Source organism: Thunnus albacares, chromosome 8 (genome assembly GCF_914725855.1).
Source record: "Thunnus albacares chromosome 8, fThuAlb1.1, whole genome shotgun sequence".
Taxonomy (NCBI): domain Eukaryota; kingdom Metazoa; phylum Chordata; class Actinopteri; order Scombriformes; family Scombridae; genus Thunnus; species Thunnus albacares.
In genome coordinates, this window is record NC_058113.1 from 735,165 (window position 1) to 807,253 (window position 72,089).

The 72,089-nt window shown below is 40.2% G+C and overlaps 5 protein-coding genes across 7 annotated transcripts in view; 3 read left to right on the top strand and 2 right to left on the bottom strand.

The window, feature by feature from the left end:
- Window positions 1–12,960: 12,960 nt before the first annotated feature.
- Window positions 12,961–41,140, bottom strand: cnot10 (CCR4-NOT transcription complex, subunit 10). 3 transcript variants are annotated; one of them, XM_044358423.1, is made up of 19 exons: window positions 40,964–41,140; window positions 40,054–40,145; window positions 33,261–33,422; window positions 32,972–33,122; window positions 27,853–27,992; window positions 25,618–25,701; window positions 25,454–25,537; window positions 22,898–23,015; window positions 22,574–22,723; window positions 21,592–21,794; window positions 20,507–20,628; window positions 18,068–18,247; window positions 16,407–16,487; window positions 16,169–16,282; window positions 15,866–15,996; window positions 15,710–15,742; window positions 15,384–15,508; window positions 13,748–13,823; window positions 12,961–13,397 (listed from the first exon to the last, which is right to left on the bottom strand). In XM_044358423.1, exons 1-19 carry the CDS (start codon window positions 40,977–40,979, stop codon window positions 13,237–13,239), a joined length of 2,223 nt encoding a protein of 740 aa, XP_044214358.1. In that variant the 5' UTR covers window positions 40,980–41,140; the 3' UTR covers window positions 12,961–13,236. The 3 variants fall into 3 exon arrangements, with proteins under 3 accessions (XP_044214358.1, XP_044214357.1, XP_044214356.1); XM_044358422.1 differs by having other exon boundaries at window positions 15,384–15,511; window positions 27,853–27,989; window positions 40,964–41,138; XM_044358421.1 differs by having other exon boundaries at window positions 15,384–15,511; window positions 40,964–41,138.
- Window positions 41,141–41,274: 134 nt separating this feature from the next.
- On the top strand, window positions 41,275–45,482 carry calhm6 (calcium homeostasis modulator family member 6). Its single transcript, XM_044358424.1, has 2 exons — window positions 41,275–42,227; window positions 43,035–45,482. The coding sequence occupies exons 1-2, from the start codon at window positions 41,682–41,684 to the stop codon at window positions 43,467–43,469; spliced, it is 981 nt and encodes a 326-aa protein (XP_044214359.1). The 5' UTR covers window positions 41,275–41,681; the 3' UTR covers window positions 43,470–45,482.
- LOC122986917 (calcium homeostasis modulator protein 5) lies at window positions 45,454–49,165 on the top strand. Its single transcript, XM_044358427.1, has 2 exons — window positions 45,454–45,996; window positions 47,744–49,165. The coding sequence occupies exons 1-2, from the start codon at window positions 45,454–45,456 to the stop codon at window positions 48,131–48,133; spliced, it is 933 nt and encodes a 310-aa protein (XP_044214362.1). The 3' UTR covers window positions 48,134–49,165.
- A 5,657-nt stretch (window positions 49,166–54,822) lies between these two features.
- rwdd1 (RWD domain containing 1) lies at window positions 54,823–58,876 on the top strand. The gene is made up of 7 exons (XM_044360299.1): window positions 54,823–55,025; window positions 55,716–55,781; window positions 56,026–56,156; window positions 57,011–57,154; window positions 58,015–58,147; window positions 58,249–58,311; window positions 58,605–58,876. The coding sequence occupies exons 1-7, from the start codon at window positions 54,953–54,955 to the stop codon at window positions 58,715–58,717; spliced, it is 723 nt and encodes a 240-aa protein (XP_044216234.1). The 5' UTR covers window positions 54,823–54,952; the 3' UTR covers window positions 58,718–58,876.
- Window positions 58,877–60,684: 1,808 nt separating this feature from the next.
- Window positions 60,685–72,089, bottom strand: part of LOC122987665 (amine sulfotransferase-like) — a 20,291-nt gene continuing 8,886 nt past the window's right edge. Inside the window, exon 7 of the mRNA XM_044359656.1 lies at window positions 60,685–62,158. Coding sequence (XP_044215591.1) covers window positions 62,043–62,158 — 116 coding nt within the window. The 3' untranslated portion in view covers window positions 60,685–62,042. The remainder of the gene's footprint in view (window positions 62,159–72,089) is intronic.

A 72,089-nucleotide genomic window follows, 5' to 3' on the forward strand; every position in this document is an offset into this window, starting at 1 on the left:
GTGCAGTCTCAGTAAAAATGTGCTGCTTGTAGCAGGCCAGTCATTAGTACAATCATATGAGAAGTGATGATTCTCTGCTCATGTTGCTGTTATTCCTAAATACCAGAGGCCTTTTACTACTATAAAGATAATTAATCCAAGGATAATGTAAGGATTAGTTATGCTGCACTTGAAGATCTGAGCCCTGATCACTGAACTTGAACACTCTTCCTGGATATTCACATTCCCATTCACACACCAAACCCCAGAAAAATAAGATTTATTGTTGGCTGGACCACAACAGCAGGGCCAGCCCTGCACAAATGTCTGTCTGTCACTGACTCACTGACTGACTGGGTGATGAAGTTACGCCATTGGTTGGCCGAAGGCAGCTGAAGCCCACTTTGGCCGAAGGCTGCCAAAGGTAAGTATCCCTTGCATTTTGCACCAACCGACAGCAAGCAGTAATGGCAGAGATTAAGCTGTTGTTATTTTTGCTGAAAGACTGTTAATATTTCACTTTATTAAGTTTTAATATTTTTCAGGCAAGAATAGGCTGTGGCTCAGGAGGTAGAGCGGGTCGTCCACAAATCAGAAGATCGGCAGTTTGATTCCCAGCTCCACAGTAGTGTGACATTTACGTGAGAAGAGAGGATCTGTGTGTCATTTTACTGTAGATTGCTGCACGTTACATGTGTCTAGTATCTTTTAAAAATAAAGCACTTCCATGTTTATGGTAAATAAAATAAAAGCGATATAACAACATGAAACACACTGTATTGGGGTCATTTACACTTAGCATTAATGATTAAAATTAGTTACTGCATTAAAACTATTTTTGGGTTGTGGTAAGTGAAATAATATATAAAACATTTTTTAAAAAAGCCCAAATCTCAACTCAATCCTTCTTACAACAGCACCACATAGTCTACATCCAAACTGTGGTGCAATGTATTTTAAATATTTTTTTTGTTTTTATGTGTACAGCACCTTGTGTTACAACTACTGTATGAGAAGTGCTATACAAATAACGAGACTTGAACTTACATAAAACCAAACATTTTAAAAAATGCTGCGATGTTCATGTCTGATGGTAACCAGGAGATGTACAAATTAAAAGCCCTCTAGCATTTCAGACACAGTCCAGCCATATACTAGGTTTTTTTGATAAATGGTAGTCCTGAAGATTTTTTTTAGCCCCGAATAATTCCCCAACAAAGCAGTTTGTCACTAAAGAAGACGGCAGTGTTTTAATTCTGTATCTTCAGTGAAGGGAATGGAGGCAAGACCAGTTGGAGAGGGTTTACAGGAAAATATGTGGCAATACTCGAGTTTTATTGGCCGGCAGGTTTCTGTCAATTCTGCAGTTGATGAGGTTACTATGCCAAACACTAGCTCACACGGTCAGTGTGATGAAAAAATTGATATGCAAAGATTTTTTACCAGTAAAGGGGTTGATGCTGAAGCAGTGGCACAAACATCCTCTAATGCTGAGCCAGGAAAACAAGATGTGTAAATTTCTGTATGAGTTCCATGTTATATGAACATGATATGAGCAGAGCAAAAGTTACATACAACTAACATACTTTGCATTGCACTGTAGCCTGCTAAAATGGTAGCAATGATAGCTTATTTGTGCCTCCCCTTGGCTGGTGACACCAAACTAGCCATGTCTCGTGACTGCGGTTACTTGAGCTGCCGAGTGCAAAACTATGGTAAAGTGAGCTGCCATCTGAATTTCATTGAAAGTAATGTTACACTCTGAGCGAGGCAAAGGTCCTGAGGGGTGCATATAAGTGTTTTCTTTCATGTTCTTTCTGTGTTCTTTTATGAACATAATGCTGACACTGGTTTGCATTGTACTTTTTCCTCATGTTTGATCTGTTGTAAGTTTTATTTTTCCAATAGATATCAGATATATCCTAAAGATTGCTGTTCCTGATGCCCTCATTCAGGGCACCCGGCTTTTGTAGGTGTTTTTAATTCTATGTGTAAAGAAAGTGTCAAACGTATATTCCATGGCAGATAGTCCCGGTGTTATGGGTGGACCCTGGGGGGCCAGGCCTTTTAGTGTGGCACAATGACAATTATAAAATAAGAAGATAGACTACAGCTGTACTGCCAACTTTTGGGCTACGTTTTGTTTCCCACATTAAAAGAAAACGTAAATGGTTGGCATAGATAATAAATACACTGATTGACTGATTAAAGTACAATTGACCACAACGCCTTCTGCTGAAAGTTGCTGGTTAACAGTTAATCGTGTTGCTACTAATTTAGCTGAGCTGATAACATTAGTCAGTTTAAAAAGGGAGAGAGGTGTCAGATTAAACTCGGAAATAAACACTGAATCTAAAGCCCCTTCACGCATGCAATCGATCCCTGAAATGTTAAGGAACATTTCCTGCATAGGGTCATGTGGAAAAAATGCTGGCACAGCTGTGTTGTGAATGAAATCAGTAACATTGCAGGGACAAGCACGTAAATGGTAACGTCCATCTGACGAAAGACACTTTCACTTGGAGTGAGCGAACCAATCATAAGACATGACGTGTGGGTGACGTACAGCGAGTTGGGCAGTGCTTGGTTTTTATGTCTTATTTATTTTATTGGGACCATGTATAGTTTTAAACATAAATGTTACCATTTGATGTACTGTACACGAGTTAGCTTATAGCTAATTTTCATCTGCAGTCCCTTCAGCAGGTCACAATTAAAACTTATAACAGCACAATAACAAACAGTACAAAGCAAAAAACACAGGACACATAATACAAAATACAAAACTACACACAATAACACATCACATACACCCACAATGTCAACTAGAAATTAATAATGTAAGCTTGTCAAAAGATTATTTGCGTTCATGAGAAGACCATGAGTCTGTCTAAAACTTGCTAAGTTGTACTTTATGTTTTTAACTGTTTTTTAAACATGTTTCTTAAAGTTCAAATTTGGATTCAGTGTCACACCAAGATATTTAAAATCAGTGACTATGTCAATCCTTTCACCTTTGATGAGAATATCAGCGTTAGGTTATACCATGGTTTTAGAGAAAAGTACCTTTTGTCTTGTTTACATTTACATTCAGACAGCCAATGTGTGAGCCAATGTGTGATCTTTTCCAATACAATTTTTAGCTTAGAAGCTGCTAACTCAGCTGTTTTTGCATTTGTGTACACAACAGTGTCATCTGCATACATTTGCCTTTTTACATCATGACACTGTTGAGGAAGATCATTAATATATAGGCTAAATAATAGAGGACCTAACACTGACCCTAGTGGAACACACATTGTGCACTTCATGTTACTGGACAGTGTGTCCCAAACTTTAACACATTGTATCCTATTAGATAAAAGCAGAGTTTTGATATTAAAACATTATGATTGACTGTGCCGAATGATTTACACAGATCTAAAAATAAAGCACCAACTACTCCTCCTTTATCAAGTCTTGATTTAATTTGCTCTATTAAGTGCGAGGTAGCAGTTCCAGTGGAATGATTTGCTTTAAGGCCAAATTGCATACAATGTAGACCAAAATTGCTTGTATTAAGAAATGTTGTCAGTTGTTTAATGAGAACTTTCTCAGCAACCTTTGAGAGTACTGGCAGTATACTTATTGGTCTGTAGCTACTGGCTTCAAGGCGGTCTCCAGATTTAAAAATAGGTGTGACAATGGCACATTTACAGTCATCAGGAAAGGAGCTGTGTTTAAAAGAGAAGTTAAATACATGAGGAATGGGAGGAGTTAAAATATTTTTGTGTGATTTAACAAACATGGTGTCAAATTGGAAAGCATCTTGACTTTTAGAGCTTTTCAAGGAGCTGATGATTTTATTTACTTGTACCTCATTAGTTTCTACCAGCTTGAAAACCTGGTGTGTAGCATCTATAGGAACAATATCCTGTTTCCTTTTCGTAAATTTATTTCTTATCTCATATGCAGACTCAAGAAAAAAAATATTAAAGACAGAAGAAACAGCAGGATGATCTTCAATTAACTTTCCCTGTACTTTGACTTTAAAATCTCCTAAAAATGTTGGCTCCCTCCTTGTGAGATTATCAATGTTTTTCTAGATCAATTTACTGTTGCCTTTTGCCTCATTCAAAATATTGAGATAAAATGAGATTTATCTTCTCTTAGCTCTTGGATAACTTTGTTCCTTAAACCTTTATAAATCAGCATGTCAGTGTCCCTTTTAGTTTTAATTGCCTTCCTTAGTGCAGCATCTCTAGATTTTTGTTTTTATTTTTAGATTTTATCTGTATCCTCACATTAAATCCTTCCCTCACAGGGTTGATTCTGTGAGTAAAGATCACAGCCATAGTCCACATTATCAGAGAACAGTACATCATCCCAGTTCAAGCTGTTAATTTCACTGACAGATTCTTCTTGCTTAGCTCTGGGTATGCATTGACGGACCATTGTCTTGGTTGCCGTGGTCTTAAATCTATTTTTAGTCAGTTTTCTTGCACATAGGGTTAGGTCATGATCTGATAAGCCAGTGATTAAATTATAACTTTTAGTTATTCTTTCTGGTTTGTTAGTAAATATCAGATCAATTTGTGTACAGGAGCACTTTAGACTTTTGGAATTTCTCTATGATCATTTTTAGTTTTTTGGCCTGTCTGTTTTTAACACAGCAGCCACGTCACAAACCTTCTCATATTACGGCTAAACAGTGCACAAAAATATATTTCTGAAAACATTTGAGGTAAGAAATAGGCAGTGCAGTAACATAATCTTGATTCATATTTGATAAGGACTATTCTGCCCTTTGTTTGAGTGCAAGTAGTTTTTTGTGTTCTGCAGTGCCCCCTCCTGATCATTCAACAGAAGTAGATACAAAACAGGAAGTTTCCTCCAGAGCTAACCAGACAGAGTAGAGAGCTCATGTGTCGGCATCTGCTGCAGCTATTTATTTTCAACATTGTTGCCTTGGACACTATTTGTCCGTGAGTATTATGTGTTAGCAATTCTTTACACTATATGCATCATATATTTGCTGTGTATTTGTTTTGAGGTGACTAAATTGATGACTAGCATAGCTGCAACCTGTTAGCTGACCTGTTTTGCTTAGTGACACAGCATTTTTATTTCTTACATAGTTATGTCAGTGTAAGGAATATTGTTCAGATTCTGATTTCTGTTTGCATTTGTGCTTTGTTGCAGTTTTACAGTAAATGTGGATCTTCATTAAACGTGCAAGAAAAGTTACGCCTTGTGTTTATTGGAGGACTGCAGACTGTTGGCTAACTGTCTAGCTTTGGATAAAGACTACTCATTGCGAGGACAGTATAGTAAAAGGACAAGAGCACAGCGGGCACAATTAAACAAGATAACACAGTATGCAGCAACAATGAGTCTACGGTCAGGCAAACAGTATCAGCCAGCCCCTCAGCAACAGGAAGAGGGAGGGGAAAAGCAGCAAGAATCTTATCAAAGTGCTGATGCCCACTCAAAGTCAGCACATTCACAGTCGTCAAGGCGGTCAAGTCGAGCCTCCTCAGCCAGTTCTTCAGCATTAAAAGCTCGTGCCAAAGCGGAGGCTGCCCGTGCTCAGCTTACTTATGCACAAAAGGAGGCTAGCATCATGAAACAGAAAGCCGACCTTGAAGCAAGTCTTCATATTTTACAAAGCCAAAGAGCTGTCGCTGCTGCTACAGCAGAAGCTGCTGCCTATGAAGAAGCTGGTAAATCTGTAATGAGTGAACTCAGTCAAGATTTACTAGAATTACCTATCAGTTCAGCCCAGCGCACCTCTGACTATGTCCAGCAGCATTCAAACGCATACTCTGGGGAAATCCCATTCAAGGTTGATCCTCTAGGCTGCCACAAGATGGCGCTTGAGCAATGTAAAATGGGCTTAAATGAAACAGCCACCCAACATGATGAGAAAAACAGAGAAGCTGATAAAGGACAAACTAATGTCAAACAAGAACAACAAAGGGAGGAATTAGGAGTTAAAATGTACTCCCCACGACCAACAGGACAGTCTTTTTACCCTCAAAGGGAGGCCACATCCGAGCCTCAGGGTGTGCAAGAAATAACAAAGTATCTAATCCGTCGCGAAATGATGAGTGCAGGTTTTCTCAAATTCGATGACCGTCCTGAGAATTATTGGTCATGGAAGGCATCATTTCAAAGTGCTACCAATGACCTACACCTTTCAGCCAGAGAAGAAATAGATTTATTAGTAAAGTGGCTTGGTTTAGAGTCTTCAGAGCAGGCTAAGAGAATTCGCTCTGTGCATGTGTTCAACCCTGCAGCAGCCCTCCACTTAGTCTGGCAACGACTAGAAGAAAGTTATGGGTCACCAGAAGTAGTTGAACATGCACTGCTAAAAAAGATTGAAGATTTTCCTAAACTTACCAACAAAGATAATGTCAAGCTAAGAGAGTTGGGTGACATTCTTCAGGAGATAGAGTGTGCAAAAGAAGGTGGATATCTGCCAGGCTTGTCTTATATGGACACGGCTCGTGGAGTAAATCCCATTGTGGACAAGCTACCTCACAGCTTACAAGCTTCTAGATATAAGGAGGAACACAGAGTCGCATTTCCCCCTTTCAGTTTTTTCTCCAGCTTTATAAGACAGCAGGCAAAAATAAGAAACGACCCTAGTTTTGCCTTTACACCACCCAGCAACCAGAGTTCAAAAACTGAGAAATACATGAAAAGTGGCAGCAGAGCTAGTGTAAATGTACACAAAACTGACATTCCACAAGAGTCCTCAACTATCCAGAGTAGCTCTGTTGAGAAGAAAATGGAAAGTCCTGATAAGCAATGCCCCATACATAAAAAACCCCACCCTCTCAGAAAATGTAGGAGTTTCAGAGCTAAGTCTTTGGAAGAGCGGAAATCATTCCTGAAGGAAAAGCACATTTGTTTCAAGTGTTGTGGGTCAACACAGCATCTGGCAAAAAACTGCAGAGAGACAATTAAATGTATGGAGTGTGGTAGTGAAAGACACATTTCAGCGCTACATCCTGGCCCTCCTCCCACTGCAAAGGAAACCATCGAAGCCGAAACATGTGATGGCGGGGAGGTGAATGAAAATGTAGTCACTCCAGTCACATCCAAATGCACAGAGATTTGTGGTAATGTAGATATTCAATGCTCATGCTCCAAAATCAGACCTGTGATAGTGTATCCTGCTGGAAAAAGAGAAGATGCAAGGAAAATGTACGCAGTGCTTGATGAGCAGAGTAATAAGTCACTTGCCAAATCTGAGTTTTTCCATCTTTTTAACATCACAACCTCATCAGACCCATACACACTGAAAACCTGCTCTGGCGTAATCACAGCTATGGGCAGAAGAGCTAAAAACTTCATGATTGAATCACAGGATGGAAAAATACGACTCCCCCTCCCAAAATTAATTGAATGTGATATGATTCCTGATGACCGCAGAGAGATTCCATCCCCTGAGGTAGCACGTCATCACTCACACCTACAGCGAGTTGCAGACAAGATTCCGCCTGTGGATTCAGATGCTCCCATCCTTCTGCTCCTGGGTCGAGATATACTGCAGTTGCACAAGGTGAGGGAGCAGATCAATGGACCTAACAGTACACCTTATGCGCAGCGGCTAGACCTTGGGTGGGTCATAGTGGGTGAACTCTGTCTGGGGGCAACTCATAAGCCAGCAACTGTTAATGTGCTAAAAACGCATGTTCTCAGTAATAGTCGTTCATCCTTCCTCAGTCCATGTCCAAACAAAATCCTGGTGAAGGAGAATTTCAACCACGTGCCATCTCATCACAGCTGTTCTCCATCTTTTTGTTCTGAGGAAGAATACCACAGGGGGAACATAGACAAGCTGGGATCTGCAGTTTTTGAGAAAACTAGAGATGATGACAAGCCAGCACTTTCAATGGACGATCAAGCTTTCCTTGACATAATGGAGAGAGAAGTTTATCAGGATGAAGGGAACAGCTGGGTGGCGCCGTTACCATTCCGCTCCCCCAGACAGCGACTTCCAAGTAACAGAGATCAAGCGATGAAGCGACTTTCTTCTCTCAGGAAAATATTAGACAGAAAACCTGTAATGAAGAAGCAGTACATTGACTTTATGAAGAAAATGCTTGAAAATGACCATGCAGAGCCTGCTTCTTCACTGGAGAAATATAAAGAGCATTGGTACTCACCATCATTCGGGGTATACCACCCCCAAAAACCTGATCAGTTGAGAGTGGTGTTTGACTCAAGTGCTGAACATGATGGAGTGTCTTTAAACAAAGTGCTTCTTAGCGGACCTGATTTGAACAACACCCTCTTGGGCGTTCTCCTCCGCTTCAGAAAAGAGTCTGTAGCATTCATAGCTGATGTGCAACAAATGTTCTATTGTTTCGTGGTACGTGAAGACCACAGAGACTACCTCAGATTTCTATGGTACGAAGATAACGACCTCAGCAAAAATGTGAGAGACTATAGAATGAAAGTTCACGTGTTTGGAAACAGCCCCTCACCAGCTGTGGCCATCTATTGCATGAGGAGGGCTGCATTTGAGGGTGAGAGAGAACACGGCCTTGATGCCAAGCAGTTTGTAGTGAGACATTTTTATGTCAATGATGGTCTTGCATCTGCACCTACCCACGAAGAAGCTATCGACATCTTGACAAATACTCAAAAGATGTTAGCAGAGTCCAATCTGACATTACATAAGATAGCATCCAACAGCCACAAGGTCATGGAAGCTTTCCCAGCACATGAGCGAGCCACAGATTTGAAGGATTTGGACCTCAGATTGGATGATCTCCCTCTACAGCGTAGTTCGGGAGTCCTGTGGAGCCTGAAAACAGACAGTTTCACATTCCAAGTTTCCAAAGAGGAAAGACTATACACTCGAAGAGGTGTTCTAGCCACGGTCAACAGTTTGTATGACCCTTTAGGGTTTGTGGCTCCTGTGACAATGCAAGGAAAAGCCCTACTCCGTGAACTCTCAGCTGAGCAAAATGGCTGGGATGAACCACTGCCTTCGGAAAAGGAGGGAGAATGGAACAGACGGAAAGAATCTCTAAAAGATCTCCAATGTCTTCAGATAGCAAGGTGCTATGTTCCTTTTTCACAGTCCTCCGCCCAAAGAAGAGAACTGTGCATCTTTTCAGATGCATCTACAATAGCTATCGGAGCTGTAGCTTACTTAAGAGCCATTAACAATGAAGGTCAGTGCCATGTAGGGTTTATCATGGGCAAATCCAAACTAGCCCCACGGCCTGCTCACACTGTACCACGGCTGGAGTTATGTGCAGGTGTTCTGGCTGTGGAACTGTATGACCTACTAAGAGATGAGATTGACGCTGACATGGATGCTGTCAAATTCTTCACTGACAGTAAGATAGTCCTCGGCTACATATATAACAACACCAAGAGGTTTTACACATATGTTGCCAATAGAGTGACTCGCATCCGAAAATCTACACATCCTGAGCAATGGCACTATGTCTCTTCAGAGAACAATCCAGCAGATCACGCAACAAGGCCTGTTCATGCTTCCCAACTTCAACACAAACTGGTTTTCTGGACCATCATTCCTAGCACAATCCAAGCCAGAACCATCACAGTCAGACATCTTCTCTCTGATAGATCCTGAAGCAGATGTAGAGGTACGGCCTGACGTCACATCTCTAATCACTAAAACTTCAGAAGTCCAGATAAAGTCACATCGCTTTGAAAGGTTTTCTCATTGGATGACCTTGTGTCGCACCATGGCATCACTAATTCGTGTTGCAGCATCATTCAAGAAGACATCTGATCAAAGCAAATGCCGTGGATGGAAGTGTTACAGTGAGCCGAGCACCGTGAGTGAGCTCCACAGAGCAAAGTCTGTGATTATTCTCACTGTGCAGCATGATATCTTCAAGGAAGAATTCAGATGTGTTAATATGAAGCAAGTACTGCCAAAACAAAGCCCACTCACAAAGTTAAACCCCATTCTTGACGAAGATGGATTACTCAGGATTGGAGGTCGCCTGGGATCGGCAACTCTTACAAAGGAAGAAAAACATCCACTTATCATCCCCCATACTCACCACATCGCCTCTCTCTTGGTGAGATACTACCATGAGAAGGTAGCTCACCAGGGCCGTCATATCACAGAAGGAGCGATTAGAGCAGCAGGATTGTGGATTATCGGGAGCAAACGCCTGGTCTCATCAGTTATCTACAAATGTGTCATCTGTCGTAGGCTCAGAGGAACACTTCAGATCCAAAAGATGGCAGATTTGCCAGCTGACAGGCTCTCACCAATGCCACCCTTCACCAATGTCGGTCTTGATGTTTTCGGTCCATGGACTGTGTTGACACGTCGCACAAGGGGAGGCAGTGCAGACAGCAAACGGTGGGCAGTTCTTTTCACATGCATGTCAACAAGAGCTGTGCACATCGATCTTGTTGAATCAATGTCCACATCCAGCTTCATTAATGCATTGAGAAGATTTTTCTCTATTCGTGGACCTGCAAAACTTCTCCGCTCAGACAGAGGTACTAATTTTATTGGTGCCTGTAAAGAATTGAGTATTGATCACAGGGATGCTACGCTGAACAGTTACCTTCAGGAAAAAGGCTGTACATGGCAATTTAATCCCCCATATTCCTCACATATGGGTGGTTCATGGGAGAGACTTATTGGTGTTGCAAGACGAATCTTGGATGCAATGCTTATTCAGTCTGCACATACTCGAGTCACACATGAAGTACTGAGTACCTTAATGGCTGAGGTGATGGCAATAATGAATGCAAGACCGTTGGTGTCATTGTCTACAGACCCCGACATGCCAACTGTCCTTACACCAGCAATGATCTTGACTCAGAAGACGAGTGCTCTATCAGCACCCTCCGGCTCCTTTAACCCAACAGAGCTCCACACAAAACAATGGAAACAGGTTCAGTGTCTTGCTGACGCCTTTTGGAAGAGATGGAGGGGGGAATACCTTGCCACTCTTCAGAATCGAAGGAAATGGACAGAGGACAAGCCCAACATCAAAGTTGGAGACGTTGTTTTGCTCAAGGATCACCAAGCTCACAGGAACAACTGGCCTGTAGGACTTGTTATTAAGACATTCCCCAGCAAAGACAACAAGGTTCGCAAGGCAGAAGTAAGGACAGCAAAAGAAGGGAGTGTGAAAGTGTTTCTGAGACCAATATCAGAGATGGTTGTCCTTTTGTCTGAGGGACAATAGAAAATGGACAATTTATATGTTAATGTTTGTATCTCATTCATTGTCTGTTAGTGGTACAATAGTATTGTGCCAGGCGGGGAGTATTCTGCCCTTTGTTTGAGTGCAAGTAGTTTTTTGTGTTCTGCAGTGCCCCCTCCTGATCATTCAACAGAAGTAGATACAAAACAGGAAGTTTCCTCCAGAGCTAACCAGACAGAGTAGAGAGCTCATGTGTCGGCATCTGCTGCAGCTATTTATTTTCAACATTGTTGCCTTGGACACTATTTGTCCGTGAGTATTATGTGTTAGCAATTCTTTACACTATATGCATCATATATTTGCTGTGTATTTGTTTTGAGGTGACTAAATTGATGACTAGCATAGCTGCAACCTGTTAGCTGACCTGTTTTGCTTAGTGACACAGCATTTTTATTTCTTACATAGTTATGTCAGTGTAAGGAATATTGTTCAGATTCTGATTTCTGTTTGCATTTGTGCTTTGTTGCAGTTTTACAGTAAATGTGGATCTTCATTAAACGTGCAAGAAAAGTTACGCCTTGTGTTTATTGGAGGACTGCAGACTGTTGGCTAACTGTCTAGCTTTGGATAAAGACTACTCATTGCGAGGACAGTATAAGGACTGCCAAGTTTGACAGTTTGGTCTGAATTTTTTGAGGTTCGCCTTCTTCTTCTGTTGACTTTTATGGCAGTTGGTGTCCATAAGTGTTGCATTACTGCCATCTGCTGGACTGTTCCTTGCCAATCTATTCCAGCATTGCCATGTTATGTGTGAAAAGGCGCAAGACAGAAATGTTCCTGAATATAGCTGCATGTGTGAATAGTGAAAGTCACCTGGGTGCCTGAAAAGTTATCCTAGCAATTCCTGGGAACTTTGTGAGAGAGGCTTAAATGATTTAGATGTGTCACACACACACCAGTCAGTGTCAAGTGTCAGTGATTGTGGTCATGTGGTTAAGTTTAATCAGTCACTGAGTAGTTTTCTAGCCGTTTTCAACGCTCATCAGTGAAATTGCCATTGTATTATGGCTTTTGAGGATTTTCCTACATTTGAGTGGCTGGAATAGTCATGTGCAGATTATATGGTAACTCAAATCCAAACCCTTCCTTCCTTCTCCAATTTTCACATTTTTACGCAAAGTGTAGCCCTCAAACGCAAGGGAAAAAAAAGAATCTAGGCTTGGCATCTGGGCATTAGATGCCTTCATAATGCACTTACAATGTAAGATGACTGGCCTCATCACTTACATTTTTATTTTGAACAGGAGGAATGATTACAGTGAGGAAAACCTGTTTCAGTGTTCATATGGACATCTTTTGTTTGAAGATACACTTGAAAAATTGTGAACCTGTCCTTTAAAGCAAAATAGAAACAGGAAAAAACTGAAAGCTTTAAGCATCACAAATCTTTCCGGACTCTTACATTAACTTTTTTTGTCTTCATGATGTGTTTTTGGTCATGAAAGGGATTAACCAACTGTTTAACCTTGATTATACCCACAGTCTGCATTCAACTCACTGTCTTCTAAAAACAGCACCACAATTGAGGTTCATTATATTAAAGATGGTCAGTATTTACCCCCTGTACTTCACTTAGATATTAAGATTTTTACAACTGAGCAAAATCAAAATGTCCTCATTACATCCACTGTGAATTCCATTCACTATAAACAGTACACTGTAGCCAAACACTATAGCTAACTGGTACAGTAGTTAATATAAGTGATGAATGCAGCTTCCAAAGCCTCCCTTGCAAAAAATAAAATGCAGGTATTCAAAAGAGTCACACATGTCATACAGTAAATAAAATTTATTTTCATAGTTCAGACAACACACAGACTCCTTAGTCAAATGAAAATAAAAAGGTCAGAGTGATCCCAGCTGGTCTCAGTCCATGGACACTTCTCTCCTCAGTCAGCTGCCAGACCTGCATTTCATATGGCTCCTGATGCTGAGGGGAAGCAGCTTTATAAATATCAAGACTCCTCAGAGCTGTGTGTGTGTGTGTGTGTGTGTGTGTGCGTGTGTGGTTTGTGTGGCGTGGAGTTTGGGGGAGGGGTGTTGCGGAGGCTCATTTGCGCTGAACTTGTGTGAACGATGAAGGTAGCAGGATGGGCTGGACAGAGGGGAATGGCTGGACGGGTTTCTTGCGGGAGTCTGGGGAGACCCTCTGGACCGCCGTGGGCAGCAGCTGGTTCCGTTTGATGATCTGCAGGGCCAGCTGGGTGTTTCCTGAGGACACACAACACATACTCACATACTAAACAATCCAACTGCTATGGGCTAATACCCAGCGCTTTTTGAAATCTGATGATAACTGTGTCATTATGAGTTGCAGTATGGATTTATCAAAGTGATACTTGCTGATCAAACATTTTTAAAATAAGCCAAACTACTCAGATATATCAGTGTTTAGTCAGTGCTGTTTAATAGCTGTGCAAGAATTTACCATTCCCTCTGTCTCTGCTCCTTAATTTCTTAACAACTCTCTACTGTATGTTGTGTAATAAAAAGGCAAAATCTCTCTTTCTACCTAGCAGTTGCGTCAAATAGAAAAACAGAGAGTGTGTGGGAGGGCTGACCATTCTGCAGCTCCAAGTAGACTCCCAACAGGATGGCTTCAGGGGGAATCTCCTTGGTGTTTACCATAGACGCAGCCTGATGAAAACAACACAAATTACAGCTGGTTCAGCCAAGAATTATTACTTCCCTGTGAAATTATTTGAACAAGAAAAGCTTTTTTCTGATTTCCTGATTTCTTTTAACCATTCGAAAGGCTGAAAGCACAGGACCTTAGCATGGGAGCACAGTAAGTTGACCTTCAGTTAGAATTGTTTTGTCAAACTCATTCCATGGTCAAGAACTTTGTTTTCCATGGAATCTGAATGCAACATGGTGTCTGCACACATGAAAGAGTTCAATACTTTAATATTGCAAAACCAACTATAAAACAGCTGTATTATACTACGTTTCTTATTGTCAACAAATCATATGAGAAGACCCAAACCAACAATGTGTCTGTCTGTCTGACAGCTCACAAATACATAGCTTCATTTTTAGAAAAGTCTCAGTAATTTCCTAAAACAGCTGGTCACTGTAGTTTTTAAAAGTTACTCAAACAGGAGGAAATAGTGCATTTGTTGGGGACTATTTTCAGTGGTGGATTAATCCACATTTGGTGCTCTATCTAATGAGTAGCTATTTCTAGCAGCAGGAAGGTGTATGTTGGACTGAGTCAAAATAAACTACAGCGTGTGTGTGTGTTCATGATTCATAATGAAGGAACATGTTACCCAGTGCAACATTGTGGCTCATTGATGTGTTTTTATAGCCTGGCACTGCCAGACTAATTCGCAAATGCACGTTAGTCTCGAACTTCTCAGTTAATTTTTAGATTCCAAGGGGTGTTATCAACGGGCACAGGCCAAAATGCTTTTGGACGCAATTGGATAGACCTACAACCCATCAGAGCAACGAAACGCGTGATGTAGCGCTGGGTGACACCAATGCAAGTTGGGTGGTGCTTCATCCATTTTCAAGAAGGAAAAAATGGCATCATAAACTTTCTCATATTACAGCTAAATAGTACACTAAAATGTGTTTCTGAAAACATCTGAGTTGGGAAATAGGCCATAACAGAATCTTGATTCATATTTGATCAGCACTACCTACTTTGACAGTTTATTCTAAGTTTCGTGAGCCTGGTGCATTGCGCTGGACGGACCTCTGCAGACTGTCAATCACCTGCACCAACCAATCGCGTGCTCTGATGGAGTTTAGCGACGTTGACCAATCACACTATGATATCCCCACGTGGGCAACCCCCATATGTCCCCACGCATGTAGATAAATGGTTGTGATTGGCCAGTCATGGGCCAGGACGGGTGGGAATCTGTTTGAATGGGTGGGGGGCCAGACGTATCTGCCAGAGCAAATAAAACATGAACTCTGCAGATTCATCTGATACCCAGGCTAGTGTTTTTAATAGTTTAGACAACAATGGAGCTCTATGGCACAGAGGAATAAGATATTCAGGCTGTACTTCACTCACACACACACACACACACACACACACAAAATACTTTTTGATGCTAGGAAAAGTATAGAATATCATCAGACTTATTCATTTAAAATGCTGTATCTAAAGAAAATACAACTTGAGACATTTAATTTGCACTCCCAGGTCCTGCTGATGTCATGGGAAGTTGCCGTGGTTACCTGATGCAGGCATTTGCGGGCCTTGTCATACTCGCTCCTCAAACAGTAGGCACTGCCCAGGTTGAAGAGCATCATGGCCCGAGCTGATGTTACACTGCTGGGGTAACACAGGGGGGTCTGCTTCCCTGCTACAAACACACATGCACAATGGGAAGTATTATAGAAACATCATATGCTGATGTGTAATTTATCTAATTGTACTGTACATCAGATTTTCATTCTTACTATTGGACATCTAGATCTGTTTTAACTGAATAATGCATAATTGCCTGTTGGACTGTTCTGGGTAAAAAATATGCATTTGGGTTTAAACAAAGTCAACTTACAGGACTCAACAGGCTCATCTCCTTTGTCAGACCCTGTTGACAAAAACAAACCAAGCATTACTATTAAACTGAGACAGAGGAAAGAGGACTAGGAGGACTCAGTGTATTGACATGTTTTTTCCTTGTTTTGTTCAATAATGTGTGAAATCAGCAGACCTTGGTCTTGTTCGCTGGTCAGCACCCCCATTGACACGTCACTGACATTCTCCGGGTTGAGGTGAGCAATAGCGTCAGAGATCCTGTCCAATGAGATGAGGGCTTCAGCAGCATAGAGGTGACCCAGGAACCTGAACATGCAGCAGAGAGAGGAGGATGGTTCAGTGATTCAAAGTAGACAGAAACACTGGTGAATCAATTCTTTGAAAGAGTTTGAACATGACTTGAAATGGTCATGTGTGGTTGCAGAAAAAAAAAAGCATGTAGACCTTCTATGATCTGAGGAAAATACCCAGCACTTACTTCAGGGATCCTGAAACCTTGGTTTGATGGAGCAGTTTCTCAGCATGGTTTAGAGCCATCAGGTTGTCTCCCAGTGCTAACGCCACATAGGCGCTACAGGCCAGGATGGAGCACCTACATATCCATAAATGGCATTACTGATCAACTGTACAGCTCTCTTACTTCTGCGGGATATTTGAAGTTTCTGAGTAATGACTGGTAGAAAATGAGAAGAGAAGGACATGTAACGTCTTATTACCTGAGGTTTTCTACCTCCTGTTTTCTGAGAGGAGACGATGGAGCTGCAGACAAGAACTTATCTGCCTCCTGACCTTTCCCACTGCAAAACACAGACAACATTCATCAGAACACATGTGTGAACCAGTCCACATTCTGAGCTGGATCATAAGTCGACCAAAAAGTCAACATAGTGACAATACACACAATAACACAGTGATCTCTGCCCTTAGCGGCTGATCAGATGGCTTCATCTCAAATGAAGAGTGGTGGTGTGAAATACAGACATCACGATATGTCACCAAGTTAAAACACTGACTCAAATAATTTAGTGTTTCACTAGAAATCTTTTATCATCATTTATCATCTAGTCATTTATTCATGGACCCTTGGACCCTTGGCTGGCAGTTACATGCATGAAGTATGTAACTCACTTGCAGTTGTTCACGTTGTATAATGAAAAATTCTGTTTTTGGGGTATTTCCTAAGTTCATAGTCCTAAGACGTGCAATGCAATTTAGCGCACCAGAGTGTCCACTCTTTCCATTACCCAACTTGTACAATGAGAACTGAAACAGGAAGTTTCGAGAGCCGGAAAGAGAGACAGCTTGCCTTCACAGTAAAAGTTGCAGGTTTGGCTGTTATGACATCAGCATTAAACTGTGTGGTGTCTCTCTGGATCACTGCATTCTTTTTCTTTTTTTTTTTTACAGAAGAATTAGGCCAGGCTGTGTATTCAATCACTAAGTAATAACAAAAAATAATTTATTATAAATTTTTCAATAACTGTAATGACCCAGCACCATGTGTGTTTTAGTCCTTTCACAGTGAAACACAGTTTGCTTTTCAGTGCAAAGCCAATCTTGGTAGATGCAGTTAGGGACTCAGAAAGCAGACATGAGAAGCCACAGCAAAAGCAACACTCCATCCACAGCTGCCTTCCCTGCTGTCTCACAAGCTCTCTACTCTGGTCCTCTAGAAATTCTGTAACAAAAGCAAATGTTTTGTTAAGTTTAAAACAGATGTCTTAGTCAGATGGTAAATTCAGTGTGAATCTGTTCACTTAACTTTTACTTCACATACCTCCATGTTCCTTACGGCCTGAGTGCTAGTACATCTTGCCAGCATGCAACAAGTCCCCAGGGCCAGTTTCACCGCCTCTGCTTCATTTTATCTCCAAAGTGTGTAAAAGAAGTTATGAATTATTTTCATTATTTATACTATTTGTTTATTTAGTTTAGCTCTCTTTAAATTGACTGCTGCAGCCAACACGCTTCAAAACTCGCAACTTTTACTTTGAAGGCAAGCTGTTTTCGGCTCTCGACTTTCAATTTTCATTGTACAGTTGGATAATGGAACAAGCGGTGGCTCTGGCGCACTAAATGGCATTGCACGTCTTAGGACAATGAACTTAGGGAATACCCCCAAAAATGGAATTTTCATTATACAATGTGAACAACTGCAAATGAATTATACTTCATGCACGGACCACCATGACATGCTTGGTTTTGCAGTAGTTCCGATCCAAGATGTATGTAAGTGACATAAGGGTAAAAGTTGACATCACACCTCCAAACATCGCTTACTGAAGTCTAGATGTCATCTGACAGTGAAGAGATTTAGAGTTCAGAGGTGTTCTGATAGCTAACAGGTGTGTGTGAGGGGTGTGTGTGTGCGTCTGACCTGCAGGCGTCACTGTTCTCACTGCCGCTCTCAGTGCTTCCTGACTGACTGGAGCACTTGGAGCCGTTTTCTGTCTTCATGTCCTGCTGCTGGTGTTCAGGCAGCAGCAGCAGAGCGTTCCTCAGGCAGATGGCTGCAAACTCCATACTGGCTACTGGGATGGCTGCTGACTGGCCCTCACTGTACAAACACATACGCACACATTCAGTGCAGTCACTGGGCCCAATTCTAATTATATCAGGCAATTATAAGCATGATTATTACATCCGATGTAATACTTAGGCTAATTACACAGTAATGTCTAAAATACCTGCCAATGTCTCCATCTTTACAAACTCATGTTCAAACCAACAGAGCTTTATTTGAAATTCTAGTGGAGATTACATTACAAAAGATACTCAATATGTCAGAATGAAGGCTGGGGAAATGTAGACATTTATCAAGCATTGATGGAATGGTGCAGACATAGAGTCAGCTTAGCTCTGAATATTTAACAGCAGAAACAAGGCATGAGTCTGCCAATAAGATTTTTGTATCATATAGAAAATAATAGAAACCAATGGAAAGGTAGGGAAATACATTTTGAAAATCTGTATGGTTTGCAAAATAGGTAGCTGTGATGTAAAGTACATGACATTTGTAGTAAATAAGATAAAATATTCAAAAGCACTAGCATGGCCCTTTAATGGAAAATTCAAGAAGAAAACCAAGACATCAATTTAACAGTATGAACAAATGTCTACATCATGGATGGCCTAGCATGGGTGCAGGTGAGAAAAATCTTTTTGACTGAACGTTCTGTTTTTGATGGTGTCCAGTACTTAAAGTTACCTAAAAATGATTTTTTTAATCTTTTTTTTTTTTATTCTTGATTTTTTTTTTTTTTTTTTTTTTTTTTTTTTAAATAAATGGTGCAATTTGCTGAATTCTGGCCATGATTTTATCCCTGGCACAGGCACCAATTTAGTCCTATTTCTCTCCTTACTGGACTAAAAACTTGTAGGCCTACTTATTTCAACTATCTAACTATATTTTAGAATAAAAATGACACAAATATCTGTACCTATTATTTTTATAACCTTTAAAGGCAACCGAAATCTACATCAGTAAAAGAAAAAAGTTCAAATTCTTGTCACTTTCATATTTACATATATGACTGCACACTGACAATCACTACTCTTATCAATACTCTTTATTGGCTCGGTTCTTGATTTATACTCTTATCGGTTGTTTTTCATTACTAAATAATTGCTTTTTAAAAAATATGTTATTTTAAAAAAGAACAAATTCAGAACAGGATTAGAATTTATTTATATTTTAAATATAACTAAACGTTGTTTCTAGAGTGGCAACAGTAACCTATACTATAAACAGCAAGGTAACTATAGAAACTCAATAATATCTTACTGGAAACAAACCTAAAATGTCAATAACATAAATAATATTCATGATCAAAATACTGAGTGAAGTTTATAAAGAATGAAGAACACAGACATCAGTCACTATCAGTCATTGATCCTGTCCTTTGTCCTCGTCTCTCTGCTGCTGATGTGATTCACTGCCTGCTTGTAGCACTGGTAGACAGAGGAGGGGGCTGCTTTGCGTCAGCCAGCAGCTAAGCTAAGACAGCTTTTGTTTCAGCTTGTTCCTAACAATTTGCTATTAGCTGAGCTAGCACGCTGTGTTTGTGTAAAACGTAGTGAGATGAGATGACTGCGGACAGAGCAGACTGAAATATCACTTTTCTACATGTTTCTGCTTGCTGAACAGGTGTATTGATAAAGTGCTGGCCCTTTTACTCCTTAAGGTTTTATTGCAGTGATAGTAACAAGCGTAGGTGTCGTCAACTCAAGTCATCTTTGAGTTATGTTCACTTTACCTGTGCTCTGTTGTTTGCTGACTTTGCTGTGTGTGTGTGTGTGTGTGTGAGTGTGTGTGTGTATGGAGGAGCTCAGCCCCGACACAGAGAGCAGAGGAGAGGTTGCAGCGTGATAATAAATTACACCAAAATGTTTAAAAGAATAAAAGATAAAAGAATTTGTGACGTCTGAGCTTATAAATACCACAGTCTTTAATTATTTAGCCCTGGGGCCCATTTAATAACATTTTTGGTACCTATCCCTACAGAGATCTAAGTGCACATTCAATAAAATTGCCGTACCTTTGATTATTCTGGAGAAAATAGACATATAAATTGATGCATATACAACCTTGGGAAGCTGGAACAAGTGTTAATGTGTGGAACAACAAACGTCTCTTTCTTTAGCCATTTAATCATATACAAAGCAAAAGGTGGAAATGCAGTGGCAGAGTAAAATCTTTTTTTGCGTTAGCAGTAGAAATAAACAGACTCTGTCAGGACAAATAATTCACTTTTGACGGAGATCCGTCTGTTGACGGAGCTCTTGCACCCATGGACTAGTGTGAGTGGACACTGACCTGTAGATAGTGTTCTGGGTAGACTGTGATGCCAGGACGATCTTGCGGTGGTAGCCCTGCCCGACAATAGACTGAACTATACCTTTTTTACAAGGTAAACCTTTGCTCTCCTGCTCCGAACCCTGGAAACAAACACAATGACAGCACCTCATGTGGATTTCTGTTCACCTGTATGCCATTCAAAACTGGACCACTCATATCATGAGGAAGAACCACTCTGCTTTCTAGATTATTTAATGTCTGAATAATAACTGAAGTAGGAACATAATTAGATATTACCCTGCTTGAGGTGACATAACCTTGATTCTGAACCCCCTGTTTTTAGATTTTCATAATAACCTACAGAACCCAGGAAGGACCAATGAGAAAAAAAGGCTAATTTTTACTCTCGATTTAATCATTTGTGCTCTTGATTGAATTATTTTGCCTGTTCCCTTCTTGTATAGGGCAACAAATGCATTCAGTCAGCTGGAAGTTTGAAGAAAGCGACAAAGAACACATTTCCCTTGATCCAAGCTGGATCCAAAGCAGCCACAGGATTAGTTGTACGTCCTCCTTTCTCACAAGAAGGCCATGTTCTTTGCACTTATTGTGCATCCACCTATACCCATGAGGCACCCAAGAATACTGAAGCTGAGTTTTTATGAACTGGATGACATCTGCAGAAGATAGTGTTTATGGCGAAGATGTCTGTTATCCCATATTCCATAGAATTTTATAAGGGATCTCAGAGATAACACAGTGTTATGCTTGAAGTATATCCACATATCTTAGTCCAAAATCAAAATAAACCTTATTAAATCCAAGTGATCCACAGCGAGGGTGTACGCCGGACGAGAAAATGGCATGAGGGTGATTTCTGTTAAATCACAAGCACAAATAAGTTTTTTTCCCCCTCCATGGTCCTTCCCAGGCTCCAAAATAACCAGTACAAACAAAGCATAACAGGTCAAATCAAATATGCCTACAAATAATCTTTAAAATAACCATAAAAAATCCAGTAGATTCCAATCGGAAAGCTAAAAATGCTCAACAAACAATGAATTACAGTTAAACTGTAAATGTTGATGTGATTTAAGTCATACCCCCTTGTTAGCGGAGATGCAGCACTCTGCCAGTCGCAGCCACAGTCGAGGGTTGGAGTGGTAGACCTGCACCGCCTCCATCAGACACTCGAATGCTGCCAGAGGCCTGCCGATGTGCAGCAGCTGAATGCCACAGTTATAAAGCAGCTCATAGCGCTTGTTGGCTAGTAGAGCACACATGGGGATACCTGTGAACTTCTTAGCTGGAGAATAAAAGCAACGGAAGGAGAAAGGGACTTGTTACTATTTGGGGACAGACAGACAGACAATCTTTCCTCGATTTCTAAGCCGAAACTGAAGTGAACACTTAACACAGTAATATAGAATTAGCTTGCACTTGTTTGAATGATTGGAACTTTGAAAAAAGTTAAATGAAGAAATGAAAACAATATGTGGATTAAAACGACACCAAAAAGGAATAAGTGCATTTATATTCTTGTGCCACGGTAAAAGCTAATTCTCTCCACGTGAATACAATGTCACTAACTTAATTCCATTCTCCTCCATCAGACACATATCTCAACCTGAACAAATACAAGCAAAACTATCAGCATGGAGCAATACCACTGGAGAGAAGTGTGAAAATTAATGTTTGTTGTTTTTTTGGGGGGTGAACTGACCATTTAAAAATTGCTGTACAAAATACTTTGTTTTCAGTGGTGACCATGAAAAATATACCATATCATTTCATTGAGCCATATTTTGATGAAAATTCTGGAAATAGAAAAACTGTTTTGAAGATTTTGAGCAGGGAATCATGATGATTACGCTGCAGTGGTGTGTTGAAAGGTTTTGTAAAGCTTGTTAAAGCTGCAATCCACTGTAACCACTGTTCATCCAAGATGAATAGAGCGGCTGTTCTCTATGAAGGAGCTAGCTACAGACTTTTTACATCCAACTCTCAAGCCAACAGGAGGCCAACTGGATGGAGTGTCACTTGAAAGCTTAACAGATTCAGCCAGGAGAAAGCGCTGTGACTCACATTGCCCGTTGCTGCCATCTCCCAGCTGTGCACAGGTGTGGTCGTTCTCTTGCAGTGCCTTCTTGAAGTAGAAAATGCCTAGGTTATGTTTCCCCATTGCAAAGTGAATGCAGCCCAGATTGTTCCAGAACATACATCGAACACATTCACCTGAATGAGACAGGACAATCCATCAGCTAGGAACCTCATGAAGCAGCATTGATCCAATAATGACACAAAAACAGCCTGAACCAGGACAGGTCAAACCAGAACTAGCTGTATGGCCTTTTAACACCAGGCTTATCAAAGGAAGCAGTCAATCATGAGAGGTATAGAAGTTGTCACCTGTCTTGATGGGTCCAGGATGCTCTGCGATGTTGGAGCTGTTCAGCAGCTTCACTGCTTTCCGGTAGTTTCCTCTCAGGTACTCAAAGTTACTCTTAAGGAAGAGTGAGGATGCAGACTGATGGAGGGGACAGAAAACAGGTCAGGGAGATGAGCAGGAGAGGGTATGCACTTTCACATGTTGTAACAGTAATACAAAAAATATCAGCTTTTTTTTTTTTTTTGGAGTAAATTTCTTCATTGCATCTCTCTCTTGGATTATGACTGAATGTGCAGCACAAGAGATGAAAGCCTAGTTACAAAAACTGTGAGGTGCACAACAGCTTGCACACCACACATACTTGGCTTATGGCAGTTTCTGACCAAACGCGCAGGAGCCAATAGTTTGCCTGAGGTAGAGCATAAAATGAAGAGCAGCACTTAATCCTACAAAGCTGCCAACTAGGATCTGAACATAAATATTAAATAATATAATTATAATTTAATAATATAATATCAAAGCTGCAAGCAGCGATGATCGTACACCTTCATGCACGTTAGGGTGCACCGCAGTCTAAGTTCTGTTATTGGGGGTCAACACAATAAAGCAATACATTAACCAGAGGACAACTTACATGGATAATTATTGTCATGAATATTGAACATTGCATGTAGGAGATATCTATCACTTCCTGTGTCCACTATGCAGTGCTAGATCACACCCACTAATTATACGTCATGTTGCTGTATATCATGTGTAGACCACACCATGTAAATCAGATGATGTTTGTCACATAAGGCTGACTTCCTGTTGCAAGTAGGCTGTGCAACCAAGTGGGTCATGGAGGTTGCCTGACATGCATATGCATTTTCATGAAGATTGGACATTGCACATAGGAGTTAAATATCACTTCCTGTGTCCACTATTTGGCGCTAGAGAACACATATTGCTGTATATCATGTATAGATCACACGGAAGACGTTTGTCATATAGCTGACTTCCTGTTGTCAGTAGGTGGTGCAACTTCATGTTAGATGGCGAAACATGAAATTTACTAGCACACCACGCCAAGGGTGTTCCGTGAAAGGTCGAGATTTTGATGACTTTTCTCTGTGAAAAGTGTCCTGAGATGACTTTTGTTGTGATTTGGCGCTATAAAAATAAAAATTGATTGACTTTTCATTGCAAAGATGAAACCAACCAAATTTGAAGTAGGTCAGGTCAAATCTCTAGGAGGAGTTCGTTAAAATAGAATGCCTGCAAATTGCAAAAACTGAGAAAAATTGCAAAGTACATTCAAAATGGCTGACTTCCTGTCGGATTTAGAGTATGCCTCAAAAAGGCTTTTTTGTGCTTGTGGACATGATATATGTGCGTACCAAATTTCGGTCATCTTTGCCAAATTTTGTAGGGGGCATTATGGAGCCATTTGGCCACATTTATGCCCAAGACCCATAAAATATTAAATTTTTCACGACTTCTGATGCGTCTACAAAGTTGCGTAACTTTTTGAGCACGTTTGGCCCCTCAAAAATGCGATTCTTTTGGGAAAATAACAGGGAGGAATAATAATTAAAGTTACAAGCAGTGATGATCGGGCCCTCGCACCTTCGTGCACATCTGGGCGTGCCACATTTAAAGTGCTGTTATTGAGGAGCGACATGATGCAGCAATACATTTACCATACATTTTCAAACATCGCTCCCATAGACTTTCCATTATAAATTTTAATCTTTTTAAAAAGTTACATAAAATCACTGGAATATGCTAGAAATAAGAAAAGTAATAGCATACATCTCCTTATGGAGAGGTATATTTTGACATCGAAACCATGTTGATGCGACAAATCATATAGGAGTAGTTAAGATGCCAAAAAATGGTGAAATAATAAATATAATAATAATAATAATAATAATAATAATGATAATAATAATAATAATAATAATAATAATAATAATACTAAAGAGCGATATTATTACAATAATATTCCTTCAGATACAATAGGGCACTTGACATTTGGGTTTTTTTATTCAAGTCCTGTTGGTATTGGAGAGCAGAATTACAGAACTCTGGGAATTCAGAGATGCATAAAATGCAATTCATTCTCCACCACAGTGAAATTACCATTGCCTCTTGTCAATACCAGAAACTCATTGGACACACATTGTAGAGGTCTGCACCACACAACCTGGCAGAAAATCAGCATAGTTGCAATGGGTGAGGCAGCTACATTGGTGTCCAGAAATAATGGCCTTGTTGTGTGCCACTGCGCTTGCCTTGTTACAAGGAGCACGTTTGGCATCCACACCCTCACACCTGAAAGGCTGCGTCAAGCATAACAAAGCTTTTGAAAGTTCACCCTGCTACTCTTCTGTTTATTCTTTGGCAGTCTTGTAAAAGTTGTTCCTGAATTTTTTTTTAATCTGTGTTCTCAATAACCCAGGACTTCCTCATCATGACAGCACTCTTTTAAATGTTTGTTCCATATGTCATATATGCTGACTGTGTGCCAGTCCTCACATGCATATCCTATATATTCTGTTCCCTGCCTTTCAGCACCAAATAATGAGACTCACATTTCCTGCTGTGTTCATCACCGACTTGATCTCCCTTTTACAGGCTTTGGAGGACTTCATCTGGATGTAGGCTCTCACTTTGTACTGTACAGGAAACAACAGTCATGGTTAGAGCCTGAAACAGCCAGGCAGTGGATGTTCATATCCATGAACAGAGCTCTTACCTGGTGCATCTTTGATTTAGCTGCCTCAATCATCGCTGTGAACTCTGCCCGCTGGTTTGCTCCATCTTTGTTTGAGCTGTTGCTCTGGAATCAAACACAGCACTCAATAAACAGTAAACTGTATGCTTTTAAATCTGCATGATATGATTCATTTGTTGATAGAAAACATCTTCAGTGATCTCAGACACAACTGCATGATGACTAAATCAAATTCTTCCCAGCCGTAGCTATTCAGGTGTCAGAGCTCAGATATATAATAACTTTGGTTAGATAATGGAATAAAACTATTACCTCATGGAGAAGAATTTAAAAAAGCAGTCCCTGTTGACAGGAAGGTCTATGGATTATCCAGTAGGCTTGGGCGGTATCTATTTTTTCATACCTTCTGACATTTCACCGGAGTATGAAGTATATGATAGTATTTGCAGGGTTTTCCCTGGATTTTTTTTTGAGACAAAGGTGGCAAAGTTCGGAGAACATGCATGGTATGGTGTACACAGTTTGTGTGTGCACCTTTAGAGGGTTGTGCGTTTAAGTGAAAAAAATCATGATTTGACAGACAAAAGTGTCCAGAGATTTAAATTTTATACCAAGATGGAACAAAAAGATGAAAAATAAAGGTTGTGACGAATGACAGTGTTGACTTTGTAGGCCTGGGACAATATGCAATATTTAAGTTGTTTAATGCTGCAGTGTATATTGGCTAGCTGGTCTCATTTGTTACTGCTGGAATTCACTGCTCTGCTCTGCTCTGCACAAGTCTCTGAGTGACTGCATAGAAAGTTCATAATATGCTTTGTATTCGTCTCGCAAAGGTAATTATTTAGTCATTAAATCAGAACATGCTTGCAACTGCTTCATTTTTTGAAGATGAACTACAAGATAACACTGGCGTGTGTGCTGTGGACTGTCCAGGTGTTGCACTGCCTTGGAAGTTTAGTACCATCAACATCACATGCCGGAATTTTCAACAAAGGCAGCCCTCCTTTGAGCTATATAGGCAGGGAAAACCTCCCTTTGCATTTGTGAAAAAAAGGTAAAAGCTGAACTGCTGGTAATGGAGGTCACTGTAGCGTGTATGACATAGTATAGCCTACAATGCTGTGTGTCTAATATGCAATTAGCCTACTTAGACAAGTCTTGCTGGGTTTAAATACTTGTGCCCCATAGAATAACGAGTAGATAGGAAATAAGTGCCCTTGTTCCATAGATTCTTGCTGGAGGACTTGATGACGCTTTTTGCCGCAGCAGATAACGACACATTAGTGGGCTGAATGGAGATGATGTGCGGGTGGTGGCAGACATGCAGTTAAATAAAATCATGTGGCCAATGAACTGCTTTTGAAGTTGGAAGAAGGCATCTACAGATAAAAGCAACTATTTATTCATTGAATTGGAATGTGCTATATCGGTATAGGTATCGTTATCAGGGTATGAAATTAACTATATCAGGATATGATATACTGGTCATATCACCCAGCCCATCTGCATGGCTAAAACATGACGGTTTGGGGTGAGCCAAACCTTTGATCAACCTCCAGTCTAAATGTCATAGTTTTGGCCGTTATTCCTGTCCAATCATATCATAAATCTTTTTTGGAAGTGAAAGTATCATCCCATCACTCTAAACTAACCAATATTTTGCACAACTCATGTATGTTAATAGGGTGGACAAAATATTAGGAATACTTTTCAATATAATGCGCTCCAGTTCACCACCAGCACCCACTACAACCTCAATATTAAAATAAAGTAGAATCACCTTTCTGACGATGTCAACAAAAACAGAAAATCTATAAGCGCTGTATTTAAATTTATGGCAGAGCTGTTGTATTGGATTGCACAGATGTTCCTCATAAAGAGCTTGCTGAGTATATATACCCTGGTCTATTCCACACAGGATCTGACTGTCTTTGGATCCGTTAAGGTCAGGTCTTTTTTTTAAATGTATTCTCTCCTCATTCTTTTTTTTTAAATTCATTTATGTATTATGGGTTCAGGTAGGTTTTGTCTGATATCTGGGATAAACTAGGAAGTCTTAACATCCTAAGTGATCCTATGACTGCTAAAATGGAGTCCAGTAGGACTTGCTGCATCCACAGATCTCAGCAATAACTGTTTTGGGTAAAATGTGAAAAACAGACAGGAATAACATACAGAACTATGAAAATGAGAGCAGGTTGTGTAAAACCTTTTTTTTTTTTTTTAATGACTACTGTGTTTGAAGTGGGGTACCTCTCCTTTGCCGTTCTTGTTGCTTCCTTGCACAGAGAGTTTGTCCAGCACAGCCAGCAGATGGAGAGCCTTCTCTGGCTGGAAGGTGAGCAGGTAGAGATCCACCAGCAGGAAACACACAGCTTGAGCAAACTTCTCTTCTAGGACAAATAACAAAATGACTCCACGCCAAACTGTGGCTGCAAATCAAATCAACTTTTGAAATATCCATGACTGTTAGATTAACTGGAATATTGTGGAACTGTCTTGTCCTGTGGAGAGACAGAATAACACAACTGACAGCCTGGATCTCTCGTCTGTGCTATGACCACATCTCCCATAAGTCCTTTTACATTACACATTAAGTCAAGTCAAGTCAATTTTTTTATAGAACACATTTAAAAACAACAGACGTTGACCAAAGTGCTTTACAGAGAGATTCAAATTATGGGGTAATTTGATTGATGGTTACAATCAAACAAAAACACAGTCACACATAAGACAGAAAATTAGTTCAAATTACAACACAAACAGCATTGCACAAACAACAAATAAAAGCCAGAGTGTGGTCAGGCATGACTTCATGAAGATAATTAAGAGGCTCAAGAGAAGAAATCGGTCCTCAGACAGGTTTTAAAGATATCAACTGAGGGGGAAGATCTAATTGTCAGTGGCAAACTATACCACAATTTAGGGCCAACAACTGAGAATGCTCGATCACCTTTAGTTTTTAACTGGGTGCGTGCAAATCTGAGGGGTCTGGAGATGGAATAGGGGATGAGCAGTTCAGAGATGTAGCCTGGCGCCAGTCCATACAGTGCATTAAAAACAAATAAAAGAATTATAAAATCAATTCTGCACTTTACTGGTAATGAGTGAAGAGAGGCCATTACAGGGGCGCTATAGTCTCTCTTCTTGGTACCAGTGAGGAGTCTTGCTGCTGCACTTTAAACCACCTGCAGGCGAGATAGGGCTGACTGACTGATTCCTACATAGAGAGAACTGCAGTAGTTGAGGCGAGAGGAAATAAAAGTGTGAACTATAGTCTCTGAATCTTTAATGGACAGGAATGATTTTAACTTTGCAAGTGATCTAAGATGGAAGAAGCCAGTACAATTTGTTAAAATGAGTTGATTTGTTTGTCAAATTTTCAATCAGAATCAAAAATAATACCAAGATTTCTTGCGTGGGACCTCAGATTCAATGGCAGAGGCCCAAGGGCACTGAATGTGGTTGCAGAGTTGTCCACAGGGCTGAAGATTAGGACCTCAGTTTTATTCTGGTTTAGCTAAAGGAAGCTTTTTGCCATGCAGGATTTTACATCCTTAATGCAATTTAGGAGGGAGTGAACACTGCATGGATCACATGGTTTCAGTGGGAGGTATAACTGGGTGTCGTCAGCGTAACAACAGTAAGAATAGGGCTGTCGCGGTAAAGGAATTTCCCCTGCAATGATTCAGAGTGACTAAACACTGTGCATTGCTAATATTGCATAGACCACCCTGTGGTCCAGGGAGAGCAGAGTCTCCTTAAACCTGGGATTCATGAATTGAGTCTAGCTGGACGTGCCTGCAGGCTTTCCGCCAGCGCATTGCAACTTTGCAACTGAGTTGACCCCCCTCCAGGCCTAAGCATCAGGGATTATTTTTAAAAATGTATTTTCAGATGTTTTCTAAATTAAAACGTATTATACAAATAGCGTAAGAAACAGCTCAGGACACTGCGACTTTGTGGTCAAGAGAGCGAGCATGTGTGTGAGGGTGAGGCTGAAGCTACAGTAACAACCCGCCTACCATCCAAGGGCAGGCTGAGCAGGCTAAGCAGGCAGAAAGTGGGAGAGTTTCTGCCGAAAACAAGGACCAAGACCCGTGGAGACATGAGAGCAGCTGCTCGCTAACAACTGAGTATGCTTACAACAGAGAGCAGGACTCTATGCTGCAACTCTGCAGCTGCTGTGGACGGTCACTGAGCAAACACTTTCAGTTTATAATTTTACACTTTACACACAGCAACACGTTTTGCTGTGCACCAATCCCAACATATAACCTAGACAAAATATCCATACAGATGTGTTTTTAACTACCGAGCATTAGTACCAACCCCCTGTCAGCTCAACCCAAGCCTGGTTCAGTGCAGAAGATGCTGTGTGCGGCAGGCGGGATCCCCCGGAGCTGCCGGACCCGGGGAGCCGCCAAACTTTCAATAACTTACACACGCATTGAAGTGTAAAACAAGAAGGCCTAGCCTAGCGCATTTGTGGCGGTTGTTTGACATCCACTGCGGTTGGCTTGTCTATAGCGCTGTATTGCAATATTGCAGTTATTGCGACAGCGATGAAGAGTCCGAGGTGAAATCTTCAAATGTCTTTGCTTAGTCTAATCAACAGTCCAAAATCCAAAGATATTCAATTTACTATCATTTATGACACAGTAAAGCTTCATATCCTCACACCTACAAAGTTGCAACCAGCAAATGATCTTTAAAAAATGATTAAAACATCCATTCAATTATCTAAATAGTTGCTAAGTAATTTTATGCCAATCAACTAATCGATTAATCGACTAATTGTTGCAGCTCTATTTTCAATAATTATTCAATAATTAACAAGTCAAATCAACTCTGCCTTCAAGCCACAAGTCAAGTTTTTACAACAGTACAGTCCGACTAAGCCAAGTCTCCAGGCAAACAAGTCCAAGTCTCAGTCAGTCAGTTGCACTCCTACTACAGTAATTACAGCAGCCCAGTCAAAGCTGAAAAGGCACCTTAGGCTACCATAATTACTGCAGTAGCAGGGTAACTAAACTGCCCGATTTTGTTAACTTGCTCAGCTTTCATTAATTTGGTCATTAGGGCCCGAGCACGAAAATGTGTCAAGGGCCCAATGGTCCCTGGCACTGAAAGTGTGAGAAACCTATTGTTTTAGAAGGGAATATTATTATTATTATTATTATTATTATTATTATTATTATTATAGTACACCATTGCATTTTTGAGGGGCTTAGGATGCTCGAAAAGTGGCACACACATCAGAACTGGCGAAAACTGCAAAATTCTTCAGGGATTATTATTATTACTGTTATTATTATTCTAGTATGCCATTGCATTTTTGAGGGGTTTAGAATGCTTGAAAACTCATGAAAACTGGCAAACACGTCAGAGCTGGCGGAAAGTGCTCTGTAGCGATTGGGCTCGGGCATGGCCAGCGGGCTCCATAGTGCCCCCAAACGCAAGGCCATTATGGAACAAAGTTTCTTTGAAAGTTTCTTTAGATGCATGAAATTCGGTGGGTTCATTGCTCTAATCATTATTGACAAAATACAAATTTTTTCAAATTTTTTCACCCAACCAGAAGTCAGCCATTTTGGATTTTGTGCGTCAATTTTCATTTTATGAACACGTTTGAGGATTTTAGGATTTACAAAAACTTATGAAACTTTGTACCTATGTTCAAACTAGTAAGTATTGTGATTAGTATCACAGTTGGGCTTGGGCGTGGTACATCGGCTCTATAGTGCCCCCTAATTACTCTTAGCAATTTTGAGGTACTAGGGGTGCTTGAAAACTCACAAAACTTTGCACATGCATCAAAAGTGGTGTAACTTGATTTCTGATATGGGTCTTGGGTATGGGTGTGGCAAAATGACTCGAGGACGCCCCCTAGAAAATTTCCTAAAAAAGTCAAAGCCCCCACCTTTAAATTTGACATATACATACAAATTTTGAGAGGCAGATCATCTGCAGACTTAAAAAAGGCCTCTTGGATCCATACCCTAAGTCAGCCATTTTGAATCGACTACATTTTTTTTTCGAAAAGTGAAGCTCTTGACAGGTGTTGTATTTTAACAAACTCCAAGATTTAATCCCAACGACTTCAAATTTGGTAGGTGACATCTCAAGACCGTCATGATGTTAAATTTATTAAGTTCTTTAGTTTTCTGCTTCTGAGGTGCTTCCGAAACGTGCAGCGGCAGGCCCAGTGGGATCACAAGCATTGACTAGAGTGGCCGCTATCAGCTCCAGCGGCCGTGTCAGAGTCAGAAAGTGGCACACGTGCACCTGGTAAAGCTGTTAATCTTGCTCCCGCCCACTCCTGCTGGATTTCTGACCATTACCATCTGCTCCCACAACTTGTGTGTCCACTCCCGCCTGCACCCGCAAACATTCTAACCATTCATGCCCGCACAATAGAGTTGCACTGATTTTGTGTCTTCTCCCATCCCACAGGGGAGACACATTATTTAACTGTGTAGTATTAATAAAGAGATGCAGTAATAACGTAGTGAAATTACATTCTAGTGCATAATTACATTCACACTAGTGCAATAATTAGTTATTCTAGTGCAATAAGTACACCTGTTCTAGGGCAAAATTACATTGTATTTATTTATTTTAGCCTACTTATTAATTTAGAACGTGTTGTTGGCTGTGGTTGTTTGTTACGCTGAGGTTGTTTTATTTTGTTTCATTTCCCTGTGTCTTTTAATGCACTGATCAGGAGTAGCGCTCCTAATGATGATGTCATGCAACTTGATGCAAGCTTACAACCCCTCCATTACCTCCTAAATGAGCACAAAAGTAGTAATAACCTGCAGAATCGCAATATGCACGCATTGTTTGATGTTTCTGTTCTTTGCTTGTTCAGGTGAAGTTAGCAGGTTGCAATAGCCGATGGTGCACACTCATGAGTGTGTGTGTATGTGCGAAGGAGGTAGCAGTGTCAGGGAGCACCAGGAGGAGCGCTGACTGAGCACTCAGCCCAGCTCTGTGAGAGTAGGCCTGCAGTGCTGGCTAAATCTTGGGACCTGCAGTTTTGTTTTTTGACCACCTGCTCCCATCCGCAGCAAAGTTAAAACCACCCACACCAGCAAGACTTGTGCTGGGTCCCGCAGGATGTAAAGCTACTTTAGTGGAGTCCAGAAATAAAAATCTAGCGCTGGAAATGAGCATAACAAGTCGTCTTTAAGCTATTCACTAACAAAGGTACAATATTTTAAAAAATATTTTAAAAAGCAGCAAACCCCCACATTTGAGATGATTTGAAATGATGTGGTTCAACCATCTGTTGATCAACTAATTGATTATCTAATTAATCATTTCAACAGTACACTTTAGTAAACCCATGCAAAGCACTACAACATACCAAATGGTTCCAGAAACTGGTAGAGCTTCTCTCCAATGGAGATGGCTTCAGAGTACTGGCGCATATGATAGTGGATGATGGCTTGATTATAGTACAACAAACTATTTTCAACATCATCCAACCCATCAACATCCTCTGATGATGTGTGAACCTGAAAGAACAAAGCCAGGATGATTGATGAAATCATGTAAAAGCAGAAAGTACTGCATTTGTCTTGAGCTTTCACTGAAAACTAATGCAACATGAACTGAAAGGCATGAGAAAATATGACCCACATTTCAGCAGTTACCTGGTTCTTCATTGCCATCAGGGTCTGCTTCAGATGCCCTGTGGTAGTCTGACCACTTTTGTAAAACTCTACAATAGCTTTATTCATGGCAATCTTGTAGTCCTCTTTGTTCAGCTCCTGCAGGGCTTCAAGGTGTTTCAGAGAGTCGTCGTACTTCCCCGTCTGTGAGGAACACAGGACAGTGAATATAGCACAGACATGTTCATGTGAGTTGGTACCTGGTTAGGCCTGTGAGTCACCTGGGTGTAACACGTACAGCTGAAAATTACTACCAAAGTTTATTTTGATTATTCTGAAATAATAATACTACATTCACACACACAAGTACATTCACTATGTTGATTGCAGTGACGGAATATGTCAGGCAGTGCAACAGTATGTCTTTTTTAATGTGTTTTAAAGGATCGGTCTAGTGTACATTTTTCTCATTGTCAACAAATCCCATGGAAAAGACCAAAACCAACAATGTCTTAGTCTGTCTCTCATAACTTTCTGACCTTCTCTACTCTGTTTGTGGCACTAATCCCCAAGCCACTGGTGGAGTGTCAGGGGGACGCAGCCACACCTGGACCCCCTATAGCAGCTTGTGAAAGTAGAAAAAAAAAGTACAACAATGCAATAAAGTTAGTTAATGGTGATTATGTGATATCTTTAAAGTTATTGTTATGCCTCAGTGTAGTAACAATGGTTGCCTATGCAGTACATTAACTTAATTATTGATTTTATGCACCACATGCAGAGCACGCAGGGTTTTTCCTGGCCCAAAATCAGGCGGAGGAGGTTGTTATTGTATTAATAATGAAATCAATTAATTCTTTTTCACCTCATTAATAATTCTGCACTGTGCTCTTGCGGTCATCTTTACAGGATGACCACACCTAGTGAGAGTAGCAACAGTGCTGAACTTTCTCCATTTGTGGACAATCTGTCTTACCGTAGACACATGAACATCAAGGCTTTTAGAGATACTTTAGTAACCCTTTCCAGCTTCATGTAAGTTCACAATTCTTGATCGTAGGTCTTCTGAGAGCTCTTTTGTGCGAGGCATGGTTCACATCAGGCAATGCTTCTTGAGAACAGCTAACTCAAAACTGGCGTATGTTTTTATAGGGCAGGGCAGCTTTAACCAACACCTGCAATCTCATCACATTGATTGGACTGAGGTTGGCTGACTCCTGGCTCCAATTAGCTCTTGGAGAAGTCTATTAGCCTAGAGGTTTACATACTTTTTCCACCCTGTGCACTGTGAATGTTTACATGTTGCGTTCAATAAAAAAATGAAAACATATAATTTTTTGTGCAGTATTAGTTTAAGAAGAATGTGTTTGTCTATTGTTGTAACTTAGATGAAGATCAGAACACATTTTATGCCCAATTTATGCAGAAATCCAAGTAATCCCAAAGGGTTCACATACTTTTTCTTGCAACTGTATATCGTCATATTGCATAGACCTAGCCTCAACTTATGGAAGTTTCTGACAACTAATGACAGGATGTAAAAGTGATTGTCAATGCTTTCCTGAGCTCCAGTAATATGGTATCCAAGACTGAGCACATTCACTGAACCTATGTCGAACTGGACCAAGGAGAATGTCTCATCCCGGACCGTCATATTGCCAGTGTTCCCCAGAGAAACCTCACAGCGGACCATGAGACAGCAGAAAATGCTCTGGAACTGAATTCCACCCACCTGTAATTTGCTCATGAAGTGACATTATAGTTCTGTATCATCTAATAAACATTTTTCCCTCATTCCTCTTAGTAATAACATAGCATAGTGTATTCAAAATACAATTCCTATCTGATGCTCTGATGGAATTGAACAGGAGCTCTAAATGGTCCTGTCTGAAGCAGACATAACACTGTGACTGAAGCAGCACTGGAATCATCCGAGGTTAAGGTGTCATTGTTAAGGATGAAGCCAGTCGCGGATAAGGACCTTTAAAAATTGAAAATAAATCAAATTAAAATATTAAAAATTGGCAATACTGTACATCCGTCTATCACCATTACCTCAGCCTAACTACTTCACTATGAGGATATCACGTAAACAGAACACATTTTGCAGTCATATGAGGTAAGAAATTACACTCTCATTGAAAACTGCAGCGATGCTAAATTCAGCTTTGTTAATTGTCACATCTAAAAACTAATAAATGCAGCTAACTGTATATGTAATGTTTATTTATAATTTTAACAAAGTTAGTGGCTTTTATCCCCTTCCCATATGATAGTCTATTTACCCATATAGGAAACAGGGCAATTAGGTTAAAATATTTTAATGTAAAAATGTGGTTCTGACTATAATTATATATAGAAAAAAGGATTGAGGAAAAAATAACCCTACTCACAACAATGTTTTGGTAAGAACCAAAACAAATTGTGCTGACAATATAATAAAGAAATCTACATTTTTGGAGAAACTCAGAAAAGTTGAAATGCTAAATAATTTACACTTGACAGTGTTTCCCCTATAATAGTACAGGCCTTGCGGGCCGCCAGGCCAACGAGAACCCCCGCCAGGCCAAAAAATAATTTTTTAAATGTCAAAAATAACACAGAATATCCATTCATTCGCAAATCAATGGCGTTTGGGAGCCACTGAGCAGCGCTGTCTTGAAACGTGAGTTAATGTCTGTGTCGTTGCCTGGAAAACTGCAGGTAGCGTGACTCCTTTTAAGGAACAGGGCAGAGTGTAAGCGAGCGAGTGGTTAAGCGAGAGAGCAAGCGGCAGAAAAATGACGGTGAATGTGAGCAGAGCAGAGGAAAAGGTTAGCAGTAAGTTATCAGTCTGGCGGTACAGACTAAAGTGTGTCAGTTAATAAATGCTGCAGCTTGTCAAGACTATGAGAAGTCACGTCTGTTGTTTCCCCAACTGCTTGAAAAGTGAAGGGGTTAGCTCCAAAGTTGGCAACAATGGGTTAGCCTGACCTGCCGACGCTAAACAGATAAATAGGAAACGGAGAAATGTGTAGCTGCCTTTCTATCTTTCCTCATGGCAGGGTTGTACAGCATTACAGGTTACTTTTCTCCAAAAGTTTATTCTGGTTCAACTTTCTTGCTGCGGCCCGCGGCCCCCACCCCTGCAGCCTTAATGCACAACCCATCAGCCTGCCGGCTGGCTACCTGAGGCTGCTGCTGGATGCACATTGAAAATCATGATGGGAGAAAGAAAGTCATTCTCTCTCAATGAAAAACATAGTCTTCTTGAAGCTTATGACAAACTGTCGAAAACGAGCCGAGATGCAGCAGTGAAACAACAAGCGTTTGAAACAGATGTTCTGTATTTTGAAACGGTCAATAAAATTCAGTAGATAGCAAAGCTTCCCATTTCATTACTTTATATTTATCTAATAAATATACAAATGTCAATTAGATGGTAATCTACATGAGAAATTAAGAAAGAAGAAAAAAAATCGCTTATAATAATCATCCACTTATAGCGATCAATTTGACTCGGACGAATGTGATCACTACAAGCGGTTTCCACTGTTATACTAAAAAAAGAAAAAAAAAGTATAGCTTAAGGCCAATGAGAGACAAAAGTCAAAATGTCTGTACAGTTATATAAACAAGCATTTTTTTAAAATTAATAAATTTGCTAATAGTGCAAATGAAAAATCAGCAGTGTATGCCTAAAGCTTACTCCTTAAAATTTGGAGGCAAAAATCTGAAGCGATAATTAATGTTCACTAACTTCCATAACAGTAAAATACAATAAAATTGCCACTTACTTGTGAAAAGTTATCCCGCAATGGCTGTTTTGAATGTTTCGTCTGTTTGTACAGCCAAATGTAGCAGTTTTCCAAGCAGTCTAGTCTCTCTGTTGACCGCCCTAATACCACGCAGACGTACATAAAATCCTCAAATGCGGTATCTACGTTTATATATTTATGGAGGCAGCCGTCTTGAAATTCTCTATGCAGGAAAAACCCTGAGCACGCTAAGTGACCCAAATCAAACACACCCACCTACCAGCAGCCTAGAGGTGTATTCACAAACGTATAACTGTATGGAAAAGCCCTCAGTGCCATAGTGTGGCTCATTGATGTGTTTTTTATATTTTTTTAACAACAACAACTGAGCTCTATGGCACAGAGGAATAAGCTATAATCACGCTTTGATACACAAATAATTCCTGTTAGTAGATCAGTGCACTGCTGGTTTGTCTCTGCACATGAGATTTGTTGATAATAAGAAAAAAGTAGAAAACACATTAATACTCCACAATTGAGGTAGCACCTCTTCTTCATATTAGGCCAGAAAAATTACCTACTATTACTGCAATCATAATCAACCGATAGAGTAGGGTGATATGATGATCTACATACTAGGGATGTTCAGAGAGTGCAAAGTGAACTCAGCAGCCACACATTTCTCCATTCTCTATTCCTCTGTTTTGCGTCTTCAGGCTAGGCTAACCCATGGTTGCTAACTTTGGAGCTAACCCCCTTCACTTTTCCAGCACTAGGGGAAACAACAGACGTGACTTTTAAGCATTTATTAACTTACACACTGTAGTCTGTACTGTACATTTACTGCCAGACTGACAACTTACTACTAACCCTTTCCTCTGCTCCGCTCACATCCACCGTCACTTCTCTGCCACTCCCTCTTTCCCGCTCGCTACGCAAACATACTATGCAATGGCGTATTCCTTAACTGAGTTACGCTACCAATAGTTTCCCAGGCAACAAGACAGAGGTTGACTCACGTACCGGAACAGTGCTGCACAGAGACTAACAAACGCTATTGACTTTCGAATTAATGGATATTTGGCGTTAATTTTGGCAATAAAAAATATTTTTTTTGGCCTGGCGGGAGTTCTTGTGATAGTTATTGGAGAAACACTGATTCAGTAAATGTTCAGTACGTTCAGTAAACGCTCAGTAAACGTTGAGTACAGTTAGACCTTGCAGTCTCAATTAATTTGGGCGAGTTCAAAGTTGTGAAAACAACGGGGGTGTTTTGCATACACCCCCATTGTTTCACAGGTAATTTGTTAGTCTGTCCCTCTCGCCACAGGGAATAATGGATTAATCCTGGAAAGCTGTTGATGTAGCATTTTTCTCCTTGTAAAGTAACACGGAGATTATTCGACCAATGAGAATTTAGTCGGACGAGAACATATCGACCAACTAATCGACCAGGAGACTACAGTCCTAAAAACTTACTTGACTGTGATTTATATTCATGTCTAGTGTTTCCCCTATATTCATTCCCCTATATCATAATTTTGCAGCAGCACACTGCCACTTGAAAATTATTACGCTGCTAAAATTTGACAAGATCATTCATGTCAATGGGCCACTAATGATTTTCGCTCGCACACTGTGCATGCACAGTAACACCCTACATTAGGCCATCTTCTCATTCTTCAAAGGACTTCTACGTGAAAGGTAATGTTAAAAGAGTAGCGTTGCTCCATTAAGGAATAGGGCAGTGCGTAATGTGTGCGTGTAATGAGTGTGTGGTTGAACGAGCTGCAGAAAAGTGACGGTGAATGTGAGCGGGGTAGAGGAAAAGGTTAGCAATATGTTGTCAACAGGGTCCGAAATTAACTTTTTGGCTTACCAGCCAAGGTGGCTGTTAGACAAAAAATTTACCAGCCAGACTGATTTTTTCCCCAGCCAAAATAATAAATTGTTTTTTACTATTGCAATTTGCTATTATTACTATTTAGCATGTAATCTTGGTCTCATATGCGATTCTCAATCAATATTATCGAAGTGTGAAAACATGCACTTCAGCACATAAATGCCATCACATTTATGTAAAGACCACAGCAGTAGTTTCAGTGATGATTTAACTAAGAACTATTTTGCGTCTCAACTGAATGCTGAATTTACCAGGATCATGATTAGCAAAATACTTTGAATTATTTACTACTTGCACATTATATGTGTGGCAACTAGCAGATGTTTAGGGTTACATTGTAACCAAGCCAAGTTAGCCCTCTGAGCTAATGCGTGATAACTACGCTATCGAAGGATCAGAAATGTGCAAAAACATTTTTGCCGAGACTAGATATCAAACAAAAACCAAAGACTATATTGTGTTAAGCTAATATGAGCTGTAAATTCACCACTTTTAAGAAGAAGGCAAAAGATATCGTTATCTCGGAGCCCAACAAGCCCGGGCAAGGGCAACTAACGATAAATAAATGCAGCAATTTCTCAAGAACAAGAAAAGTCTGTTTCCCCAACTGCTGGAAAAGTGAAAGGGGTTAGCCCTGAAGTTAGCGACAATGGGTTAGCCTAACCTGACCAGGCTCACTTAAGGTGGACTAATTTTTAAGGTGGACCAGCAATTCTCATTTTAGTGTCAATCTCAGCCACTCGTACACAGAGAACAGAGAAATGTCTGCCTGCTGAGTGTCTTCCAAATCAGCACTCCCCCCCACCTAATATCACATATGAAATCACACATACCATGAAGATTTTATCCATATCGCCCACTCCTATCCAATAATCACAGAAACAGCTACAAGCACCATAAGAACAAATTAAATATGTACTCCTGATTGAACACTTTTACTGCATTTATCATAATTCAGAGCAAGCAGTTAACTTATTTACATGATGTGCACCATTTCAATGAAAGAGACTGTTACATTTTTAAACTGAGACTGGTGTGATTGTCTCTCAGTAAAGCTTAATTCTATGCTTAGTGCTCAACTGTGTAGACATTGGGCCCAACAGTTTTTATGCATGTAAAGGTGTTACTGCAGATATCAGCCAATTTTGTTGCAATGGTTTTCTGAGTTTATTAGAAAAGAGTGGAGATAATTTACCGAAAATGCTTCATATGCACTGGCTGCCATTTCTTTCTCTTGGTCTGTCATTCCAGGGGACGATGAGTTGTCATGCTTTGTCTCGTTTTGTTCTGATCGAAATGAAAAGGAGAGAAAAAAAAAGTCAAACTTACATAATATTGGTCTCCAGCGAAAGCTAAATATGCAGTAGTGATGAGCAGTGTTGACAGACTGTTGACTAAAGCTACATGACAGCTTGCGCATTATTTGTTTTGTGTTTACAAGGAGAATCTCATTCAAAAATCGGACACTTTATGGCCTCAGGCACATAATATTTATGTATGGGCATACAAGGATCATTCTGATATAGCATCGCCTTAACAAAATCTTTGAGACCTATCTTTAATTCAGAATGCATTAAACTAATTTGTATGAGTAACGCTAACTTTTCAATGGAAGAACTGGTTCACCTTTTTGGGTTAACACTAGACGTTACTCTTGGCAGTGGAGTATTGACTGTAGCTAAAATGCATTCTGCATGATGAAACACATGCGAGCCGAATTTACCTAAAAGGAACTGGCATTTACGCTAGAGGTCTTACGGTATATTTCGGTCATTTATATTTTGCTAGCAAGCAAGGCAACTATGCAACATGAAATGTCTGAATGAAGTTTTGCCTGAGCGTGTCCTCAAGACAGCACGCACCTCGGCTAGGCTAACAGTAACTCAGAGAGAGCCGTTGTGAAGGTTCACATGGGCAGTTAGGCTTCAGAGCACTGCATAACTTAACGACCAGCTGAACGTAACATGGGCCTATGAAGTACAATTCTTATTATTTTCTTGACAGAATGCATTAAAGTGCAGCTCTTGAATGAGTTGAAGCTAAATTAAAACTAGCTCAGATTGACCCTAACTAGCTACGTAGCTAGCATTAGCTAATACACTTACCTGTATTATCTGCCATTGTAGGGATCTTTTCAAGGACAATTAGAAGTCCTATATTTGCTATTAAGGTCCACTCAACCGTGATTTCCGTTGACCGGCGGGGAAAACGTTTTAATGACAGGACTTAATCTCCAGTGTTTCACATAGAAGATTGGCTAGTCAAAATCTATCTGTTCCGCTCCAAACACATTCTTCTTTGCGGTTTGGTGACAGTTTGCAACCAGTGGGTTATAATACAACAGCGCCCCTTTTGGACTGGAGTTTAACAAACTGTAATGTCCTTTTTTTAAATGGACCCTTTTCCATGTTTTTCCATATAACAATTTCCTTAAAAGATAATTATCATAAATCTTTTATTTGTGTAGCCTGTTTGGGAAAGAGGCATCGTGTCTATCCAAGAACTCATTCAACGATTGTAACTGTAGTCTACATTATGTGTGTGTTTGCAGCAACGAGGTCAGATAGGCAAAAACATACTGAGGGTGTTTCCTGTTTGATTAACGGAACGTGCGTTATGCAGCATGTGTAACTTTACACGATCCATAAATAAACCACGATGAGCAGTTCAGCTGACATCTATGGGTGCTGGTGGTTTAGGGAGGGGGGCAGAGGACTGAGTGCTGACGACAGACTGAAATTTAAAAAAAAAAAAAAAGAAAAAGAAAGAAAAGAAAGGTGGAAGTGAAAGTGTGACAGTCACTCTGTAACACATCAATCAGAGATGGATAAGTTTAAGACGGTTCTGAACATTGCCAACAAGCAGTCCAACCTTGGTTTCGGCTTGGTCGCCCTACTGACAGCTGGAGGGGAGCAGATCTTCTCCTCAGTGGTGTTCAGGTGTCCCTGCAATGAGCTGAACTTCCTGTACGGCATGGTGTTCTTGCTGGTGCCCGCGCTGGCTCTGCTGCTGCTGGGTTACATTATGAGTAAGAAGACGTGGAAGCTGTTGACGGGTCTGTGCCAGCGCAGAGCCAAGCTGTGCCGCTGGAGGTCCTTGACAACCTGCGGCATGGTCATCTTCCAGATCAGCACCACCGCGATGGTGGCTCCATCCTGCTGGATCGCTGTGGCTCTGCTCAACGGGAACTATTTTGAGTGTGTGATGACTGGCACCAATATTAGCGCTTACAATAAGCATCTGTGTGGAGACAGGAACTCTCAGGTCCAGTGTCAGAAAGAGCTACACGCGCTCCCCTGCGTGAGAGACAGCAGTGTCCCGCGGGCTGACAGAGAGGATGTGCTGTTCACCCTGAGAGCTCAATCTCAGGTAAGTGCCGATGTGCTCCCACTCTTCTCCTGAAACACTTTTCTTCATATACATGTATTTTCATTTCATTACATTACATACAACTGAATACGCTATATCAGGGATGTTTATCAATTGATGGGAAAAAGTTAGCATCTTAGTAGTTAGTATGTACAGTATCTTGGAGGAGGGCTGACAAGAATAATACACCATAAAAGGCACAATTATAAAAGCAAGGATGTATGAGTTTAGGGTATACATGTGCCATCTTTATTGTCTTTGTAAATTAGCACTTTTTTTCAAGATTTGACAGCACACTGTGTAACATGTAGGGAAGAATTTCAAAGGCAATTATTGCTTTGCACTTTTCATATATTGCCTATTTTTTACAACCTGACTTTGTGGAAAGGAGCAACAAGTTATGGAGGGTCCCTTGGGAGCACTTCGCATGTGTCAGTAGCTCAGCTTTATCTCTGGGGAACACCCCCAACTCCCGGAGTGATGTCCATATTAAAAAATGTGCGCCATGTAGCAGGTGCATATGTGCTTTGCTGAATAACATATTTGTATTCAGGCACACTCCTAGTTCAAACAACACCAAACTTGGTGGATTTTTTTAATTAAGCTGTTGAAGCTTTCAACTTCTCACGGTCTGTGTTGGCTTGAACCCCTTGATCATCGCTTGTGGCTATAGTCATCATTTTATTTCTATAGCACTTTTGAAAACAATAGTTACAAACTGCTTCACATAGCAAATGAATACTGAAAGATTATAATAAATAAAACATAGTACCTTATAAATCCATTATGTGTTCGTGGTGACCACAGATTCTGGGTTGGATGCTCATCGCCTCCATCATGTTGTCCAACCTGCTGCTGACCTGTATGGCTCGGTGCACCTCCCCCATCAGCTACAAGCAGCTCAAGTTCTGGAAGGCATATGCTGAGGAGGAGAGCAACCTGATGGATTCATACTCTGCTAAACATGCTAAGGAGCTTGCAGAGAGAAACCTGAAGAGCTTCTTCAAACAGACACCACCTGAAGACATCATCACCCCCTCCAACAAGGACTGGGAGAGGATCTCCCACCTCTACAAGTTTAGCACCAAAGACCACTACTACAGCACATTACACCAGCATGTGGAGAACTGCCAGGAGACTGAAAACAGTATGATAAGAATGGTTTCGGTCAAGTCAAGCGAGCCTGCTGATGACAATCCTGCTGTTCTTAATTTTGTAGATGATGGCGTGATGGCACTGTGAGGAGGAACATCTGCTGCATCTTTCAGCATTAGTGTTGTCTCTGTGAGTTAGACCCGTTTATTTATATATGGGTTATACTGATATCATCAGTAACATGTACACAGTGGAGCTCTGGCTCTGAGTATATATACCAAAGAACCAAGGGGCAGTGAGGGATGAAAGACTTTGTATGGAAAGAGGAGTCACCTGACATTTTGCCCTTTAGGTTATTAGGTTATATATTCAGTAGTCTAGCCATACAACAGCTCCTTGACAAAGAAATCACAAAAACTTTCTATTTTTATATGAAGTATTTTATATGAAGTATTACATTTTTATATGAAGTATTACATAGACAATATGTAAGAAAAGAAAAACTCAATTGAATCCAAAATTCTTTGAGATTCCACCACACATTTTATTCAAACCATGACCAAAATTCAAGGTCAGGTCTGTAACTTTGACAGCATCATGTCATTTGACATGCAACAATGCCTGTAGCACATACCAGATGTTCCACACAGAAGAAGTAGTGAAGGTAGGACAGAAGCCAGATGTGTTGATCAGGGGAGGTAGCTAAATAACATTTCTGTATTTCTGAAGAGCTGATGTGGATCAAAACCAGGAAATAAGTCAGTGGTACATCCCCAAGAGTTGATATGAGTCACATAGCCTATGCCAACACACTGCTGGTGTGTGGGTTTACAGAAAACGATGTATTTTGAAATGCATGGTGGTGTTGCCCTTTATATGCTACAGCCATCACAGCAGTCACTTGTGTATCAGTCTGTGTGGGTTTGAACAGGAAATGTGCCATCTCCACACAGCTGACCACTTCCTGTGAGCTGCTGGTAGACTGCATACATACATGCATACAATCAGCACAGCGATCAAATAACAGTATTTCTTTTAAACATGTGACCCCCTGTACACATTCATTGTGCACTTAAAAAGGCAAACTGATAATGATGGTGTTAGTACCAGCAGTAGTAGATAATGATGGGTTTCATATGTGTAGATGGTGTTTTGCATTAACAACTTCCTGTAAATGCACTCTACAGTGATTTAGTCACTGTTGTGGGAATAGAACAGAAAAACCACTAAGAGGATCTGATCATTTCTCTTCTGTACTCTGCTGATGCTGACTGTCTCTCTGTAACAATGGTATGTCCTCTATGGAAACATTTCAATAGAATGAATGCTCTCTTTCATGATTTACTGTATGCATGGGTTTCCTCTTTGCATTTTTTGTCTTTGTACTGTGTGAGAAAGATGAAAATGTGTTGGTTTCATCATTGTTTAATGCATTTAATTATACATCTGACATGCAGAATTGAGACTTGTTTTTTGTGTGTTGTGAGTGCATGTGCATGAAGAGAGACAAATCAAGTTGTTATACTTCTCATTTCATTAAAATGAATGACTACTTCTCAAATGAATAGACACAGAAGCATGACACACTTTCAGCTCCTTTGGTGTTTTTTTGCCATCATGAAATTGTTGCAGGCAGTGTTTTTCCGATTACATCACTGTCAAAGGACACAGAGGGGTGATCATAAAAACCAGACCAGCAGGATTTTTGCAAATAACCAATTAGAGCTGGGGAGGGAAGTAGCCTATAGAACAAGGGATATTGAATGTAGACAGATAAAGGGAAGTGGAGTGAAGTTTTACAATGACTTTTACCACTGGTGCTGTACCGTCCCTTTTAGTGGTGGCTCAGCAGGGACTTTCCTTTGGAGAAAGAGCAGATATGAATTAAGAGACAATGAGTAGGAGGGAGCCGCAGACTGACTGAGGGAGGAGTCTGAAGGGAAGAGAGCCAAAGGGAGGGGCACAGATAGGCTTGGCAGATGTGTTTTGACTTCAGCTGTGAAAAGACAGAGGACAGGAAATGACTGCAGGCTGCACAGACAGTCCACTTTTTCACTTGTCACTCAGTTGCTGTCTTTCAATTTCTTGTTAATTTCTTGTGGAGTGTGTCTGAAACGTTCCTGCTGACATCATGGATAACTTCCAGACTGTCCTGCGTTTCTTCATGAACCAGAAAAACACCATTGGCTACAGTTTCATGGCTCTACTGACTATAGGCGGGGAGCGAGTTTTTTCCATGGTCTCTTTTCAGTGCCCCTGCAACCACGACCAGAACTTTGCTTACGGGCTGATGTTCCTGCTGGGCCCAGCTGCAGTGCTGCTTGTCCTCAGTCTGTTCTTCAGCAGCAAATTGTGGAGGCTCTACACTGGCTGCTGCCTCAATCCAATGAAGCTATGTCCCCGTGGAAACTGCTTCTCTTGCCTCAGGGTGTTCATGAGCATCTTCACCGGGGCTTGTGTGGCCCCCATAATGTGGCTTTGTGTGGCCCTGCTCAACGGTACCTTTTATGAGTGCGCTGTCAGTGGTCTCGATGATAACCTGGTGGTGAATCTGTTCTGTAAAAACAAGACCATGAAGTGTCGGGAGGAGCTGGCCCAAGTGCCCTGTGACAGGTCGAAACTGTCCAAAAATGAGCGCATGGAACTCCTGCTGATGTTCAGAGCCCAGTCACAGGTAAGGGACACCAGGGTCTGTGATTTATTTCCCTCATATGTGACATATACATTAGGACAACTGTAGCTCTCAAATCTGAGAAAATAACCCAGATGACATCACTTTGACATCATCAGGGTTCTCACTTTGGACTTGGAGACTACAAATTATAACAGAAAGTGTGTGTAACAAACTGGAGGTGTGGCGTTTAAAAGACCTAGGTGTTTACTAGGGTGGAGGGTCTAATGAAAAGACATGATCAAGTTGCAGTATGGGAAATGTAAGATCCAGCTTTGAAGCTTATTTGTTGTATGTTCCCCAACTTAATGGAAGTGTACTAGATCACTGGAGTACGTCTTTAAGTACCCAACACAAAATAAATAAAATCACTTTGAAAATGATTTTTTTTAGTGATTTGGGACACTTCCATGTGTTGTTCAGAGTCTGATCTATATCTGATTTTCTGTAATGCCACCTCAGTCTTAAATGTCATAACTGTTAACTGATTTTACAAATGTACTTGAATCCTTTGCTCTCCAACAATCTGTGAATAGCCCAACCAATGTTAAGGTAAAGACCCTAGATTTAGATTTAGATTTCTGTGATGAGAGATTTTCACCAATCTGATCACAGGGCAATCATTTTTTACCTTGATTTGCCTCACGCTTCCCCAATATTTTGTTCCCTAATTTTTCAAACATGCAGTAGTCCAGCCACTTTTAAAAAAAAGTCCTTCAGTCCTCAATAATTATGGACCAATCTCCACACTCCCTTTTCTTTCTAAAATCCTTGAAAAAGTAGTTTTTAACTAATTGTTGTCCCACCTGGCTCAAAACTGCATTTTTGAAAAATTCCTATCTGGTTTCAGAGCTCTTTACAGTATAGAATCTGCATTACTGAGAATAACTGATGACCTCCCTCTAGCTGCTGACTGAGTAAACTGATCTGTCCTTTTGCTCCTAGACCTAACTGCAGCTTTTGACACTGTAGATCATTCTATTCTCATTCACAAGTTAAGCCAGTGGGCAGGGGTCTCTGGTTCTGAATTAAACTGGTTCTCTTCACATTTGTCCAACAGATCTTTGGGTGTCTCTATTAGCATTTCATCTTCTTCCTCAGCCCCCATGTCCTGTCCCAGATAGCATATGGAAGTGGGCCACTTCAGGCAATGATGCGGGACTGCTGGCCTTCTTCTGGCCTGGACAAAATGGATGTGAGCCTGAAATGGTCCACATGTAAAATGGCAAACATGGCCCAGATATCTCAAATCAAACGTGGGTCTTTTTTGGTAAAGATGTGGTGCTCTCAGGTATGTGTATTCTGGATGTCGGCCAGTTTCAACTAGCATCATCTTTAATCAAGTAAAGCCTTTGTTTTTCCACCCTCTGTTGATCATGAGACAAAACGGTTAAAAGCTCCAGAGAAAAATCTAATAAATGGATTTTCAGTGAAGATTATGTCAGTGGAGGTGTCTTTTACAACCTGATGCTTTTAAACCCTTACAAGAATAGAGTCCTAGAAGAACACTTGAGATTTGTAGTCTTTTGGTAATTTGTAAAAAAAAAAAAAAAAGAAAAAAAAAGAAAAGAAAAATAGAATTAACATTTGGACAATATCACCTTTTGGCAGCTATATTGTAGAAGTGATACCATCAGCCTTCAAGCAGTTATCAGTGTATCAACTGGATTCATTTAAAGTACATATTCTCCAGTGGGATTTCATAGTGTTGTGTAAGCATTAGTTCATATTGATCCTCTATTGTCTGCAGATCCTGGGTTGGTGCATCATCATCATGGCTGCCACTGTGGGCCTCCTGGGTACCTGCTATACAAACTGCCGCTCCAAAGTCAGCTTCCTGCAGCTCACATTCTGGAAACGCTATGTGGAGAAAGAGAAGGAGCGCTTCGACACATTTGCTGTGGAATACGCCACCAAACTGGCCGAGAGAAACCTCCAGAGCTTCTTTGAGAACAAGCATCCTGAACCATTCCCATTCCCCAACCACAAGGCATGGGAGGAGATCTCTGCACTCTACACCTTCTCCAGGAGTGAGCAGTATTACAGCACCCTGCAGCAGTACATAGAGAGGACGGACAGGGACTTCACATGTGAGAAGAGACCTGTCCTGGACTTGGAGGATGAAATAGAGATGAGCTAGATGAGGAGGATCTGTTTTGTTTGCCATTTCATTAGTGAATAAAACACAGACATTCAAGGAATAGACAGTGGTGAGACTGTTGGATGCTCACCACTGACAGACTGGTATTTAAGTCTATTGTATGTGCAAGTTTGACTCAGGAAAAGCTGTCACAGGCTGCTTCCTCACTAACAAAGCTGCCCTTTCATTATGTTAATCCAAATAATGTGGCTATTGCCAAACTGCAATGGTACAACCTCAGCTAAAAAACAGTGAATAATGCAGGGTATTACCACTATTTTATACACTATTTTTTCTACCTTTGTAACAAAGCATGCCGTAACTTTAACAAGTTGGAGTCAGGATCCAGGATACCGAGGTCATGTCCTTGATATTTTTTTCTGAGAATCTGGGGGTTGTAACAACCTTCAGGAAGGTACATTCTACAATTTAAAAGCAGTGGTTCTCAAGCTTTTTGGGGCCAGCCCCCCCTCTATCCATTACCCAGGTCCCTTACTGCTCCCCATTAAATAAAATGTAGGCTAATTGTCCTCTGAATATTCCCTCCCTGAATATTAATGTTGATTATTATTCCGTGTTATATCAGTAAAAAAGCATGTCATTGAATGCCAAATAACTGATTTGTTTAACTGGACAGTTGGAATATCATTATCATTAGTTTCCTAGGGAGCAAAAAAGCCATGTGAATAGAAATTATATATATGTGTTAAAAAAATACAACGGTTAGAAAATTGACACTCAAACTTTAATTAGGTCTCGTTATTATCGCCCAATACACAAATTTTACTGTAGTTACATGTGTAAAATAAACTTGACAATGCTGACAATTAACACTTTGAAGTCTATGATAAAATTGTTAAAATGTGTATTCAAATGTAGTACTAAACTGGCATTAAAAACAGACATACACAAACACCCCCAAAGAACAACTCACCACCCCGCTTTCAAAAATATTTCTTTGAGCGCCCCCCATTGTTCTCTGAACATCCCTTGTGGGGCAGTACCGCCCTGTTGAGAAACACTAATGTAGGGGGAAATGCATAAAGAAGTTAAACAAACAAAATATGAAAAGTCCAAAAAAAAAAAAAAGAAAAAAAGAAAAAAAAACTGCACTTCTTTGCAGTGGGGGGAACCAAACCCATGACCTCTGTTTTTCTAAAATCCTTGCAGCTATAGCCCGGTTGCATTTATGATGAATACTTAATTTGAAAACTGACAAAGTGTATGAAATGTAAAACGTAAAAAGCATTCCTTCCTTATGCATATCATGAGAATTTTGTATGAGCAGACTCTTGATATTCTGTATTGCCTGAGTTGTCATGTTGGACAATGAAAAAAGTGTTGTTTATCCTGACATTAAAAATATAATGCCTTGTAATTACCCTCCAGATAGATGTGCAGTCTTTCAGCACTTCATCCTGTGAGATTGAGGCAAAGACATGTGAGAGTGATGCCCAGACATGCAGAGACATTGTGGAAATTAAATGAAAAAAGTTTTCTGTTTGCAGAGCAGAACATTTAGTGGGCTTGACAGCTCATTCTTGACATTGGAAAACAGCAGTTGACAAAACAATCTAAACTCGCGGTCCACTTACTCAGGTTGTTCTGGTATGTTTCGGCCAAATCACATGGTCCTCATCAGCAGATTGAGTTTGCTCATTTGCCATGGAAATGTAGCTGTTCAGACTTTCATTGATTCTGAGCAGCTCTGGGACTTGTCATCCATGTTGACTCAAGATAAGGTCAGATAAGGAACCCCCATCTCCTGCATGGTCACTAAACCAGACCACTGACCCAAACCACCTTTGATCCTTCACGCTACAAGTGCCAGCAAGATTGAAAGATCAATCATCACACCCCAGTTTTAACTGATAGTACCACTTGGATAAACGGCCCCCATCATTGTCTATCATAACTCACCTCTAAGAGCCAGTCACACACAGAGATGAGCTTGCACCAACTTTAATCCCACTATGGACTCTAATTTTCAGGACTTGAATGACTAGCCCAAGAACTGATCAATGGGCACAACAGCATAAGGCACAAGACATGCTGCACAATATGCCATGCTCAGTGACTTAGAGACACTCATAGACGTTTACTAGAAAACACACACACACACACACACACACACACACACACACACACACACAAGAACAGAGGACTGTAAAACCCATGGACTTATGAATATAGTTTTAGATTTTGTTTAAAGACAATTTATATTGTATGTTAGTATGTGTGTGTATGTCACAATATGTGTTGGTATGTATTTTAATTATGCTTTTATTCCACTCCCTTTAAGCTAAGAAATGTACCACAAGCATAATTCCATCATCCTTGATAACATGTATTTGATAACATCATGTTTAGTACCATTTTGCATTCTCAGAATGCTAAAGCCACTATCAAAAATGCAAAATTGTGAATCATACAATTGTTAAATTGTAAATACCTTGATTAATGGAGTAACCATATTCAGGAGTTGAACCTGCCTGTCAATGGACAGGAGGGGACTGACTCTGCTCGCCCAGAACTCTGGATCCCCTGGGATTGGCCAGGATGCACCTTCTGGGTGAGCAGACTGAAACTTTAAAACAGCCTCTTAACAGAGGCCCTGTTTACTCCTGGCATTAACATGCGTCTTGGTTGATCTGATCACAAGTGGACAGCTCTAAGTACAGGTGTGAACGCACCCAAGATGCATTGAGGACGCATTGAGATCCGATTACTCAGACTTCTGTCCTGTCAAGTTGATAACTACAGTTTTTAGTTTTGCTGTGCTGCTTGACATAATAGAGCTCAGGATTTATCAGGAGGATAACTGCATTACACATCCGTAGTGGTCCATTTACCCTCCGTCCAAAGCTGTGTTCAACTTGTTTGATAACAGAATAAACAAATCTAACAGAAATTCGTGTGCTTTTCCTGTTTTCGTCTTCAAATCAGCAGTTGTAATAGAAATTAAAGCAAAACCAGAAAACAACTGGTATTTACTTTTCTTGTTATATGTATATTATCTACCTCTAATGCATCTCTACAAAAACACTGTCATTTACTATGCTTGCTATAGATAGATAGATAGATAATCAATGAAGTTACGCTGCTGTGCCTCGTGCGTAAATGCGCACAGCTTCTGTCTTATTGGGGAAACGCACTTATCGTTTCTGCTTTATTATATACTTGCAGGGATCACTCCACATTAAGAGAGACGCTGTGCGTTATTATTTAAAACTCCAGACATGCCGTTTCTTCACACGAAAATCTGCAACAAAATAATGCTTTGTATATTTGTTTATCCTGTTTTCAAACAAGTTGAACAGAGCTTTGGATGGAGGGAACACGGACCCACAGCCTGTATCAACCATAACAACTGTAAAGCACAATCAACTCAACATTTCAAGGTGTGTGGGTTGTGTGTGGTGGTGCTTAAACTATTATATGCATTATAGGCTAATAACAGATCGTAATCGGCATATTAACCATAACACAGAAGTCTATCTTTCAAGAAAAAGGGATATGAGCCGTTTTTAGTCAGATGATGTTTTTAATTCATCATGTTTGAAACTTAAGAACGATGATTATGTACAGTAGTAGATCTGTAGACCTAACATGATATATCATACATTTAACATTTATTTTCATACAATAATTGGGATTCAAGAGGGTGCGTGAGCAAGCATTCTCAATGTGACAATGTCATTTCAGTTTCGTGACTGCCAGGCTATATTCCTTTTTTAAATTCAATTCTGACCTTTGTAATAAAGTTATTTTTCAGCATGTTGTCCACATTATATATCCTGCATGAAACAACATGGTAAGAACGACCGGGTTCGCCCCGGTCGTTCTTACCATGTTGTAAAACAGAGGGATCTAGAGAGGGCTTCTTTAAGAGGGGATAAAGAGTGGTATGTTTAAATTAGGAGGGAAAAATATCAGTACAGACAGCAGTGTATAATGGCTGAAATATCTGGACCAACTGTTTGAAAGACAGCTTTTAAAAACCAAGTTGGAATGCAGTCTGAAGGACAGGTGGATGATTTTGAAAGTGAAGGGTTCTCTGAGGAGGATTCCACTGGCTGGCTAAGCGAGGAACAGAGAGTGAATATTGGGGGTGGGAGCGAACCAGCGTGGTGGGTTTGAGGTCAGGAGAGAGGAGTAGAACCTAGAGGAGCACTGCCATGTGATCAGAGATGGCAAAGCCAGCCAAGTTCACATCATCAACACAGAAACCATGGGAGAGCACAAGGTCAAGTGAGTGCCCTTTGTCATGGCTGGGGTGCTTCACATACTCAATCAAATTAAAATAATCTAAAAGTTTGATAAAATCAGAAGGAAACAAGGGAAGAGGAAGAAAGGCAACAAACATGGTTATTGAAATCACCAAGAATAAGAACTCTGTCATATTGTAACATAATGACTGATAAAAGGTCTGAAAATTCCAGAGTAAAACCAGAGGGTAGGGGGTCTGTAGATTAAAACACATAAAATAGGCAATTTATTCTTTAAAATAAAACTAAGACTGTCAAAGATGGAGAAACAGCCAACCTCAGGCATCATCAAAAATGTTGTTTAATGCTATATAAACATTGTACATAAGGTATATAACCTTACTATGAAGACAAAACTTACTGTCTGATTATGTTTAGTAAATTTGACATATTCCTCTCACTGACTGATGCACCTACAGTATAATGAACTCTAAAGTAAAGTCTGTGTTTAAAGTCCACTTTAAATACATTTTATGAATGCCGAGTTAAGATGCTGCCCCGGATACCTTAATGTGTACTTTTACATTATGCACGTATATGCACAGAGTTTTTCAATAAGGGAAAAATGACCCTGAATCTGGATGGAGTTAGGCATACTTTGCTGTCCATATCAGATACCGTGAAGGGCCCAATCTAGCAGCTTGTTAATCAATGCTGCATGTCTGACATTTAGCTTGAGTAACATTATAACGACAGTAGATCTATATCACTTTGTGCCAAGGGAATAGTAAGCGACATTTTTAAGTTATTTATACTTTATTTGTTATTCATACATTATTTGAATGATATTTGTACAGTATCTAATAAGTTGAAATTTGTTATGTTTGCTGATGACACAAATTTATTTTGTTCAGGGGAGGACATGAAAGAATTATTGAAAACAGTAGAAAGGGAAATGATAATGTTAAAAAAAATGGTTTGATTTATTGTTCACTTAATGCCGTATACTGTGTTGAGGTCTGGGGAAATGTATATAAAACAAATATAGACCCTATAATTAAACTCCAGAAAAAAGCTATTATAATAATAAATAAAGCTGTTACCGTGAATATACTAATCCATTATTCATTATTGTTAAAATTTTTAGATATTGTGTATTTAAAAACATTGAAAATACTTTTTCGAGTTAGGAATACAAGCCTTCCTGTAAGAGGGTTGTGTGTCTTTGAAACATGTAAAGTGAGAACCGATCCAGTTCTGGGAGTGAAACAATGGAATGGTCTTACTGACAAGTTGAAATTGTGTAACTCTCTGTTGAGTTTCAAAAAATGTAAACTTAAAATGTAATAAACTTAAAGTGTAAATTCTTTTTGTCTTTCTTTTGTACTGCTGATATTCTGAATTATCTTATGGTTTGTACAGAATGGGCAAAAATAAGCCATATGATTGTGTGGATTTTATTGTGTGAAATGGATTGGTGTAAACATGTATGATGATGTTTTGTCAGTTGCATACCCACACAAACTGTTAGGTTTTGTTCCTTATAATGTATGACCAAAATAAAGTATTCATTCATTATTAGAGCAAGATAGTGAACATTTATTTATTGTATTTATTATAAGCATACCTCTGTCATCAGTTGTCCATCCATGTCCTTTAGGCTCTGCTATGTCTGGCTATGTCCAGGCAGTGCCTCCAGACTGCTGCCTGGTAATTGGCACGCTGTATATGCAGGTGTAAGTAGTCCCATCCAAGGACAGGATGTTCCCTGGAACTTGAAGGACTCTTGGATTGTCCTGTTTCCTTTGATAAGTTTGAGAGCGCTGGGTTTTCTTCATCCTGCAAAAGCACTTAAACTACAATCTGCAACCTCACCGCTAGATGCCACTAAGTTCTATACACTGGTCCTTTGATGCTCAGTTGTAACCCCCACCCCCCCTCCCAAAAAACACATGCTGAAAAAATACACATAGAACCTGTTTATATTCTTTGTATATATGCTATATTCTATACATGTGTAATTTTATGTGTGATTCAAACTTAAGTATTGCATATATTAGTACATACGATCTTATAATAAACTGCACACAAACCTACTGTGCAGATACTGTAGGACGATAATAGAAAAAACAATTATTGTCTCAAAAAATTAGTAAAGCTACTCATCTGAAATGATTATCGTGTTTCAAAGTAGGCTACTTATATGGACCCTACAAACAAACTGGTACCCAAGAGATTTTGCCACCTTAGGTGGAACCAAATTCTGGCCTGTCCCATAGACTATTTTTCTTATGTTGTATCCGTGTTAGTGAATTGCTCTTGAATCTGCAATAACGTTGCTGGGAAAGAATCAGGGATGAATAACAATTATAATAAGACCTTATTATACACCCATTGAAAAAAATCCATGGTCCATGCGCTTGCAGACCCAAATAATAGATATCAGAAGAGTGACGCTGTTCAAAACCACCAGTAGCAGACCAAAAAGTCGGAATCACGATATCATCGATCAGCATCGAGCCAGTGGAACACGCAGCACGCCAGTGTGCTAGCTCTGACGTAGCGGCGGTGATGAGTTTTCTAAGTTACAGATAACCAGTAGCTACACAAAATGACAGACTACGCCGAAGAGCAAAGGAATGAACTTGAAGCTATAGAGTCCATCTATCCAGACTCTTACACAGGTCTGAATTCCATTCATGTAGACAGGAAAATGAAAGATAGCTAGCTCGCTAGCTAGTTAGCGTTAGCTAACTGGTATTGCTATTTACTAAAGGCAATTTTTAAAAAAATGTCGCTTACTATTCCCTTGGCACAAAGTGATATAGATCTACTGTCGTTATAATGTTACTCAAGCTAAATGTCAGACATGCAGCATTGATTAACAAGCTGCTAGATTGGGCCCTTCACGGTATCTGATATGGACAGCAAAGTATGCCTAACTCCATCCAGATTCAGGGTCATTTTTCCCTTATTGAAAAACTCTGTGCATATACGTGCATAATGTAAAAGTACACATTAAGGTATCCGGGGCAGCATCTTAACTCGGCATTCATAAAATGTATTTAAAGTGGACTTTAAACACAGACTTTACTTTAGAGTTCATTATACTGTAGGTGCATCAGTCAGTGAGAGGAATATGTCAAATTTACTAAACATAATCAGACAGTAAGTTTTGTCTTCATAGTAAGGTTATATACCTTATGTACAATGTTTATATAGCATTAAACGACATTTTTGATGATGCCTGAGGTAACCTAGACAGCCTGCTCTAGGCCATCCGATTTATTAACCGACATGTAGTGAACTAAGTGAATTTATATATCAAATAGGAAGATGTAGAAATTATGTTACTAATCCATATTTTGTTGCAGTGCTTTCAGAGGATCCCATCAGCTTTACCATTACTGTAACGTCAGATGCAGGGGAAAATGGAGAGAGTGAGTATGTTGATGTATGTGGTTGCTAAATAATGAAATTTGTCAGTGATATTAAGAGACATCTGGCTATGATGATAAAGACAGCAGTTCCATCTTGTAGCATAAATATGGTGAAAGAAAAAGTGAGTGCAACAACATGACAGTTGTAAAAACTGCATTTTAAACACCCTACAAAACATGGACAGAAAATTGGTGAATTGATGTATAGCAGACTGTGATGATATGGGCTGTTTTCTCCATGCAGCTGTGGAAGCGATGTTAAAGTTCACGTATGTAGAGAAATATCCAGATGAGCCTCCGCTGTGGGAGATCCACTCCCAGGAGAACCTAGAGGACAGCGATGTGGAGGACATCCTCACCTTACTGCAGCAACAGGTCTGTCCATCTGGACTGTAGGACTGTATATAGATTAAGGACTGTTCTTTAATCTATATTGGACCCTGGTCCATATCCTCTCCCTGTTACTTGAGAACCTATCCAAGACTTGCTGTGTTTTGTTTTGGATGCTCTTGCAGATATTTTTGGATTCAAATGCAGAAAGCACTAACTTTGAACAGATACTTAATACCTCATGATATCTTTGACCACTTCTAGGTGAAAGAATTCCCATAAATTCCAAGTATTCAGTGTTTTTTTTTTTGTTTGTTTTTTTTTTTTAATTTTACTTCCCTCAGGTAGCACAAGTAAAACATCATTCAAACGTTTTTTAAATTTCCTCCTTTCTTTAGAAATATTAAAGTATTAGAATCAGGACAGCCAGGTTCTGTAACAGCATTTATCTAGAGGTGATTTTGTTTGCCTTCTTATTTCTTAAACAGCAAAGATGATCATTCTTGCCCATAGGACAAGGTGATGGTATCTACACAATAGCACACATCATGTGTGGCTGGCGGTTCAGATCACATCCCTATGGGAATACTGGCTTTATTCATTTATAGGATACTAGTTTTACTCATTCATTTGATCCTTTTTACCTCTGTTATGCATGTTTTATTGTGTGACCTTGATCATTTTATATTTTCATGTTTTGATTGTTAGTGCAGTCATGTGATGTCCTGGAATTCTGGTTTTATATGAACAAACAAAGCAAATTCCTGTCAGCTATGTTGAGATGGCAATAAAATGTTGAATGTTGATCTTGAAATAATAACAAAAAGTTATTATTATATCGCCTGATCTGTTACCATTGTAATTTGTATCAACAGTGTGTATGTGTGGTTGCTCTGCAGGCAGAAGAAAACCTGGGCATGGTGATGATTTTCACTCTGGTGACAGCTGTGCAGGAGAAACTTAATGAAATTGTGGACATGATGAAAAACAGACGAGAAGAGGAGAAACGGCGGAAAGAGAGGGAGGCAGAGGAAGCAGAGAAGGTAGGAGCATACATTTAACATAATACCATATTGTGATATCAGTATCACATCAATAATTTCAATCCTATTTCTCTAGTTGTTCTTGTTTCAGGACATAATGATGTATTGACAGAATTGGTAAACCACTTTATGGAATGGAGGCTCTGAGCTCTGCTTTGAATTGTGACATACCAGATGTTATGGAATTTTCCATCTTTAGGGGTTACAAATTGGGTTGCATTGGGTCAAGCCTGGGCCTTGAGGTCACACTGTAATTCAAATGCAGGAATATTCTCCTCTCCTTGAGACTCCAGCTGTCTATGATGTTTTGGGGAAAGCAGAAACCTCTCTGATTGAGGGTAAATCAGCATTGCCATGGTCACTAAGGTCGGAAGAGGCTTTCCTTGACAACACAGATGGGGATGCGTAGATTCTATTGACACAGTCAGAAATTCAAACCAAAACTGCTGAAGTTCCATGCAACGTGACCTAAACTGACACAGGTAAAATGCAGTTCCTTGTTTAGAAACTAGTGAACCATTTAGGCTATTTTTTCATATTGTAGGCTGATAAAGACTAGGACTCATGCCTTCAGAGGGCAGAACGGAAAGAGACAGCATCCGAGTTGCAGATGACTTCAATGTTCGCTATTTCAGTTCTCCTTGATCAAGTACTTCAATAAACTTTTTTAGCTTTAAGACATCAAGGGCTCGTGTCCACTTTTCTCCACTGAGGTGCTGACCATCACTCAAAATATCCACAACACCAGATGTGGTTAACTTGCTCATTATTCTCTCCAGTGTTGTAAGGCGGAAAATAATGAATGTCGTTGAGAAAGTTATGATAAATACAGTATGGTAATATAAATATGTGTTTGACAGGTGGCTTTCCAGGGCACAGTGGTAACCATTGAGAACTTCTTGGCATGGAAAGCCACATTTGAGCTGGAAATGGCCGAGCTGAAGAGGAAAAAACAGAAAGAAGAGGAGCAGGCAGGAAAACCCAAGCTCACTGGTAAATTCTCATGTTATTACTTAAAGATGTCAAGGTGCACAAGTTGGAAAGTTGATGACATACACATATGAACTAAAGACAATGTCATCTTTTCCTCACAGGTAAACAGCTGTTTGAGAGAGACCACAACCTGGACACATCTGACATTCAGTTCCTTGAAGACGGTAAAGAGCTCCTGAGTGTCAATGTGTTGAAATGGATGCTGTTAATGTTGTGATTGAAATTTAAAAAATGTCCAAACCTCAGTTTGATCATTTCTTGGTACAAACACTGTTTTGAAAGATTTGGGGGAGCTATTCAGCATTGTAAGAAAATCAGTGGGTTAATCACAAATCAAGGACAGTTTTTTGGCCAGGAAACACAAAAGCTAAAATCTTTAGTTCAGAGTGGATCTGTTGGAGAATTGTTTGTTTTTAGCACTAGTTGTATTCTAACACACACCTGCTTTCTCCTGTAGCTGGAAACAACGTTGAAGTGGATGAATCACTGTTCCAAGACATTGAGGACTTGGACTTGGACGAAGATGACCCAGACTTTGACCCTTTAGAGATGGGCAGTGAAGAGGACTAAAGCAGCAGAAGGACACAGGACTGACAGGACCACCAGCTCCTGTCTGGAATATGATCGTTTGACCTGACACATGAAGAAGATTCAACAGCTGCATTTATTTTTTAAAGACTCTAACAGCAGTTGGAGAAGGAATCTTCATAAATAAAACATATACACACATGAGTGTTTATTTCTATGTCTTACCAGTTAAATTGACCAGATAAATGTCTGCCTTGGCTCTGGCACTGTTTGACATGCAGGAAAGGAATGCACTCCTGGCGGCAGGCATATTCTTTGCCCAGAAGAGGGCAGTAAAATATAAAGTATAGCCAGTGGTGAAAGAGATTCAGATTCTTGACTGAATTTTAGCGATACCCCAATATATAAATTTACTCCATTACATGTAAGATTACAGCAAAATGTACATTACTATCAAAATTGAATGCACTCATAATGAAGATCTGCTTTTTTCTGAGTGATATTACTGATGTAAAGAGCATTTTCATGTAGCTGGTCAACGAGGTACATCTACATCTATAAGAAGGAAACATATTTTATATGAATGTACATCATATTTAAGAAACATTTAATCAACTGATCATGTGCTATGTAAAATCTTAATCTACAAAGTACAGTAGCTGTCAGATAATGTGGAAATGAAAGGGATGAAAGGTACAAGACGAAAACAATAATTAGTTCAAGTACAAGTACAAGTACCAGCCATTCATTTTTTTGGCCTTGGGGTAGTAGAACAAGCTGAAAACACATCATACAGTATATAAGTTGCCGTAGCAAACTAATAATTGATCCATTGTTAGTAAAAAAAAGTGTTAAATACTTGTGTGGCTACAAATACTCATACTCTTATTTGATTTCTAAATGCTTAAAAGGATAAGTTCAACATTTTTTTTAAGTATTTCTTAAAACAACAGGTGCCCATATTGGCTACTGAAAGATCCCCCTCAAATGTGCTCTTGTGCAAAATGGATCTAAAAATATATATGAAGCTTATATGAGGCTTTAGCAGTCTGAGTCAAGTGGATATCTGACACATTTACAGTCTTTCAAATTCCCTCTTTGTGTTTCCTCAGACAGTGTTTCCCTGTTGAGCTGCGGAGGAAGTATAGTAACAAAAAGAGGGACTTTGGCACTAAAAAGACTAATGTTGAAACATATCTACTTGATTTGACTCATTGGGATGATTTGTGTATCTGAAGCTTCATATTAGCTTCAGATAAATTTTTAAATACATTTTTGTACAGGAGGTCTGTGGATTTTGTCCACCATCACTTCCATTGTAAGTGCATTATCAAGGGATCTTCTAATGGTCAGTATGAACAGGAGGAATGATTACAGCAAGAAAAACATGTTTCAATGTTCATTTGGGCATCTGACTTGTTTTAAGACAGCTATGAAAAATTGTGAACCTGTCCTTTAACAAGTTATTTCTATAACATACTAATAAACAATATAACATACAATGTGTCAATAGGCTTTACAGGCCCAAAACAGCTGCAGTTCCTGACCCAGCCAGGCCCTGTGAGAAGATTAGGCTAAATCACTCCCTATCTGCGGCCTTCTGAACTATATTTACTTTATGCTGTTTTATTTAAGTGTTGGAATTGTCACTTTAAAATGTATGCACATCATAGTGCCCTTTGTATGTCTCAGTGGAACAAAAAATGTGGTGTCCATAACATGTACACGACATTTTGCTAAAAATCTCACAATGCAATGTTTCAACACTAGTAGAAATTAAAATGATAGTTATATGTCACTACATCAGTCAGCCATAGAGCAAAATGATGATGATGATTCAAGTGTCTGAAATTGCAATTCCCTGCCCACAGAGATAACTATTGAAGGTTTGTTACAGGGAATTGTGAATGAGACGATGATTGGGGGCACAGCCAAAGAAAAGCCTTGGCACATACTGTAAGGATAAATGAGAAACACCACAGGAAAGGAATAAAATCAGACAGACTTTTCAAATGTGTCAGTGTTTAATGTCTTAAAACAAACAGCCATACGAGAATGTTTCCTGGAAAAAAACAAAAAACAAAAACAGTATAATTTCATGAAAATAGAATTTACATAAGGCAATATGTGATCATAGAATCAGTTAACAGGACTAAGAATCTGACCAAGTATTCTGTGCCAAATTTCAGTGCTTGACTGTTCCAGACGGGCTTCAGTCACTACTACAGTATTATCCCTCCATGCCCAGCCTTCATCATACTGCACTTCACATGGTAAGATCTTTCAAGATTTGTACAGTTTAATGCATTCTGAAAATATGCAAGTAATCACTTCTATTGTTCAATATACATGAATATACAGTTTATACATGTTTCAGAAGAAGTCTAAACTTTAAAACATCACAATCAGTTGCAGAGGTGAACAACGTCAAGTTACACATTTACAATCATTGGTCATTTCTGAGCTGAATGTTTTGCATGTTGCATGTTTTGTAGACAGCAGCAGAGAGTAAATGTGATTATCTGAGGTTCATCTGTTGTCTGTCACTCCTGCTCGCCCAACATGACTGGCTGATTGATTCACAGTATATCTGTGGTAAAATGAAGAGTTGATTGGCTCCACACTTTTATTTATGACATAGGTTTGAATTGATTTTAGGGTTGGAATGACTTGATACCACCTATCAAGTCATTCCAAGTTATAAGGCTTAAGTCAAAGAGAAGTAATGTGTCACTGGTGGTTAAAGTCAAAGTGGAGTTGCAAGTCTTTTTGATTTTGTCAAGTTCATGACCACATGTTTGCAGTTTAGCTCACATTTCTATGGGATTTTGCAGTAACAGTAGGTGTGGTCCCCAATTGATCTGAAGCACTGCATTACCAAGCAACAATAATGTAGCTGTGACAACAGTAGAAGACAGACTTGACCCCAATGTAGGATTACCTAACTCAAGAAGCTATACAGTCTCTGCAAGATGCTCTTACAGTGGGGCCTTTGTTGTTCTGTTTTACATAACCACTGAATAGATATTTAATTATCTCAAGAAAACAAGCCCCATTACATTGAAATAGAAACACATAGTTATGGTGCAATGATAAAAGACTACATATCAAGATTGCAACCAATACCCATAGTCTCTGTGCAGCTTTGCATAGATTCTCATAGCATACTAAAATGAACTGAAACCACTGGCTGCCTGGAAGATAACAAAAACTATAGAGTGCTTTAGAAAATATCAGCAAAGTGTTTTATCCATTGGTATGGCAGAAGAAAAGAGAAGCTGACACAACTAATTTATTTGTCTGTATAGCATAGTGTTCATGAAGCTGCAACTATGAGTATCTTCTTTGTCATGAGACCAACAGTTGATCACTTAATGTCCCAGATAAAAGACAGAGGAAAGTCCTTCATCTCCCTCTGGAAGACCTCATCAAACCTCTCATTCTGAGCCACAGTGAAGTGATTCTTCCAGTCACCTATGATGCCTGATGTTCACGCAGGATTGTACATGAAAAGAGAAGGAAAAGGCTGTTGTAATCATTCACTGTCACATTGCCATATGTAATCACTCAGATTTTATTTCAGCAATTGTGGAGTAAAGCATTGTGATTGTTTTGTGTTGTAACTTCTTTCCTACAACCCATCTCAACTACATCAGAGATGGAATTTGTTTCTTCTTATCCCATGTGGGTGTATGAGTATTTTACAGTTCAATATATAAGTATATTGTCAATATACCTCAATTCCATACGGTATATAGTAACACTATAACGTATAAACTGTGTATGGTTGTTGACAGTGCAGTATTTTTGGACACACAACGGACAAAACCAAGTCACAAATGTGTCATTGTCCAAAGACTGGACTGTGGCAGATATTAGAACAGAGCAGCAAAATATTATCAGAACCAATTGCCAGAACTTCAGTCTTATTAGTATTCAGCTGAAATGAGGCCATCCACTCTTTTGTAGCAGCAGGGCAGCAGTGCAGGAAGTCCAGGTCATTAAAAGTTTTTGGATTAAACAGGGCATACAACTGGTGTCTTGGTATAACAGTAGCGGGACAAAATTACAAATATGACGGTGATGACGCAGATACAAACTGAATAAAATCGTGCCAAGTATGATTTAAGAACCAGGAAAGAACTTAAGTTATGAACTGCGACTTTCTGTTCGATATGCGGGTTGAAAACCAATTTAAATTCCATCTAAACCAACCCGGTCCCTGAGTGTGTACAGTGTAATGTAAATGTCGCAGTCAATTATATGGAAAGCTGTGCTGAAGTCCAGCAAAATGAGAATGATGAGATTTTCCTCAGTCGTAGGCAATGATTCAACAGCAGCTTTAACTAAAATAAGAGAGCTAATACAATAATAATACAATAATAAGAGTTTTCAGTTTCAGATTTACACAATTACATTTCTGATATCCAAAATGAACATTCTGACACACGATTCAGATCAAACTGTCAAACTAGGCAGTGCTGATCAAATATTAATCAAGATTCTGTTACTGCATTGCCTATTTCTCACCTCAAATGTTTTCAGAAACATATTTTAATGTACTGTTTAGCTACAATATATGAAAGTTTTTGATCAGGCTGCTATTGGGCCTCACACCACATGCATGAGACAAAAGCAGGCCTGCATGCAGTCACAAAGCCTGATAACAAAGAAAGGCACTAAGTCAAACAAAAGGACTCCAAATGGACTTCATCTCCCATCATGGTCTGCTCACCGCACACCTAGGTGTGAAATCCAGTACAGTCAAACTCTCAGCTCCCATTGGACGAGACCCACTGGAAACACTCGAGGATTTCCCCTTCCTGGCCGTGTCGTCACCAAGAGTATAAACACCAGAGGCGCTCCTCAAACTTCAACTACTCCAGCTGTTTCCATGGCTATGAGGAAGTAACTCCCATACGTACATTAACTGTACGTACTGTACTGTACTAGGCCACACAATCTCAACCTCGCTGGATGGGTAGAGATTTTACTCCTGTTCAACTGAGCCCGTAAACGCATCCAAAGAAGGAGACTGCTATGCAACCCACCTCTCCCACCTTTCCTGCAGAAGAAAGACAAAGGATAACCTCTGTGCCCTGCTCGTCTTTAACTAAGTCAACCTCGTTGTTCCCTCAGCAACTCTGCCGAGGATCAGCTGTCATGAACCTGCTGAGAGAGCACAAGGACGGCCCCCATCTTCTACCAAGCCCAGGGAACCGAGCCCTTTTATAGAGGTAATAGTCCATTCTGATAGATATTTCCTTCCTGACAGAATGAACTACCATAATTTTAACCACATTTATAGAGGTAGTAGTCCATTCTGATAGATATTCCCTGCATGACAGACTGAGCTACTCTACTTATAATTACTTTTTATAGAGGCTGTATGTCTGCTTCTCATGCATATCTCACCTCAATAGCTACTAAACAATGTTTTTTGCTAGGGTAAGTCATTACAAGTGAGAGGCTTTGTTCATCAGACTAGTCTGACAGGATGAGCTACTGGTAGCTCCTGAGTAGGTAGCGCAAACTTTCAGAGCACTGGACCAGGAAGACAGACTGAAACACACTCTACTCGCCTCCTTAAGCGAGAGAGGCTCAAGTCTGGGCAGATGGGTTATTAAAGTGTGTGTTATTTTCAGCATCAGCTGTTGTTGTGAAGTTAACGGACTGCGAGTCTGGTTGTTGCTGCCGAAAATACTGTGGAAGTAGTATTTCTGTTTGCTGCTTGTTTTGGTTTTTGATTATCATGCTAAACTGTTTTTTGATTGTCCAACTGCTTGGACTACTCTGTGTTAGCTTGCCATCATGTGTTAGATCATAGGTTGCATTTTGTGTCTGAAATCAGACCGTGGCCGACCAAAATCAAAGCAAGCGCAACTTTCTCCTCACGATAGCTGAGATCTTTTGTTCTTTGATGTTTTCACCTTTTCTACTAACCTCACTTGCATGTACACATATAGGTTTAAATGCTCGCACATGCTACTCTGTAGTGAGACAGGTGTTGCTGAGTGACAGATATGCTTGGCTTTGTCCAACGCCATTGTAGTGATCAGAGGCACGTCCTAACTGGCGTTTGCCATTTAATCACAGCCATTGTTCAAATCTCGCGGTCAGCCCCATTGACGGGGCGGCTGTGGCTCAGGAGGTGGAGCAGGTCCTCCACTAATCAGAAGATCAGCAGTTCAATTCCTGGGTCCTCCGGTCCACATGTCGAAGTGTCCTTTGGCAAGATACTGAACCCCAAATTATTCCTGATGGGTGTGCCATCAGCGTATGAATGTGTTTGAACGGGTGAATGTAACTTGTGGCGTAAAAAGCACTTTGAATGGTCGGAAGACTAGAAAGGCGCTCTACAAATACAGTCCATTTACTGGAACTCTCGCGTGATGTAACCCTACGTGGTTCACGTCCGCCATCTTGGGTTTGATAGTTGTAGTTGTATGATAGACATTTGTTAATTGAAGCATTATTGATTTATAATTGATATTGCTAAAGTTAATAAACTTTGTTGTGCATTAAAAGAGAAGTTTCCTGTGATTGTTTGTATACATACTGTGATAACAGCTTGGTGACGGGGTCAGTGCTTGAATTTAAACCTTCACTTACATCCTGTAATGTTAATATCTCTCGGATGTGACATTCTTGGATGAACACCCCTTTTTAAGACTGTTTTCACTGTTTGGTTATTGGTCCCAGACCTCAGGGTCGTGCCCCATTATTATTAATTCATATTAATGATTTTAGTGATTTTTAACAATTAATAATTATCTTTGACAATTAACTATTGCTACTAACCAAACCTGCTCCTAACTGAGTTCCAACACTGCCATTTTGAAAAGAGCCAAAAACAAGCACCGCCCAACTCGCAGTGCAACACTGACTACGTTGATCTACATCAATTACAATTTCAGATATCTAAAACTGCATTCTGGATTGGAAGAATTAAAATGATCAATATCCACAATATTCATGCAGATGTCTGCAATTGTATTTTTCCTAGTAAAATAGGAATTGTACATATCCAAAATGACATTTTTACTAGTCAAAATGTATTTTTGGATATTCAAAATTACATTATGGATATCTGGAATGGTTTTTCATTTTGGATATCTGAAATTAAAATTATGACTAGTAATAATTGGATTGTAGATATCTGAAATGGGAGTTTTTCCTGGTAAGAATTCTATTGCAGATATCCAGAATATTCAATCTCGATATCAAAAATGTAATTGTGAATATCTGAATTGCAAGCCCAATACATATAAATGGCAAAAGTGACGTCATTTGTCCTGGGAAGAATTACGTTGTGGATAGCTGAAATGACAATTGTAGATAGGAAGAAGGTCATTGTGGATATCTGAAATGTTTACTTTGTTTAGGAAGAAATGAATTTCAGATATCTGGAATGCATATCCAGTCTAGCTGTTAAATGTTAAAACGGCCACTTATACTTTTTAAGGACTTTTAGATATCTAAAATGTATTTCTGACTAGTACAATTAAAGTTTTAGATATCCTAAAATACAATTTCTAATCGTAAGAATGTTATTGTGGATATCTTAAATTACCATTCTGACTAGTGAGAATACAATTTTGACTAGGAGAAATGCTATTGTGGATATGTAAAATGTAATTACAGATAGGAGTGTGGTTCAATTAAATGTTAAAATAGCTTGCCATATCAGCAAGTTTTATACTTCTTCACTTGACTTTGTCTTCCTCGTAACTCTTTTACCTGACGATGCATGGCTCCACAAACCAGGCAGAATACCAACCCACATGTGTCTACATTGAAATGACAAGCCTACAAAGGTTTTATTTCTTGCGACTGGGAAATCTTTCCACCTGAGAGGATAATTATTGTTAGCAGCTTTTATCAGTAGGCATATTTTCAACCAAATAATCAATAATGGTCTGTGCATTGCCACACCTATTCCACACTTCTATTAGTGTAACAGTGGAAGAAAACTCTAATGGAATTTCAAGTCAACAACACGCTGCCATCAACTTTTATAATAGGTAGGCAGAGTCATTGATATGTGCTGTTGTAGGCCTAAGTGCAGTATAGCTTTGATTATTCATTTGGCCACAGGTTTAGGCTACTGTTGAAGGATTAGTGGATGTAATAAAGAGATGTATAAAGAGAACTGGATACAGCGTCGGAGTTGGGGCCCTGTTCATTCCTAAGAAAGTTGCTCAGTGGTGCATGAAGCCAAATTAGCCACTTCCTGCTATAAAGTAATTACCCAAATGAAAACATAATGCACACACTCTATGGGCCCAATGCGCCCATGGAGCATGCTCACTAGAGACTTCCCCCGCCTGAGATGGCTAACTTCCAGTTTAGCTCTCCAGCTAACTTGAATGGGGATAAAACACTTCAATTGTGTGGCTGTTCTGGGCTTTCAAATGTGATAGGATTGAATGGATCAAATTCTGATAGTGAAATGAGTCATTTCATGGGGGTTGTGTCGCTCAAAAAAATGTATCCACTGATTTACAGACATCTCTTTCACAATGTAAGTGTATGGGAAAAAGTATTTTTGGGCCCAACAGCATCATGTGACTCTGTAAGTACAGTTTGGCTGCTATATCAAATTGGCCTCAAAGCCAGAACTAAACTGCTAAATAGCACAAAAAGTAAGGACATTTTTGCTTGGTAGATTATTTCTTTGTTGGAACAATGCTTCTTGGCAATAAATCTTATACCGTTGGAAAGCCTGTTTATTTCCCTTTTAAATGGTGCCACATTTGTAAGGAACATGCATTTGTGGGATGAGCAGCAGAGCTGAGTATGTGGGTTGTGTTGGGACTACATGTGGACCACAGTTTACCACATGTTTCAAGACTCCAAGAAACCTGAGCCCTGGGGGGTTCGCACCCAAAGTGTGAAGCTCCACCCATGGATCCAGGTTATCAAAACTAGAGATTCCCCTCTTATCTCTCTCTTTTCTCCACGAGCTGCAGCAGGAGCAGCTCCTTGCTCTCTTTCACACCTCCAGAGCTGCTGGAGCAGCTCTCTGCTCTCTGGTGTGGCCTGCTCACAGCAGACACACACAGTCTTCTTTACGGCAGAAGACGCGAGAGCCTGCCTAAGACTCAGAAACTAAGTTTCCTTGTGCCAGCAGCTAACACACAAGTCTGCTGGCCAGTTTAACAAGTACAGGAGCCGCGAAATTGAGTTAGCTTGCTGCTAACTCTACACCAAGGAGTGACCTGGGCCCTCTGCACGACTGGAGTGCTGTCTGCCCAGCAACGCCTGCATCTTCAGCTTCAGAGCCAAAGCCTTCTCAGCCTGACTCATCCACGGATTCACCGGCTACAAAGCAGGACACCACAACGCATCTCTTCCTTCATGAACTGGTAACAACTGGGCATAGCCTAGCAACACAGTGAAGCATAGTACGGCTAAGCAAGAATGTTTAACTCAAACAATGTACTGTACGTGTATTGATTTGGTTAAGGTTATACATTGAACTGTTGTTGTGATGTCCTTGTTACCTATAGTCAGGTTACTGCATAGCCACACCGCTAGGTTAATGTTAGCATGCTTAACACATGTTACATCCAGTAACTAGGCCTTGCATGCAACTAACCCCATCTTAACCTGGCACCTTTAGCATACATCATTTGGCCTTGAATAGAGAACCACACAGTTAAGAGGTTAAAACCTAGTTTGGCAAACTTTGGTTCAGGCAGCACATGTGGTTCAAGACACCACATGGTCTGGCCTTTTATCTCTGTAGTTCCCTTTATCAGCTAAAGTGTCGGCATGCCATGTGCTCAGTCACCAGGTGACTGCAGCCATCTTGCTATTGTCTTCCCTACACACACACACACACACACACACACACACACACACACACACACACACACACACACTCACACTTGTATATAGGTACACTTAGCTAGATTAGTATTGTGTGTTGCTTTTACCCTTTTGTTAAATAAATGCTTTTGGATATACCTGTTGTCTGTTTTAATGTTGCACAAGAATGAGTTTTGCCAACCTCTGCTCTGTAAAGAACTCCAAATCCTTCAACCTTTACTAGCTATTGATATGGTGATTTTGTTTATAGTTATTAAATTAATTATTAATCAAAGTCCCAAATTCATAGATTAGTACACTTTGAGACTGAATTGGCTATCTTTTTCCCTGAGTCCAGGGTGGTGCCCCGTTATTATTAATTATTATTAATAATTTTATTGATTTTAATAATTAACAATTATCTTTGATAATCATTAATTATTGCTGATAGCCAAACTTGTAGCCACGGCCCAACAAAATGGTGCCCCGCGTGAGGCAGAGTATTGTTGGCAATTATTCATAATTGTGCAATATTAATTTCAGCATAATTTTGGCCAGTACCAAAATTCTGGAATCTAAAACCTTTAGACTATCCAAAAGTCTTTATATTTAACACGACCAGTCTGCCACAGGAGAAGATATCTAGCTGTACTTACAAACAAGTGAAGTGTTGGGAGAATTGATTTTTTCAAATCAATTTCAGCTAAAGCAATTGGTAACCCAAATCTTGAGTTGTTGATAACTACCACTTTAAGCCCTCGTAGTGTTAAACTAAGAGATTGCTGTTGCTGTTAGCCACTCAGGTTGAACCCACTCTGTAGGAAGTGTAAGAATTTTGGTTCAGCATTCGAATAGTACACATTCAATGCCATCCAGTCAAGCTGTCAGAATTAGTTGTTAATTCAAGTGCTCCCCTTGTTAATTAAACCACAGTGTGCCACCGGCCCTGTGACACATAGAGAGCTTGTACCTGGCTGTTACTGCCATGCATTCCAGCCTGAGTAAGAAATAGAGCCTGTGAGATAGAGCCACAGTGTGCTACCAGCCCTGTGAAACTTAGAAGTTATCCTCTAGCTGTTACTGCCATGCATTCCAGCCTGAGTCAACTTTAAGAAACAATCCTCTAGCTGTTACTGCGCTGCATCTCAGTTAGTGCATGTTGAAATCTGTTGTGCCCACTAGAGCCACTAGACAGTGTCGTAGCCACCCCTCCTCCACAGGAAGCTACTCCCCATAGTGTAAGCCACAACATTGTTTGGTTAGGCTAGTGTACTGCCCAAACTACACTACAAAGTGTCTGTCACGCAACACCATAGCCAACCACATTGTTTTGTTGTACTAGTCAACTGTTAATCTAATCCCCCGTTCCGGATACAACAATGGAGAACCCCTGTGTAGAACAGTTTATTTCTTCCCTAGCACAGAGCCTAGAACCTGGCTACCCAGAATTCATCAGCAGGTTGAATTTCAGTGAGTGCAGGAAAGAGATAGACTCACTACTCAAGGACAGGAATGATGCACAGACCGCATCCAAAGACCCATTGTTATGCTTGCTTCTGAACTTCCACAGGCAAACCAGCCTTGCCTGTCAGAGCAGAGCAGCCCTAGAAAAGGAGGTAGATTTCCTTAGAGCGCAAAATGCTTGCCTCCTCCATGAGGTTCAGACGGCCAATAAGAAAGCCATGCGCTATTTAGAAGACCTGTACTCAGCAGAGTTAAATCTCTGCTCACACAAGGAGGAATTGTTAAGGCTTAGGTCAGAATGTCCTGCCCCACTACAGTCATTCAGCCAATGTGATTCCGGTTATTCCGATTCACACTCCTCCCATAATGAAAGGTTGACTCCCTCTCCACTCAGAAGATTGGAACAATTCCCAACTGACCCTAAGTTCTTGGGAATGAAGTCAGCCTCTCAACCTCCACTGAGACACAGAGCTAACAGCTACCTGAGTTCCCATCTCTCTGAAACAGACACTGAAGAGACATGTAGTTTATCCTCTAGAAGATATTCTGCCCAGTGTTTTTCTCAGCCACCGATACATGACACATTCATCCGTGCTCATCCTTCCGAAGGGGGGACTAGAACATCCCAGAACTGTTCAGCCTCTCCTCAGCACTATCAGGAAAGTAATAACAGTTGTTCAGCCCCTGCCCTTCAACCAGAGAGAATTGTAGCACGGGATGCACATGTCCATGATAGTGCTAGTTTAGTCTTGTCTTCACCAGAAATGATTTCACAGTGTCCCCGCCTTAAAGTGCTTGAGCTCATAGCTAAGGACATTGATCATTTTGACCCAGACAGCCGTAATCACCACATTGAGGATTACTTTAGAGAACTAGAATACAATCTAGTTGACCTGCCCCATGCAACCCAAAGTGAGAAAGTTAAACTTGTGTGGAAAACCAGCTCAACTAATAACAGTTGTTCAGCCCCTGCCCTTCAACCAGAGAGAATTGTAGCACGGGATGCACATGTCCATGATAGTGCTAGTTTAGTCTTGTCTTCACCAGAAATGATTTCACAGTGTCCCCGCCTTAAAGTGCTTGAGCTCATAGCTAAGGACATTGATCATTTTGACCCAGACAGCCGTAATCACCACATTGAGGATTACTTTAGAGAACTAGAATACAATCTAGTTGACCTGCCCCATGCAACCCAAAGTGAGAAAGTTAAACTTGTGTGGAAAACCAGCTCTAAAGCTGTACACAAGTTTATACAATCACAACCTTCCAGAGTCAGAAATGACTACCAAGAGCTCCGTCAAGCACTAGTAGAAGAATTCTCTTTTACTGCTGACGAGACCACATCAATGGTTGCAGCCCTCCAAGTTAAACATACCCGTCGTGAGCATCCCAGGGATTACTACCAACGTTTGAGGCATGCGTACTTCCAGGGCAAGAATGCACCAGGTTTAGAAGAAAACCCCACCTTCAAGTCCATATTCTTGCAGAACCTTCATCCATGCGTACGCACTCACGTTGTACTTATGACGCACCAAGGTAACCCCTCACTGCGTGAGATAAGAAAGATGACACAGGTGGCTTGGGAAACTGCTGTCACTTCCAAAGCAGGAGGGAAAACAATTGAGCCTGCCAGCTCAAACACTGAAGCGTCATACAGGTCTGCTGCCTCAAAAGATCACCCTCATAACAGTCCAAAAGGGGGTGACAAAAGGCAGCATAGGGACACTGAGCGTAAGCGCCATGTCCACCAACTGCGTCGAGATAGGCACTCACACAGTAGAAGCTTTAGAAGGCCATACGCAGAGATTCTGGCCCAGAAGTGTGACCAGACAATGGACAGATCAGATGATGACCACAGCATCTCTGACCACAGTTCAGTACATGGTCACCATCTATCAGACAGTGACAGTGCCTCTGAATGTCTCTCTCCCTCTGGCTACACGGAGCGTTACAGCCCTGAACCACAAGTTAGAAACTTAAGGCACAAGAGCTCCAGAGTTCGCTTCTCACAATTCTAGACAGCAACACAGTCCACCCCTATACTGACAGTAAGACAGATACCAGTGCCTTACCTTTCCTGCAGTTACATAGGTAAACTTGGGTTTGTTAGCAACAGTAGCAACCTCAGTTATTCTAA

Bases quoted from the DNA above. Each gene is read 5' to 3' on its own strand.
- cnot10 (XM_044358421.1), bottom strand. The intron at 15,997-16,168 runs GTAAGTGCTGGG...CTGCATGTTCAG, and splicing joins AAGGTTTCAGGATCCCTGAA to GTTCCTGGGTCACCTCTATG. The intron at 15,512-15,709 runs GTAAGTTGACTT...GTGTGTTTGTAG, and splicing joins AGATGAGCCTGTTGAGTCCT to CAGGGAAGCAGACCCCCCTG.
- calhm6 (XM_044358424.1), top strand. From the start codon at position 41,682: ATGGATAAGTTTAAGACGGTTCTGAACATTGCCAACAAGCAGTCCAAC. The intron at 42,228-43,034 runs GTAAGTGCCGAT...TGGTGACCACAG, and splicing joins CCCTGAGAGCTCAATCTCAG to ATTCTGGGTTGGATGCTCAT.
- rwdd1 (XM_044360299.1), top strand. From the start codon at position 54,953: ATGACAGACTACGCCGAAGAGCAAAGGAATGAACTTGAAGCTATAGAG. The intron at 55,026-55,715 runs GTCTGAATTCCA...ATTTTGTTGCAG, and splicing joins CTATCCAGACTCTTACACAG to TGCTTTCAGAGGATCCCATC. The intron at 56,157-57,010 runs GTCTGTCCATCT...GTTGCTCTGCAG, and splicing joins TCACCTTACTGCAGCAACAG to GCAGAAGAAAACCTGGGCAT.
- LOC122986917 (XM_044358427.1), top strand. From the start codon at position 45,454: ATGGATAACTTCCAGACTGTCCTGCGTTTCTTCATGAACCAGAAAAAC. The intron at 45,997-47,743 runs GTAAGGGACACC...TATTGTCTGCAG, and splicing joins TGTTCAGAGCCCAGTCACAG to ATCCTGGGTTGGTGCATCAT.